Raw genomic sequence first — 69,234 nt, forward strand, 5'->3', positions numbered from 1 at the left:
GCAACACCGACATCCCATGAATAAAAAAAAACTGCTTTTTAAACCACCTTATCAACTTGCCCTGCCCCCTTTAAGTATTTGTGTATACCAAGGTCTCTGTACTCATCTACACTTTTCAAAATCATGCCATTTATAGCTCAGTAACACACCATGCAGTACATTTACCTACTGAGCCATTGGGGCATATTGTTCTGCTGTGCTATGCTTTCATTTGGAACCACGTGTGGATAAAAGCCAGTTACAACGGCCAGTTTTTCAGCAAGCCAATCAGGTGTGACATTACATACTTGCTTTAATCTCGTCATTGTATTGACCATGTTAAACTTATACAAGTGACTTGGATCAACAGTCAGAAGTGCAGAGTGGCCCCAAAAATGCTACATACATGGCATTTGGTACATATAGCAGGCTTGGGTGGAGCAGGTGACTTTGCACTCATGGTTCCCAAAGCTTTCCGCCACTGGATATTTTCTCACTTCATGTCTGGGTCTGTTGTAGACTAATTTGGAAGAGATTGATTGCTAGGATTATTCAATGACTATTATCACTGTATCATGCGATTATAAGGAAAACTAGATGGATCTTGTTTTTTTCCCTAGCAATTCCCATGCATGACTAGGAAATTTAAATCACCATTTGTAAGCTGAAAGTGGGTGGTGGGGGCAGAGATCTTCTACACTAGTCAATGTGTTGTATGGTACTGGGACTCACTCACTTGCTGTTGACAGTGTCCTGTCTATTCTGGACTATTCAATGTTGCTCCCATACAAGGTTGCTGGTCTTCCATTCCCCATTTGTCTGCAGCTTGTGGAATTGCCAGTACACTTATACAGAGTGGCTTATATGCAAGTCAAATTTTTGACTGAAAAGTAGGAGGCTGTTTTATACATTGATTGTCTTGTTTCAATATATGCAGCAACTGATGAACAGTACCTATATTTGGGAAAATTGAGACATAATAAAGTTGTTTTTTAGCAAAGATTTTCTCTTTCAACTATGCAATTGATAAAACTCCATCGCTTACCACCCAAAAAATACTTGGATTAGGAGCCACTGGCTACGTTTTGAAAGATTAAGCTTGGAACCCATTTATGGGTAAGCGTTCCCTCCTCCCGTTTCATGTGCCAGGTAAAATTAAACAACTAAACTTTACAGTCAACAACTAAACTCTAACGTCACCAATGTGGATCCGAGTAGCTGAATGAAAGTTTGCATTTTTAATTCCTCAATCTTGGTGTAACCAAGGAATAAAAATGCACACCCAGCACTTCTCAGGAAGGAAATGAAATAGCCAAGCACCAGTCGTTAGCTCAGGAACAGGTTATGTGCCTGCTTGGTTAAGGAACAGTGTGAAACACTGGTGGGGGGGGAGTGTGCAAAGAGAATTTAGTTTGCAGACAAAAATGCAATTTTAGTACTTACAGCCTTGCAATATGTTCCATTTAAAAATGCCAAACCTCGTAAAAGCAGATTTGAGAATTCTTTATTATACAAGGTGCTTAAAATAACTTTGTTCCAAAAAGCTTTCACAAAATAATCTAAAGTTGTTAAAAACATTAATATTGGGTAAGAATTACAGGATTAAAGCAGCAACGTACATTTCAGCACACTGTACATTTCATATTGTGTCACACTCATTTAACATAAATTACTCTTTTAAAGCATACATGACATCATCTTGGCTAACATTCAATCGTACTCGCAAGTGAAGATCATTTTTACTAGATTCGACTAGTAGTAGACGACAAGCCCCAAGTCTTGTACAAACCAACATAGTTTCAGACATTGTTGGAGGCTGCAGACCCTCCATTCTGCATAGCCCAATATGCTGTTGGTAGACCTGAAAAACGGTAAGGGCAACAGTTTAGAATCCTGAACTTACAACAAAATATTCTGCATGTTAATTGTTGATAATAAACGCACTATACAAGTTGTACCAATATTAAGATCCCGCAACGTTAAACATTTTGGTGGGAAGGTTACAAGGATGAAACAACTATGAAGTTTGAATGAAGAATTATGCGGTCATTAAAATTCCAGTAAAGACCACCAACATACTCTCCACTTGACTTTTATACAAGACAAGGAAAGCAGTTTGTAAGTTTCTGCCTGCATTGCATAAAGCATTTTGACTTGGCATTCCCATCTGTGCTGTATTTGTTGAGAGTTATTAACTTGCTCATAATTTCCCTTGCCACCAATTTCCTCCTATAGTCACAAGAAGAGGCAGCAAACTCCCAGTACTAATTACAAGATTATAATTCAATGGAAAGTTTGCACCCATTCTGATTACAGAATTATTAAACAAGTGCTTAAAATAACACATTTTGAACATACATTAGGAACAATGAAAGTGTTTTGAATATTTTGTCCCAATGTTTTCCACAGAAAATCCAAAGTAGTTAAAAATGTTAATGTTGTATAGAATTATAGGATTAAAACAGCAATGCACATTTCAGCACATCTCCAAAAGGCACATTTTAGCATACAGTATATTTCCTACTATGTTACATTCTTGGGTGTGTGTGCACTCCATGTTACACACACTGGATGAATAGCCAAAATGTTATTGCTGCAAGTTTGAGAACTAATTTCTTATAAGTATTGGAAAATTATATTGACTGTATATTCTGTTACTGGCTAGATAATTCACTCCTGTGCGAATAAAAAAAAGTTAACAAGTCTTTCAAAAAAACTATCACAAAGGGTTTCCAGTGATTGCTAAGGATTAAAGTAGTCTACAAATAGAATATACGTTAATAGGTTTCTGGCATCTTGGCACGCATGCACAAACACACAGCTAATCTTTTCTCCTTCCCAATTCATTAAGAATGTTTCTTTTTTTTAAGAAACAACACATACATTTATGGGCAAGTATGGAGAAAACATTTTATAGAAAGTGCAATGTAACCACCTGCTGAAACGTTGCTTCTTCTAGACCAAGCCGTTGGAATTCAGCAAGTACTGCTCTCATAAAAATTTGTTCCTGGACAGATGCATTCCTGTGACGCAGAGAGGAGCACAATATTTAATAACAGAAATTGCAATCTTATTCTCTTCACTTAAAGTTTTCAAATTGCAACTGATCTGATAACTGGGTAAGAATGTCAAAGAACAAATCACTGAATATTGCTCTGCTAAATTAGAGTAGGTAGGGGAGATTTGTATTATAGGTGTACCTCTGCTGGCAGCAGGTTTGAAACACTAAATAATCTTTGGCTAAGGGTGCTATATGCTGCACCCACTAACCCTTCTCTCTAATCCCCTCCCGTTCGCCTGCCTGGCTGGTTCTTGAAGTTGCCTCTGGGCCAACTGTCCATCGCCTCTCATCCACCAATGCCTTGCCAGCCATCTTCTCAATGCTTGTCTGCCTCTTGTGCCTCCTTTACCTTCTGACCTAGTTTTTTTGTTGCTGTTGGTTTGCCATCTCCCATCTGTCCGCCCATTCTGATGCTTGTGTTCTTCCAGCCACAGGCTGCCTTGCCCGTCCATACCCCCTCCGCCAACTCAGCCATCGGACCGCATCCCCTATCTCCAAGCCGCTCTTCCTGCCAGCCCACCCGCTCTTGCCCCTATCGCCTCAGGTTATGCACCTATACTTCCTCCCACCTCAAATCTACAGTTTTCAAGCTGGTTTACCATAACAAGATAGGAACCACCACCTGTGTTGGGAAATAGGCTTTTAAAAAGTTTGAGGTAGAGAAGCAGAAGAGAAAGAGAAAAAGATAATCAAAGTTAAAAAAGGGGAGAAGAGGTTAGCTGACTGGGGCAGCATAAGTCAAAGGTTTGTGGGGGAAAAAAATTGTGTCGGGGTGGGGGAGGGGGTATTGGTGGAGAGATGAGGGAAAAGGAGACAGTGCAAGTGTTTATGAGGCATGGGTCATGATGGCAGTCCATACAGATGGAGGGTAGGGGCTGTTACATTTTTGGGTCTATTCTACCCATCTTCCTCTGGACTATTTTGGCTTGCAAATGTTAGCTCATTCTCAAGTGGAGTCACAATTGCCCATACCTTCAAGGTGTCTATCCTAGCCACGAGATCTAGGTAAGCTTTCAGCAACAAGCCTGGGGTAACAAATAGCAGACCCGGTCTGGTAATTATTTTTAAGCTTCTGGAACAAGTACGATATACCTGCACCGGATCTCTCTCATCTTAAATTTAAAATAGTAAGCAAATTTATTAAACAAAGTAGCAGTAAATCACACACACACATCCAGATGCATCGTGACTGGATTTTAAGAGACAACCTCCAAGCCAAACACCGAAACAAAAGCACTACATTTTTGTCGGGGGTGGGGGGGAATGGAGGGGGGAGAAGAAAGAAAATATGGCAAAAAGGTGAAGGGTAAAGGTATGCAGGTGTAATGGGGATAGGAGTAATTGCATAACATTTTGTAGAATTGAAAGCAGCAGGCCAACCATAACTACATTGCAAATGCTTTACCCCACCGACAACCCAAAACGAGAGAAGTAGAAAATGATCACGAAAAGCAGAAGAGGAAATAAGAGCACGAGACATGCACCAACACAAATTCAACCGAGACGTGCAAGAGAAACTCTCCTCTGGACTCGATGTGGGCAGCACCATAGGAACGCTGCTAGTTAAAATATATAGAACTTGAACTTCTCTACAGTGGGCAGTCTGATAAAGTCAACAAAGCATTTAATTATTTACCTTATAGCTGTAATATACGGCGAGGAAAACATTTCATCAAGAGCCTGTATCACATGGGGCATTCCTACAAGGTTGGATGCAGCTTTCTGACCTGCTGAAAACTGACATATTTCAGCAGCTCTCCTGCAAATGTCCAGAGCACGTCTTGCATCACCAGACAGAGCTGCCACCTGCATGGTACAAAACAGTAGCCTGGTATTTAAATACAAGTGGTTGATATTCCATTACATTGCTCAGATGAAAAAGTGCCCTTTTCTTACTGTCCACCCTCCCCCCCGACCCCCAACCAATCTGCAAAGTTTAAAAAAGTCAATTTGAGATTACTTCCATTCATCATGACCCAGAATTTGCGGTCAGCGGCAAAGCAACGGCGATTGCCGCCGAATTCGAGGAAAGCTGCCCACAAAGACCTCGCGATCTCTGTGGCGAAAACTTGCGATTTCTCGACATTAAATTGATTGTAGCGTCGTCAAAAGGGGATCCCTTACGTAGTGATGTTATCAAGCTGTCTCACAGACAGCAAACATTAGAATTAGGAGCAGGAGTAGGCCACTCAGCCCCTCGACCCTGCTCCGCCGTTCAATGAGATCATGGCCGATGATCCAAATTCAGTACCCTGTTCCTGCCTTCTCCCCATATCCCTTGATCCCTTTAGCCTTAAGAAATATATCCAACTCTTTCTTGAATATATTTAATGAATTGGCCTCTACTGCCTTCTTTGGCAGAGAATTCCACAGGTTCACCACTCTCTCGGTGAAGAAATTCCTCCTCATCTCTGTCCTAAATGGCTTACCCCTTATCCTTAGACTGTGACCCCCTGGTTCTGGACTCCCTGACCATCGGGAACATCCTTCCAGCATCTACTCTGTCTAGTCCTGTTAGAATTTTATAGGTTTCGATGAGATCCCCTCTCATTCTTCTAAACTCCAGCGAGTACAAGCCCAATCGACCCAATCTCTCCTCATACGTCATTCCTGCCATCCCAGGTATCAGTCTGGTGAATCTTCGCTGCACTCCTTCCATGGCAAGAACATCCTTCCTCAGATAAGGCGACCAAAACTGCACACAATACTCAAGGTGTGGCCTCACCAAGGCCCTGTACAACTGCAGCAAGACATCCTTGTTCCTGTACTCAAACCCTCTCGCTACGAAGGCCAACATACCATTTGCCTTCCTAACCGCCTGCTGCACCTGCATGCTTACTTTCAGCGACTGGTGCACAAGGACGCCCAGGTCTCATTAGACTTCCCCTTCTCCCAATCTATTGCCATTTAGATAATAATCTGCCTTCCTGTTTTTGACACCAAAGTGGATAACCTCGCATTTATCCACGTTATATTGCATCTGCCATGCTTCTGCCCAATCACCCAACCTGTCCAAATCATACTGGAGTTTCTCGGCATCCTCCTCACAGCACACACGCCCACCCAGCTTTGTGTCGTCTGCAAACTTGGAGATATTACATCTAGTTCCCTCGTCCGGATCATTAATGTATATTGTGAATAGCTGGGGTCCAAGGACCGATCCCTGCGGTACCCCACTAGTCACTGCCTGCCACTCGGAAAAAGAGCCGTTTATTCCAACTCTTTGCTTTCTGTCTGCCAACCAGTTCTCTATCCAAGTCAATACCTTGCCCGCAATCCCATGTGCCTTAATTTTACACACTAATCTCTTATGCGGGACCTTATCGAAAGCCTTTTGAAAGTCCAAATACACCACATCCACTGGTTCTCCCTTATGTATTTTACCAGTTACATCCTCAAAAAATTCCAGTAGATTAGTCAAGCACGATTTACCTTTTGTAAAGCCATGTTGACTTTGTCCGATCCAGTCACTTTTTTCCAAGTGCTCTACTATTACATCATTTATAATGGACTCTAGCATTTTCCCTACTACTGATGTCAGGCTTACCGGTCTGTAATTCCCTGTTTTCTCTCCACCACCCTTGTTGAACATTAGCTACCCTCCAATCCATGGGTACGGTTCCAGAGTCTATCGAATTTTGGAAGATGACCAGCAATGCATCTACTATTTCTAGGGCCACTTCCTTAAGTACCCTAGGATGTAGATTATCAGGCCCTGGGGATTTATCGGCCCTCAATCCCATCAATTTCCCTAACACCATTTCCCTACAAATACTGATTTCTATCAGTTCCTCCCTTTCATTAGACCCTATGTTCCCCGACATCTCTGGGAGGTTATTTGTGTCCTCCTTTGTGAAGACAGAACCAAAGTATGTATTTAATTGGTCTGCCATTTCTTTGTTCCCCATTATAAATTCCCCTGATTCTGACTGCAAGGGACCTACGCTTGACTTCACCAATCTTTTTCTCTTCACATATCTATAAAAGCTTTTACAGTCAGTTTTTATGTTCCCTGAAAGCTTACTCTCATACTCTATTTCCCCCCTCTTAATTAATCCCTTTGTCCTCCTTTGTTGGATCCTAAACTGCTCCCAATCCTCAGGTTTACTGCTTTTTCTGGCCAATTTATGTGTCCTCTCCTTGGATCTTATGCTATCCCTAATTTCCCTTGTTAGCCACGGTTGAGTCACCTTTTTTGTTTTATTTTTATGCCAAACTGGGATGAACAAATTCTGTAATTCATCCATGCAATCTTTGAATGTTTCCATTGCCCATCCACCGTCAACCCTTTGAGTGACATTCCCCAATCAATCCTACCCAACTCGCACCTCATACCATCGTAGTCTCCTTTATTTAAATTCAGGACCCTAGTCTCTGAGTCACTCTCCATCTTAATGAAGAATTCTATCATATTATGATCGCTCCGACCCAAGGGGCCTCGCACAAGATTGCTAATTAATCCTCTCTCATTACATAATACCCAGTCTAAGATGGCCTGATCTCTAGTTGGTTCCTCGACATATTGGTCCAGGAAACCATTCCGTATACACTCCAGGAATTCCTCCTCCACAGTATTATTACTAATTTGGTTAGCCCAATCTATATGTAGATTAAAGTCACCCATGATAACTGCTATGCCCTTATTGCACGCTTCTCTAATTTTCCGTTTAATGCCATCCCCGACCTCCGCATTACTGTTTGGAGGTCTATATACCACTCCCACTAACGTTTTCTGCCCCTTGGTAGTTCTCAGTTCTACCCATACAGATTCCACATCATCAGAGCGAATATCCTTCCTTTCAATTGTGTTAATCCCCTCTTTAACCAGCAATGCTACCCCACCTCCTTTTCCTTTCTGCCTATCTTTCCTGAATATTGAATACCCCTGGATGTTGAGTTCCCAGCCTTGGCCACCCTGGAGCCATGTTTCCGTAATCCCAATCAGATCATATTCGTTTACCTCTATTTGCGCAGCTAATTCATCCACCTTATTACGAATGCTCCTCGCATTAAGAGACAAAGGCCTAGAAATTGAGTGCCCTTAGCGCCGATTTTGCGGCGCTAGAGGGCCTAGCGCTGCATTTGGCGCCGGCGCCGAAATTGCCTGGGGCCCTTACGCCGCGGTAGACCGGTAGCGCTGCGCCGGCACCGATGACGTCATCGGTGTGCGCAGCGTCCCGGTTGCCATGCCGACGGGCCCCAGCGCCGAAATTCAGTTGCGGCCGCCTCGCCCGTGACAGCCGCAACTAAGACTCTGGCAACAGAGTCTTACGAGTCTTTGCGCCGGCGCATTAAAGGCCCCGCGGCGGCCGGCCGCTTTCCCGCCGGCCGCCTGGCCGCAGCTCCCTCCCCGGACTTCCCCCCGCCCCCCCCCCGGAACAGAAGCAAGCCCGGCACTTGTCCGAGGTGCCGGGCTCATTTTTTAAAAGATTTTCGCGGGCCGCGATCGGGTGCAGGCAGCTCCTCCTTAAGGGAAGGAGGAGGCCTGCACTTCCCGAGCCTGCCGCACCGCATCGGGTGCCGCAGCGCCGGAATTGCGGCGCGAAACGGCAGTTAGCGCCGATTTACCGCCGCAAAGACCCTTCAGTAGCGCCGGCAGCCGTTTGGGCGCGGCCCTGCTGAATTTTTGGCGCGCGCAGGGGGACTTAGCGCCGGCACTAACTTCCGGCGCTAAAGCCCTGGCTAAGCCAAAACTCAATTTCTAAGCCAAAGCCTTCAGGCGTTTTTTTAACGCTCTTAGATCTTTTAGAATGATTATTTACTGTGGCCATGTTTGATTTAAACCCTTGATTTCGCTGCCTGTCACTTTTGTTTTTCTCCTTCCTGTCTTTTGCTTTTATCCTTGTTTCCCTTTTCTCTGTTTCCCCACTCAGGTTCCCAACCCCCCTGCCATTTTAGTTTAAACCCTCCCCCAGAGCAATAGCAAACACTCCCCCTAGGACAGTTCTCTGTACTGCTTCCAACGTATTTACATCCTTCCTTAAATAAGGAGACCAATACTGTACACAATATTCCAGATGTGGTCTCGTACCTGCATACTATCCTTTTGCGATTCATGTACTAGGACACCCAGAACCCTTTGCATCGCAGAGCTCTGCAATCTCTCACCATTTAGATAATATGTTTCTTTTTTATTCTTCCTGCCAAAATGGACAATTTCACATTTTCCCACATTATACTCCATTTGCCAGATCTTTGCCCAATCACTTAACTTATCTATATCCCTTTGTAGCCTCCTTATGTCCTCTTCACAATTTATTTTCCTACCTATCTTTGTGTCATCAGCAAATTTAGCAACGACACCTTCGGTCCCTTCATCCAAGTCATTTATATAAATTGTAAAAAGTTGAGGCCCCAGCACTGATCCTTGTGACACACCACACGTTACATCTTGCCAACCAGAAAATGACCCATTTATGCCTACTCTGTTTCCTGTTAGCTAGCCAATCTTCTATCCATGCCAATATGTTACCCCCTACACAATGAGCTTTTATTTTCCGCAATAACCTTTGATGTGGCACCTTATCAAATGCCTTCTGGAAATCTAAGTACAGTACAATCAACAGTTCACCTTTATCCACAGCACGTTACTTCCTCAAAGAACTCCAATAAATTGGTTAAACATGATTTTCCTTTCGCAAAACCATGTTGACTCTGCCTGATTTCTTGAACTGTTCCAAGTGCCCTGCTATAACGTCTTTAATAATAGCTTCTAACATCTTCCCTATGACAGATGTTAAGCTAACTGGCCTGTAGTTTCCTGCTTTCTGTTTCCCTCCCTTTTTGAATAAAGGAGTTACATTCGCTATTTTCCAATCTAATGGAACCTTCCCCGAATCTAGGGAATTTTGGAAAATTAAAACCAACGCATCAACTATCTTACCAGCTACTTCTTTTAAGACCCTAGGATGAAGTCCATCAGGACCCAGGGACTTGTCAGCCCGCAGCTCCAATAATTTGCTCAGTACCACTTCCCTGGTGATTGAAATTTTCTTGAGTTCCTCCCTCCCTTCCATTTCCTGATTTACAGCTATTTCTGGGATGTTACTTGTATCCTCTATAGTGAAGACCGATGCAAAATACCTGTTCAATTCAACTGCCATCTCCTTATTTTCCATTATTAATTCCCCAGACTCACTTTCTATAGGACCAATGCTCACTTTGTTCACTTTAAAAAAAAAAATTAAAAAAAAAATCTATAGAAACTTTACTATCTGTTTTTATATTTTTAGCTAGCTTTCTCTCGTACTCTAACTTTTCTTTCCTTATTAATCTTTGTCATTCTTTGCTGTTTTTTATATTCTGTCCAATCTTCTGACCTGCCACCCATCTTTGCGCAATTATATGCTTGTTCTTTAAGTTTGATACTATCATTAACTTTTTGAGTTAACCACGGATGGTGGGTCCTCCCCTTGGAATTTTTTTTTCTCGTTGGAATGTGTATTCTGAAATATCCCCTTAAATGTCTGTCACTGCAACTCTATTGACCTATCCCTTAACCTAATTTGCCAGTTCACTTTAGCTAGCTCTGCTTTCATGCCCTCATAATTGCCCTTATTTAAACCAGGAAATAAAAAGCACTGATTATCAATTCAAATTTTGGTGGAGGGCAAAATAAAGATTGGGACATACACATGGGGTTAAGGTAGAAGCCGAAATACCATAAACGTAAAAAAAATGTTTTTAAAAATTATTTTTAATGATCTAGTAATTTTCTATCTTAATGGAGAAATTTGTCATTCCACAAATATAAAATTAGTTTTTCAGGGCCAGAACGGTTGTTCAGCCGTCAATACGCTGTTAAAACCCCAGATACACCTATTCCAACAAACTTTTATGGGGTGTTTAACAGCGATATTACAGCGGAAAAGCTTAAGCTGTCAGTTCAAGTGATTTCACTGATTGCCGACTATGGGGAGATCCACAGTGCAGCCTGTGGCGGAGCAGGGAATGACTGTCCGCAACTTCAGGATTTCCGCATTTAGCTGCGCATGCGCTAAATCCTGAAGTTAGTCAGTTTCAGAGAGGTGATGATGGCGAACACTGACAGTTCCCGTCATTACCACTGCAAAATCTGGGCCCAACTTTCTCACTCACCTTTCTGCCCACTAGCTGAATAGCATCATCCTCAAAAGCCTTTAGCCGGCTGAGTCGAGAAGAAATGATTTGCTGCAACTGTTTGTAGGTGTACGGCTGGAAGGACATTCTGGTCAGTCCCTATATTGAGAAAAGTTCACACATCCAGTTAGATCTACTAATCTTCTGATTTTTACACCAAAACTATACAATAAAACGGTATAGTGCCAACAATTAAGCAACATAAGAGTAGCTGAGCTTCATTTGTATTTTAAAAAGGAAGCAATCCAACTAAGAAGCAACTTGTATATCATTTTTCACTGAATTTCTCAGTGCAATTTCACACAATGTTTTAAATTGGTTGTACTGAATAGTAGGAAAGCATTCATTATTATTTTAAGAGAGAGTGGTTTTTACTCACCAGCCTGCTTGCCACCCGGTTCATCATGATCCTCTCTGGCAAATCCATCGTGTTGGCTACTGCCAGAACCACCAATTTTGCCTGCTTTCGCGTGGGCCAGTCAAACAGGTTATACATAACATTCTGTTTCCGGGTCCACAAAAGATCAAGCTAAGAGGAACACACAATGAACTAGTCAGCCTGTGGCGTTAGATACAAGTGAACTCAAAGAGCTTTTTGCTTTACTTATTTCACAGGTTCACCAAGCAGATTTAAAATAAATATATATTTGTTATTGGGATGTGTACGAGGCTGGAAGGCAACATTTATCCCAGCTCATCCGGAGGTAAGTGGTGGGCCATCTTCTTGACTGTGGTGATGGTGCTCCATCAATGGCGTTGGGCAAGGAAGTGCAGGATATTGATCCAGCAATGAAGGAACAGCGATATACAGGATGGTGTAGGGCTTGGAGAGGAGCGTGGAACAATGAAGGAACAGCGATATACAGGATGGTGTAGGGCTTGGAGAGGAGCGTGGAACAATGAAGGAACAGCGATATACAGGATGGTGTAGGACTTGGAGAGGAGCGTGGAACAATGAAGGAACAGCGATATACAGGATGGTGTAGGGCTTGGAGAGGAGCGTGGAACAATGAAGGAACAGTGATATACAGGATGGTGTAGGACTTGGAGAGGAGCGTGGAACAATGAAGGAACAGTGATATACAGGATGGTGTAGGGCTTGGAGAGGAGCGTGGAACAATGAAGGAACAGTGATATTCAGGATGGTGTAGGGCTTGGAGAGGAGCGTGGAACAATGAAGGAACAGTGATATACAGGATGGTGTAGGGCTTGGAGAGGAGCTTGGAACAATGAAGGAACAGCGATATACAGGATGGTGTAGGGCTTGGAGAGGAGCTTGGAACAATGAAGGAACAGCGATATACAGGATGGTGTAGGGCTTGGAGAGGAGCGTGGAACAATGAAGGAACAGCGATATACAGGATGGTGTAGGACTTGGAGAGGAGCGTGGAACAATGAAGGAACAGCGATATACAGGATGGTGTAGGACTTGGAGAGGAGCTTGGAACAATGAAGGAACAGCGATATACAGGATGGTGTAGGGCTTGGAGAGGAGCGTGGAACAATGAAGGAACAGCGATATACAGGATGGTGTAGGACTTGGAGAGGAGCGTGGAACAATGAAGGAACAGCGATATACAGGATGGTGTAGGGCTTGGAGAGGAGCGTGGAACAATGAAGGAACAGTGATATACAGGATGGTGTAGGACTTGGAGAGGAGCTGGAAAGTGCTGGTGTTTCCATAACATTACTGTTCTTATCCTTTTCACTGGTTGAGGTCACGGGAGGGAGGCAATGTTCCCTTTAAGCTGCATGCCCACACAGCCCACCGAAGGCCCCACGCAGCCGGTGAGCCAGCTTTTAAATAGAAAAACCGCACATGCGCAGCATTTTGAATGGGCCATGACAGGGAACATTGGAGGGAGGTGCCGTTGAAGCAAGCTTGGCAAGTTGCTGCAGTGCATCCTGTGGCCACAGGGCACTGGTGGATACTGAATCCAGTGGCAGGAATTCCTTTTGTAGAATTGTTTTTTGACTCAGACACCAACTGATAAAGGTTGCCAGATAACCTATGGTTTGGATACTGTGAAGGCTACTAGCTGCAAGGAAGTACATGACAGCAGCACAAGTCAACCTCTTCTAATTTTCCCATTTGTCTGAGCAAGCACTTATTTTTGAAGTGCTCAGCTGAGGGCAGTGCCTCACCAAGTGGCCATTTTTTGCAGCCAGCTCATTTACTGAGGACTTCTGATTTTAACTAATCTATTGGGTTCCTATGTAGTTTTTGAGTTTCTCAATCAGGTCAAACTAAAACTAGCGTTTGTGTTCCTATTTAAAAAAATAAGTAATCGTGATTTATATAGTGAGGGCAAAAAAAGATTGTAGGAAGTATTAATCAGCATACTGTAAAAATTACTGTGAATCGGTCAAGCATCACTTAGAAAGGAAAAACAATTTTCACAAGTCCATTTTAAAAAAAGGCACAAAATGTGTAAAAGCACTGGGCGAGAAGAAACAACAAATCAAACCACGAACATGGTTTTTGGATGGGGGATTCAACTGTTACCAACATTTCTGCTTAGTGTTAGAGAATTCAGCCCAAAAGTTTAATACTATAGGCCCTGGCTTTGATACAACTTCAATCCTCACCTCGTCCACCAGCAGCACTGTGGTCTCCCTCTTTGGTGCTGGTGTACCAAATCGCTTCTCAAGTAATGCAGCAGCATGGTCTGCAGTGGCTTTCTGTCCCGTCAGTAACTAGGAAGCAGAGAGGGGAAAACATTTAACTTTTCAGCATACAAGGATACAATAACTTGCATTTACAAAGTTCCCTTTATCCCTCAAATGTCCCAAAGCACTTCAGTTGCAATTAATTACATTTTTGAAGTACAGTGATCTTACAAACAGCAATGAGATGAAAGACCAGTTAATCTGTTTTGATGATGCTGGTTGAAGGAAGAATGTTGGCCAGGACAGCAGGAGAGCTCCCTGTCCAACTTCATAGTAACATGGAATCTTTAACAAGCAGATGTGCCTTCGGCTTCATATTTAATCTGAAGGATGAACTCCAACACCACAAAACTCCCTCAGTACTGTGCTCAAGTGTGATTATGTGCTGAAGTCTTAAGTAGGGCTTAAACACACAACCTTCTGACTCCGGTGAAAAGTCCTACCAACTGAGCCAAGCTGACACCAAACCTTTCAGGAAATTATGTACTGAGTAGCAATGATTTCCCCCCAATTTCTTTTTTGTGCGCAGTCCCTTTAAATTTGCTGTGCGGCATCTCTTCCAGCTTGTGAGCGGCCCGCGCAGGACCTCCAGATTGCTGCACGGCCGTGCGCCCTCACAGCTTAGGGAGAACGTTGCCGAGTAGGATATTCATACATTCCTAAAAAAAAGGCACAATTGAGTCTTATTTGAAAGGAAATTTAGAGCCAAAACCCAATCAAGAGGTGCATTAAAGCACAGGTGTAACTCTCGAGCAGCTCAATGTGTGGGCAGTCTGCCGTGGCACAACTAAAACACCTGGTCAGTTTGGCCGAGTCAGGAGGTTGTGGTTTCAAGCCCCACTCCAACCTCTCAGCTGAAACTTCAGTATAGTACTGAGGGAGTGCTGCACTGTCAGAGGTGCTGTCGGGGTGGGGGTGGGAAAGAAAAACAAAAGTAGGTACTTCTCTCGTGCCCTGGTTAATATACATCCCATAACCAAAACAATTATCTGATTTGCTGTTTGTGGGACCTTGCTTTGCATATACTGTGACTACTCTACAAGCCACTGTTTGAGACAGACGATGAGAAACGTATTCTATAAATAAGAGTTCCTTCTTTCTTTGGAGACAACGTATTCAACACTTGTATGTTAAACTCCATAGGACTGATTACATTTTGACCCTAAAATTAGATTTTTACCTTCAGTATCTGCACGTAGGATTGGTGAGGGTCCGTAAGCTTCATTCCATTGATTTCTATAAATTGGAAGGGGAGGTTATCCTGTTCTGCCGCATGCTGTAGACACCGCATCACCTCATGCACTGTTGCAGTTTTTCCTGTTCCTGGCACCCCAGAAATATACATACACCTGCAAAAGACCAAACTTGATGTGGTAAACCACTGTTATCGTTCACAACCGTTCACTATTGTTACACTGTTGTTATCACTGTTTACACTGTTGTTATCACTACACAAGGTTACCTCTTGCCACGCACGCTGTTATACCTAGGCATACCTCAGCTGACTCCGCCCATGGCTCCGCCTGCTTGCCCAGGTATAAAGGTGACTGATTGGCTAGTATTCTTCCTTGTTGGAACCGATCACCCACGAGGGTGGGCTCTGTTATTTAGCCAATAAAAACCTATAGTTACTATCTTAACTCGTCGCTTTTCATGGAATGAATTGATAGGTATATCACTTGATTTGAGTGCAGAAATTTAAAACTCAGAACACATTTATTTTCCTCACCCATAAAACAAGAGTCACCTCCACCTTCAGATTGGCTGAATACAAACAATATAATTGTTGAAAATCAGAGTTGGTGTGTAATCTTTGGAAGAGATGGGGTAAGATTTCATATCAGTAGCTGTCATTTGCAGCACTAGTAACAATCTTGTTTTTTCTTGCAGGTTTTTCCAATATTCTTTTTTCCAAATTTTCTAATTTAGGTTCTGTCTTTCCTTCCCCAGTGTAAAAAATGACAAACTATTCATTCTCAGCCCTAGATCAATCCCATTTTTAAACTAATGGCAAGGTGGTCATCAGCAGTAGTAGATTTACTTCCACTTGCCCTCCCAGCAGGTAATGTTCCTCGGAGAAGTGGCTTCATCCTGTATTCTATCAATCACTGGATTAACAAAATCCTCAAAATGCATTGCCAATAGGATGTGCACCATATTCACTAACATAACACATCAAAAACCACAAGACACAGTCAACAAGTAGAGCTGTTGGTTTCAACACAAGTAAATGTTCCATACCCTCCAGTACCATCAATGACTTTGCTCTCCACGAAGTTATAGATGTCTTGAAACTCTTGCTCTCTACAGGGTAGAGACTCTGGTACTGCAGACACATGTAATCTTCAGAAGAAAATATAACAGGCAAGTCAGAAAAACTCAAAAATCACAGTTAACACAGTCATCATTTACAAAAGGAGTCAATGCAAGCAGAACACAAGGGTTGGCAACGGACCAGCTTTCTCTTGCTAATGTATGAATAACCCATGAATGCATTATTTTATCAAACCTACAGCTGACCTCTGCCCGGGCAAAATAAAAAAAGTTAATTTTAGTTTCTGGGAAGGATCAACAAAAAAATCCCAAAGGCAGCTAGTGACCAAAGGATAGAAACATAGAAGATAGGAGCAGGAGTAGGCCATTCGGCCCCTCGAGCCTGCTCCGCCATTTAATGAGATCATGGCTGATCATCCAAATTCAGTACCCTGTCCCTGCTTTCTCCCCATATCCCTTGATCCCTTTAGCCTTAAGAAATATATCTAACTCCTTCTTGAATATATTTAATGAATTGGCCTCAACTGCCTTTTGTGGTAGAGAATTCCACAGGTTCACCACTCTCTGGGTGAAGAAATCCCTCCTCACCTCAGTCCTAAATGGCTTACCCCTTATTTATCCTTAGACTGTGACCCCTGGTTCTGGACTCCCCTGCCATCGGGAACATCCTTCCTGCATCTAGTCCTGTTAGAATTTTATAAGTTTCAATGAGATCCCGTCTCATTCTTCTAAACTCTAGCGAATATAAGCCTAATCGACCCAATCTCTCTTCTTACGTCATTCCTGCCATTCCAGGTATCGGTCTGGTGAATCTTCGCTGCACTCCCTCCATGGCAAGAACATTCTTCCTCAGATAAGGCGACCAAAACTGCACACAATACTCAAGGTGTAGTCTCACCAAGGCCCTGTACAACTGCAGCAAGACATCCTTGCTCCTGTACTCGAATCCTCTCGCTATGAAGGCCAACATACCATTTGCCTTCTTAACCGCCTGCTGCACCTGCATGCTTACCTTCAGCGACTGGTGCACAAGGACACCAAAGTCTCGTTGCACTTCCCCTTTTCACAATCTAATGCCGTTCAGATAATAATCTGCCTTCCTGTTTTTGCCACCAAAGTGGATAACCTCACATTTATCCACGTTATACTGCATCTGCCCAATCACCCAACCTGTCCAAATCATACTGGAGTTTCTCTGCATCCTCCTCACAGCACACACACCCAGCCAGCTTTGTGTCGTCTGCAAACTTGGAGATATTACATCTAGTTCCCTATTGTGAATAGCTGGGGTCCTAGCACCGATCCCTGCGGTATCCCACTAGTCACTGCCTGCCACTCGGAAAAAGACCAGGATATTCCAACTCTTTGCTTCCTGTCTGCCAACCAGTTCTCTATCCAAGTCAGTACCTTACCCCCAATCCCAAGTGCTTTAACTTTGCACGCTAATCTCTTATGCGGGACCTTATCGAAAGCCTTCTGAAAGTCCAAATACACCACATCCACTGGTTCTCCCTTATCTATCCTACCAGTTACATCCTCAAAAAATTCCAGTAGGTTAGTCAAGCATGATTTACCTTTTGTAAATCCATGTTGACTTTGTCCGATCCGGTCACTGTTTTCCAAGTGCTCTGCTATTACAGGTAGACTATCCTTTATCCGAAAACCTCGGGACCAGCTGTGTTTCGGTTTTCGGAAGGTATTTTATAAGACTGGGAAATTTGTCCGGGGTGGGTCGGCGGGAGTTGGGGTCGGCGGGAGTCGGGGTTGGGGTCGTGCGCACGACTTACGCTGACCCTCTGCTCAGTGTAAGTCGTGCGCCACTCTGGTCATGTCGTGCGCACGACTTACGCTGAACGAAAAAACCTTCGGTTTTTAGAGGGTTTCGGTTTTCGGAAGTTCGGATAAAAGGTAGTCTACCTGTACATCTTTTATAATGGACTCTAGCATTTTCCCCACTACCGATGTCAGGCTTACCGGTCTATAATTCCTCGTTTTCTCTCTACCACCTTTCTGAAAAAGTGGGGTTACATTAGCTATCCTCCAATCCATGGGAACTGTTCCAGAGTCTATAGAATTTTGGAAGATGACCAGCAATGCATCTACTATTGCTAGGGCCACTTCCTTAAGTACCCTAGGATGTAGATTATCAGGCCCTGGGGATTTATCTCCCGTCAATTTCCCCAACACCATTTCCCTACAAATACTGATTTCATTCAATTCCTCCCTCTCATTAGACCCTATGTTCCCCGACATCTCTGGGAGGTTATTTGTGTCCTCTTTTGTGAAGACAGAACCAAAGTATGTATTTAATTGGTCTGCCATGTCTTTGTTCCCCATTATAAATTCCCCTGATTCTGACTGCAAGGGACCTACGCTTAACTTCACCAATCTTTTTCTCTTCACATATCTATAGAAGCTTTTACAGTCAGTTTTTATGTTCCCTGCAAGCTTACTCTCATATTCTATTTCCCCCCTCTTAATGAATCCCTTTGTCCTCCTTTGCTGAATCCTAAACTGCTCCCAATCCTCAGGTTTGCTACTTTTTCTGGCCAATTTATATGTCCTCTCCTTGGATCTTATGCTATCCCTAATTTCCCTTGTTAGCCACGGTTGAGTCACCTTTTTTGTTTTATTTTCATGCCAAACAGGGATGAACAAATTCTGTAGTTCATCCATGCGATTTTTAAATGTTTGCCATTGCTTATCCACCGTCAACCCTTTAAGTAACGTTCCCCAATCCATCCTAGCCAACTCGCGCCTCATACCATCGTAGTTTCCTTTATATAAATTCAGGACCCTAGTCTCTGAGTCAACTACTTCACTCTCCATCTTAATGAAGAATTCTATCATATTAGCAAATATCCTATTATATTAGAATTCTCACATATACCATGCATGTCCTAAAAGTGTCACGTTAGCCATGTCATGGGAGACCTATTAGAAATTACTAGGGAAAAAAAATTGTGCTATGGTCCATAACGCACAACTGCTAATAAGCCTTTCTAACTCGTCGATAACAAAAACATTCCCAAATGATAATATGTGGGAACACACTAGTATCTCACAAGAAAGAACTGATGTCAGCTATATCAAGACATTAAATTGCTCAAATACGAAGTACATTGCGCTGATCATTCTTAGTTTAACTCCCGATTTTCAAAAAATATGGTTGTTCTATGTGCTGAACAAGTTGTCATGATAAAGCTGTACGTATTCATTAATCTGAATGTGATTAACTGACATTAAAAGGAGCTGACAAAGATATTTTTAAGATTGCCAACTACTTAAAACATTACCAGCCTGTATTTTATAATAGACCTTATTCCACAGTAGAGATCAGCAAATATACTTGCACTCAGTACCTTGCTCTGGCCTCTTCCAACACGCTGCTAGGTTTTTTAGCCAACTGGCTCCTCCTACGAATACTGGGAGTAGGATGGCAGGGTGTTCTTGGAGTTCTAGGTGTTCTTGGAGTTCTAGGTGTTCGTGATACGAGCTGGCGATAATTTAAAAGGAAAACATTAAAAACGTACTCTGGAACAAAGACGTCTACAGATATAATTGTGGCGAGATCTACTTCACAGCCACTCGCTTGAATACAGCTGTTAAACACTGGTACACATGTTATTTGCCAGTTACTGCATTTAAAATATCAATAATACCACTTTTCCCCAAATAATTTGGTGTAAAGAGGGAAAATGTTTTAAGATCATCCTTTCTGAACAATGTTGCAAAATTAAACTCACTATGTTTTGTTTTAGCAGTGCTTCTTTGAAACTTTCCAATGCATATTAAGAAAGTGACCTTAAAAAATAGTAATTGTGAATAGATTATGAATTCATTATTCTGGGAGACACAAAACAATTATCCAGAATCTACAGCACATAAACAGGCCATTTGGGGTTTAAACTGGGTTAATCTAAGAGAAATAACCCAGCCTGGGAGCTCTACATTTTATGATGACAGTACATTCATTCCCAAAGACAAATTAGTTGGGATGAGGCCAATTGGCTGCTATGTGTTAACTGCAAAACTATCCGAGTTGATAAACACTAGAACCACTTGTTCTGATTTGCAAATAATCCACCAAGACAAAATAAATTTGCAGTCTGGGTGTGTCTGATACCTGCCAGTTGGACAATACCAAGGACTTTCACTATAATATACCATTTTGACTGGAGTCTTTACAGGCATCTTTGCTGTGGACTTTGGTGTTTTAGGAGCAATCTTCTTTGCAGATTTTCTGCTAAACACCGAATCATCCTCTTGCTCCTCATTCTCACTGCTACTTTCACTGCTTTGTTCACTGTCTGAAAGGAATTCATTTTCACTAGACTCTTCAGCATCCTGATCATCCCTGTAATCAAAGCGGAGGCTTGTGATTAGAAACACAGTATGGGAATTCACCAAGCTGATTAATATTTTTACAATATTAATTGTGCTGGGTAGTTAAAAGTAGATGAGCACAAAAGAATTAACCCTTTTCCACCTCCGTAACATTTCCCGTCTCCGCTCTTGCCTCAGCTCATCCGCTGCTAAAACCCTCATCCATGCCTTTGTTACCTCTAGACTTGACTATTCCAACGCACTCCTGGCCAGCCTCCCACATTCTACCCTATGTAAACTTGAGGTCATCCAAAACTCGGTGTGAGTTAGGACACAGGCAGCCAAGTCCCATTCACCCATGACCCCTGTGCTCGCGGACCTACTTTGGCTCCTGGTTAAGCAGCGCCTCAACTTCAAAATTCGCATCCTTGTTTTCAAATCCCTCCATGGCCTCGCCCCTCCCTACCTCTGTAATCTCCTGCAGCCCAACTCCCCCGAGATATCTGCACTCCTCTAATTCTGCCCTCTTGAGCATCCCTGATTATAATCACTCAACCATTGGTGGCCGTGCCTTCTGTTGCCTAGACCCCAAGCTCTGGAATTCCCTCCCTAAACCTCTCTGACTCTCTACCTCTCTTTCCTTCTTTAAGATGCTCCTTAAAACCTACCTCTTTGACCAAGCTTTTGGTCACCTGCCCTAATTTCTCCTTATGTGGCTCGGTGTCAATTTTTTTGTCTTTTAATACTCCTGTGAAGCGCCGTGGGATGTTTTACTACGTTAAAGGCGCTATATAAATACAAGTTGTTGTTGTATCAGCACAGGTCTATGCGCAGGTTTTAAATTAATCAATCAAGTTATGATAAAGAGCTTCCTTCAGTGGCTGACTGGGTAAATGCACTGCATACTATGGTAGAGATATATATAGATTATATATTTGAACCATGGTCTGTGCTAAGTTAGTAAACAGATGCCAACACTCAATGGCTAGGCTTAAAGAATGGGCATGGTGCTAAAGCACTAGAGGACTGCAGCAGCACAGAGAGCCAGACCCCAGCTTTCGTCAATGCCTTCAGGAGAGGTAAACAATCAGAAGACAGAAGGGAAAAAAAATCTTAAAAGTTAGACCATAAATATAATTTGGCAACTGCATAAATTGATCTCCAAGCGCTATGGTGAAGTAATATCATAATTAAGAGTCAAATATAAAATGTCTAAGATCAAGACTTCATTCCTTGAATTCTCTGAAGCCAAAAAAATATTGTGGCTAAACATGCAAAAAAAAGTGACCAGTTTAAAAGCATTAAGATTCCACTCTCCACAAAGCAAACTCCTCTCACCATTAGTATCAGCTTCCCCATTTCCACTCATGTCTGCTATTCCACATTATGGGCCTTCCACACTCAAAATGGATTGCTAACAGAGATAATCTCTTAATTCATGATGGAAAGCCTATTGTTACATTCAAATTTCAGGCATTTTCAACAGTCAATAGTCAGTTTTAATATTCTTATCGGGCAAAGTCAAGGAGTGGGCATCACAATATACTGCAATGCATTAAAACCTTGACAATGAAATACAAGATACCACGATTTCTCGCAACATTGTACAGAATATGGCCAGGGATTCTTTTGCATTGAAGGGGAAACAAAACCAACATTAGTAGTTGTAAAACCTTACTGTAAGTGCTGTTTCAGGAGAACACAGCAGCGCTGTGCAGACTTTCTACGAGACCTTGGAGTATCAGTAATATTTTCCATTTTGCTTTCCTTTCTTTTTGGCCTAAAATTGTGAAATGAAGCAAAGTTATTACAAACTGTTTTGCACTTCAACAATATTACAAATACACGACATTCATTAAAAAAAACATTGGCATAGGTTTTGTAACAGGACGTAGCATAATACACATTTTACTCAAAACTTTAACTCAATACTAACTATCTTTGAACAGACATGGTTATGGATAGAAATTTCAAGGCTATCAGTCATTTTAAAAAATATAAAAGATTGTCCAGAAAGTACATTTACATAGATATTTTATAAAACATTGTACATACTGGAGCTTGCTGCCACATGGAATAATTGAGGAGAATAGCATAGATGCATTAGGGGAAGCTGGGACATGATGGAAAAGGAATAGAAGAATATGCAGATAGGGTTCTATAAAGCAGGGTGGGACGAGGCTCGTGTGGACCATAGGCACCGGCATAGGCCAGTTGGACAGAATGGCCCATTTCTGTGCTGTAAATTCCATCTAATATTGTACATACATTCACATTTTATGAAGCTAACATATATTTTTATTCCCCTGTGCTTGCAGGAGGATTGCATTGAGGTTTCCAGGTTTTGTGGCACAACTGTGCTTGCACTCAGAGGAATGCAGGTTAGGGGGACGAGGCAGCTTGTTGGTTTTGGTTTCTAGGAGTTAGGCCTGGGGATGGAGATGAGGCCTAGTGGCCCATGTTGGTTGGAGCCACTGCCCTTCATGGTCAAGAAGGGGGACCCCAGAATGCTTGAGATTTCCCAGGCTCCAGGGAGAAGGCTGATCATCACTTGTTCCGATTGACATTATGTTCCATGATGGCTTTGTGGAGTGGTGCTGGGGAGGGGCCTGCACTTTGCCAGAGGGGGGGGGGGGGGTTGCATCTTCTTGCTACTAGTAGCAAAAATTGTATTAACCTGCTTGTGGCAGAAGGCCTTCCCTGTCCAGTGGGTAGGCCCAGCAAGCACTTCACTGGGCATAACTGGTCTCCCAGACTGCTATTCAGAAGGGTTGGATGCAGGACATGACCTTCTGGCTACTACCATTTCAGTAGTTCAATAGTATGGAGAGATGAAACTTGCAGGTTATAGGAACAGGAGTAGGCCATTCAGCTGCTCGATCCTGTTCTGCTATTAATTGAGATCATGGCTGATCTACGACCTAACTCCATATACCTGCCTTTGGCCCATATCCCTTAATACCTTTGGTTAACAGAAAGCCATCAAAATCAGATTTAAAATTAACAATTGCTCTAGCATCAATTTCCGCTTGCGGAAGAGTGTTCCAAACTTCTACCACCCTTTGTGTGTAGAAGCGTTTCCTAATTTCACTCCTGAAAGGTCTGGTTCTAATTCTTAGACTATGCCCCCTAGTCCTATATTATCTGTGATGTTTGATCTCAACTCATGCTTCAGTCGGCAAAGTATTGCAGGTTTCTGAAGGTAGTGCTTCATCTGAAAATAGGGTCATGATGGGAGCTGAAAGTGTCAGCCAATCTGTGGAAGTACATAATGTGGCCCTCAATGAACAACAGGCCTAATCTAACGATCCCTTATTCATGCCAGGCAAGGTATTTCAGGCTAACCCCTCCCTCCATCAAACTAAAAATCTTGTAAAAAGGACTTGATACACTCAGGACCTCTGGATCTTTATCTTTCTTTGGTGATAGTTTCAGAGATTTATGACTTAATGGAGTCTTCATTCTGAAAAAGGTAAGCAACATTAAAAGACATCTACTTTGTGTAGATCCAGGCAATGATTAAAACCGCAAAGGCAGTCAAAACTAGAAATTAGAATGAGAGATATGATGGGGAGGAGGGAGTTTAAAAAAGGTGGAAATTTAAGCTGCTTTTAGTCTGCAGCCTGAATCTTGGGTAACCCGGTAGATAGTACAGCCACATCGTCTTTAACAGCTTATCTCATGCAAGCACAGACCGACAGTTTGGCCAGTGTACAAAGTGCTGCCATCACTGCTGTTGCTACCAATAAACCTACAGCTGCCATCCTACAAAACCCAGCAATTTTTTTTTAGTGAGAGGGGGAAAAGGAGATAAAGAGAAATGGGAGGCTGTGTTTATATGCTTCAGCTCATTGCACTCAATAACTGGATCAAATAGAAAAAAAACTACCTGGACTCTACCTGTACAGCGAACGTACATTTAAAAAAAAGAGAACACAATTTTGTAGCTTAATTTTTTTTTAAATCACTGTACCTTGATCGAGTTTGAGAATGGTTTTGGGGAGTCATCTCTAATTTTTCACTTGCTGGTGCATTAGACCTCGTGTACCTACCCACAGGTTCAGAAACCTCGCACTCCTCCCTTTAGGGAAAACAGCATTTCAAACTATCAAAGATTGCCAATTCATCAACAGTAGGCTTACTATACTAATCATAGCTAAACACACCCAGTATTAGTCGGCTGACTGTGAAACATGTATTCTAGTAAACAGGGAATTTCTAAACACACAAAACATTAGCAGATCATGGATCTGTGGCCACAATTGCAGAGTTGGGGTGGCAAGTGCAATACAGCCACATCCTTCTCCAAGAGAAAAATAGAATGGTGGTGTGGGAATGGCGAGAACCGCTTGTGGAAACAATAGGGGCTAGGGAGAAAACCGTGGCAGACTTATTTCCCAAAAGTTTAAGATCAGAGTAGACACTTACAGAAACCTGCCCAACTTAAGTCCCATGGTTTCAGTTCACACTATAAATCGAGTCAGCAAATGGGCAATTTGTTACTGGAAAACAGGGCTCCTCTGCACATCTTGAGAAAGTGTCGACTATAGTAAGCTAGATGATCTCCTGAAGTGTTGCTTAAAGCTAGTTTTATAAGGTGCTTATAAATCCCCAACTTCCCTCCCAAGAAGTAAAAACAGATCACTCGAGATGCAAAACAAGTGTAACAGGATATGAAAGATGTTACAACCCAACTACAGTACATCATACTTGCTAAAAAAAAGTGCAGTTTGTTTACTCCCACAGAAGCTGCACATCATACCGTGACTGGTAGGACAGGCAAGACACAGACTCCCACATTCCCTTAATTCTGTCCATAACCTTTCTAAAAGATGCACAAGAGTTGCCTAGAATGTCTGATTGTCATTTTTTTTATTATTTCCTAGCCACGAGGTGATTCCATTCACCCATTTCAGAGATCAAAAAACTCACTGTTGGAATAGTGGCTGCATCACTGTATTAAATAAAGGACAAGATAGTTTCGTTAGCTGTCACATCAATGTAGCCAACATTTTTTCCCCAGTCTACTCAAGGAATACACAATGCAGCATCGGAAAGGTTATAAGTGCAACTTACTTGTGAGAGGCAATTATTTCTTCATTATTTCTGGGCTGGTGTGAAGGGTCTTGATGCTTAATTTTTGAATTTAAATAAATAGGAGACAATTGGAGAGTGGAAACGTGACTATTCATTGTGTCTCCGGTCCGATTAAGAGGCGAGATGGCATGACTTTGAGTGGTCCAATTTCGCAACTTCTTACAGGCTGCAATACCATTAAAATCTACTCTGCCTTTTATGGCTCCAGGCTCCACCACCTGACAAGCGTTCCCAGCAAAACCATCGTCGTCATCATCTAAGAGTTCTGACAAAATATTTGCCAGCTTTCTTTCTGAGGATTTACTGGAATCTGCAATTTGAAAAAAATATTTTTAAAATCAGCTTTAACTTATAAAAGGCAGGAAATTTTTTTTTCTGTAGCACTGTCACCATGTCAATTCAAAAAGCTACAAATAATAAAAAGTGTAAAAGGATTCTATCTGACAAGAATCCAAGGGACCCAATTCCTCGGATAACCCCCCCCCCTCCCATCCCCAAAGCCAGGTGGCCTTCGCAGACGACCCAAAAATTTACGTGATTTGGGTGGGGGGGGGGGGAAGAAGTTTAACTCCTCTTTCTTGCAGCTCACCATTCCCTGCAAAAGGCTCCATAACTTCCCTGCCGACATTACATACAGACAGCACAAAAAGCCTACCAAAGACCCTATTCCAGTTTCAGCCACGGCAGTATTGACTGCTTCACAGAACCAATACATGTTTTGTGCCATCTTACTTTTCATCCAAGAGGTCTGTAACAGCCACCATCCAATGGCCATCAGGGCCTTCTGGCTGTCATCCAATAAAACAGCCAGAAGGCCTCCAATACCTGTCCTCGGAAGAAAAAAAGGCATTTACTTTTGGTCCTGTTGCCTTTGCTATCTGTCTCTCTAGAATATTCCTAATGGAAAGGAGCTGGACACAGGGCCTACGGCCCACTTCTTCTGACACCCCTCAAGATGGACACCCTTCTAGTGCTGGGGAAGGAAGGGTTGGGCGGGTGGGGGGGAAAGAGATGAAGTCTCAGGGCCAGGGAACGCCTATATGGCCTCATTCTCATGGCTGCCCTCAGCCTGTGCTTACTGTAGGGCGGGCATTCGTCACCCACCACCTCATTCCCCCAGGGTAATGTAAAAGAGTCAAGAGGACTGCTGTCTTGGATCTACATCCTATCGCTGTACATTTCCCCAGGGAAGTAAGTGTTCCTGAGACACAAGGCACATGAAAATCGGGTCCAAACTCTGATCCACACCCTTACTTACCACAGAGCAGAAGCTTTTTCCTAACTCTGGAGTTTCTGCTTTCCACCTCTTGCGTACTCCTCTTCTTACTATGGGAGTTTTTTTGAGCAGAACCGTTAGATTCCTTTTCAGCAGTCATCCTGACGATGCCATTTTTAGACTTGTGTTTAATGATATTTCTGGTTAATGGTCCATCTCCATTAGCAATATTGCGAAACTCTGAATCACGCCCGTCCCCAACAACAGTCTTCTGGTTTGGAAGGTAATTCACATCAGACACCTTCTGAATGTTCCTGGGCAAGGAATCTAAGTTTTTATGATTATCATCATTATTGGACTCAAATGAATTGGTTTTCTTGCCAGAGATTGTATTTCTAGGTAAGATGTTAAAACTCGTTCCATCCCAGTTCAGTTTAACAAACAGCGTATCATAACCCGGTTCAGTGGGAGGAAATGGTTCATCTGGAACAATCTGGAACACCTAAAATAAGAAGTTTAAACCTTACTATCAAAAAGGAGGTTCGGAATTAATGTAAACCAATGTTTTCTCTGCACCATAAAACTTTACCCACATTTCGTATCAACTGTTAACTGCAGGAGTATCAAAATAAGTTACTAGTGTCTTTAGACTGCAGAAAAATGCAAAAAGTTAAGACATTACAATGCTATTGTCGACACTGCATTTTCCATTCAATAGGTGGACTAAATTAACTGCAATTCAAACTTTATGAATCCAAATTTTAAAACTTCAAAGATCAGTGCCTAAAAAATGGGCCCGCGGGGTGCTGTCCTGAATGGTGAGGTCCATGGCATATTGGCATCGGGCCTCCTATTCATGGAGCCGGTGAGCAGCACAAAGCTGCCAGTGAAGCCTAATCGAATATCGGGCCCAGGTTCGTATGTTATAATATAACCGTTATAGCATTAGGAAGAGAAAAACTGAATTTTAAGTGGTGGTACACAGGATACTGGGCTTGCAACCCTCAGGTCTTCAGTCCCTAATACAGGTGCACTATCCCATATCCGAAACCCTTGGGGCCAGATGTGTTTCGGAATTCGGAATTTTTCGGATTTCAGAACGGATGATGCTTATAAATGGACAAGAGGCAGCCGTCGAGTTTACCCTACAACTACACCACTAGTGATGGATGCAAACCTGGCTAGGTAACCAGATTACTATAAAGAAATAGTTAACAGCAATGTTTCCTCAAAGTTGCACACGGCCACGCAGTAATCTGCAAACTCCCGTGCAAGCTGCTCAAGCTTTTACACTGGAAATACCGAGAGACGCTCCACGAAAAAACTTTTGGTTTTCAGAGCTTTTCGAATTTCGGAAAAGGGATAGTTGACCTGTACCACCATGGCAAATTGTGAAATTGAATTTGACAAAATCTTGTAATTTGTGGGATTGCGCCAGATAAAATGACCATGAACACTGTTGATTGTCATAAAATCCAACTAGTTCACTAGTGGCCTTCAGGGAAGGATCCGTCCCACAGTACAAGGCAATTTTAATGCCCTCAAGGCACCAAGGGATGGGCAATAAGCAAGAGCAAATAAATTCTTTTGATCCAAGCTTCCTATTTATTACAGCCCAAAGATGTGTCCAACAGAAACAGCGGCAGAAGCATCACCCCCCTCCCCCCTCAAATCAATACAGATTGCAAGGATGTAAAAGATAGCTCAGTATCAGAGCAGGACCGAAACTGTGGAAATTCCATAGTTCAGTCTTCCAGCTCCACAGCAAGCAGACATTAGCAGCACTCACATAACTAGAAATATTAACTAAGCTACAGCAACCAACAGGACTCAGTAGAAAGTTAACCAAGGCTAATAAGCTTCTCTATTCAACACAGAAAATAATGGCAAGAATCAGCATGGTAGCTACCTTTAATTGTATACCACTTGTTTTGTTAAACTTTTCCACGCCACATACTGTACTAGTGCATCTATAAAGACATTTACGAAACAAAGTTGTTCACAGTAAAAACTTCAGATCCAATTACCAAAGGCCTCCCATTCACTTCTGCTGCCTTACAAAAACTTTAATACTAATTTCATCATAAAGCATATAGTTAATGCCCAGCACAAATATCAGGCAGAAGAATAGAGGCAGCCAATGTGCACACAGCAAGGTCTCAAACAACAAGGCGATAAATGGTCTTGATTGGCTGATAAATGTTGGCTAACTAGGAGAACTTTGATTAGTGCTATGGGAACAGGCAGACGAGGCCTTGGTTGAACGTCTGATCCAAAAGCCTAGCGCCTCTAACAATGCAGCACTGCACTTAAATGTCAGCCTGGTGTAGATTACGTGCTCAAGTCTTACCTTTACAGCCTTAAGGATGGTCTCTGCACTGATACAATCATCACAGTCAGAGACTTTGTACAGGAAGATCTCCTTGGGGTGGGCTTCTCTTCCCAATAATTTCTGCTTTTTTGGGGGTATTTCCTCAATACGAACAAACCACTGGACCACTGCAGACTTAGTGGGAGGTTGCTGGGTATCTAGTGGGAAAAATGAGTCATTACAAATTAAGAGGAATATGGAATATGCGCAGAAATTTCACATCGAGTGATCTTCATCACCATCACATAACACTACCATGATGCTAAATTCCTACTTTGCACATTGACAATTGTTCTTTTTGCTAGTGCAGTAAATGGACATAATTCAAATAATTAAAACTCCTGGTAGTGCTGCCTAACTTTCAGTGCTGCGGTCTGTAGTAAAGAACTAGGAGAATGCTGCAATCTGGGTTCAGACTGCCAAAAGGCACAAAATATTCATGGGCATCCCATGAACCGAACATTTGCCTTACAACTAATATTGTGTGTGTAAATCACACACATTGCCTGTGAATGTGAGGCCGCTTTTCAGTCCAGTGTAAACATTCAAAGCAGAAGCATGCACGTATCCCACGTTACACAACAAAACTTGTCCTTACCATCCTCGTACAATTTTAGCAGTTTAGCTATATACGGACGGTCCTCATCACTCTTGATTAAAACAAAATCGCCAAGGTTGATGCATTGTCTGATGGAAGATCCTTCATGCTCTATCTGAATACCTCTAAAGAAACAAACATATTGTGCAATTTTACAATTATGGCACATGCCCAGTGCTCACTTAGCTGATCACAATAAGCACACTACATCGAGCGTCAGCACCCTGGGATTGGGAGAAAGAAAAGGAAAAATGAGCCAAAATTCCCACCCGATTTAAATCCAGTAATTCCATCTGGAAAGTGTGTGCCTAGGTATTGACTAAACACAGGATTTGGCTCAGTTATGGTGCTCCCCACCCAAATGACCAGAGGACACAGATTTAAGGTGATTGGCAGAAGAACCAAAGACGACATGAGGAAAAACTTTTTTACGCAGCGAGTGGTTAGGATCTGGAACACACTGCCTGAGGGTGGTGGTGGCAGATTCAATCGTGGCTTTCAAAAGGGAATTGGATAAGTACCTACGGGGAAAGGGCAGGGGAGCAGCTGAAGTGCTCTTGCAGAGAGCCGGCACGGGCTCGACAGGCCGCCTTCGGTGCTGTATCCATTCTATGATTCTATTTCTATGAAATGGTCAATAACATGGTAACAGTCACTGGCTTAGCTCACTTGAAATATAAACACTTCAGGAGGGTTACCAGCAAGAAGAGTCAGTGCTTTCAAGGGAAAAAATAATTCCAAGGCAGCAACAGCATTTACTGCGTATTGTTCCATGTCCCAGATCCACAGGCAAATACAATCACGCATAAAATTAGCTGGGGTAGCATCAACGGTAATTCCAGATTTTGGAACGAGCAAAAGAGGGTATATTCGACGTCAGAGGATGGGACGACCTTGGATCTGGACTGGAGGCGACGGAGGTTGAACAGTTTCCCGTTTGTTCTGTAAATTAGCTCCACTCCAGTGGGGAGCTTACTGAGGGTGAGATGGAGCATTGCAGCAAGGAAGATCGAGAAGAGCGTTGGTGCGTTGACACAGCCTTGTTTGACCCCGGTTCGTACGTGAATTGAGTCTGTGGTGGAACCGTTGGTCAGGATCGCGGCTTGCATGTCGTCGTGAAGCAGGCGGAGGATGGCGACAAACTTGAGGGCAACCAAATTTGAGGAGGACACTCCATAATCCCTCACGGTTGACAGTCGAAGGCCTTTGTGAGATCAAAGAAGGCCATGTACAGCGGTTGGTGCTGTTCCCTGCATTTCTCTTGTAATTGACGTGCGGTGAAGATCATGTCCATTGTGCCCCTTAGTGGGCGGAATCCGCATTGTGATTCTGGGAGGAGCTCTTCGGCCACTGGGAGGAGGCGATTGAGGAGGATTCTTGCGATGACTACTTCATACGTCAATTACAATAGGTAACTGCAAGGTAATACATTCCACATACTCATTGGAAATTAAGTGTCTAAATGGGGCAGAGGAAGAGGGGTCCGGGGGCAGAGATACACAAATCACAAAGTAGCAACACAGGATATGGCCAAATAAGGCACCGGGGTTCATTTCTAGAGGGACAGAATTGAAAAGCAAAGAAGTTAAAATTGTACAGAACCTTGGTTAGACCACATAGAAAAATAGGAGCAGGAGTAGGCCATTTGGCCCTTCAAGCCTGCCCTCTGCCATTCAATATGATCATGGCTGATTCTCTATCTCAATACCATATTCCCGCTCTCTCCCCATACCCCTTGCTGCCTTTTGTGTCTAAGAAGGAGATAGATAGATTTCTAAATATATTCAGTGACTTGGCCTCCACAGCCTTCTGTGGTAGAGAATTCATGTTCCTTGCAAGTTTACTCCACTACTCTATTTTTCCCCTCTTAATCAATCTCTTGGTCCTTTTTTTTGCTGAACTCTAAACTGCTCCCAATCCTCAGGCTTGCTACTTTTTCTGGCAACTCAGTATTAGATCCAAAGTGGAGTCATATAATCAGGTGTCAATGGGGATATTGCACTTTTTCAAGGAGGCTTTGAGGGTGTCCTTGAAGCGTTTCCTCTGCCCACCTGGGGCTCTCTTGCCGCGTCGGAGCTCCGAGTAGAGCAGAGCAGTAGTAATACCCACCCTTCTGTATGCCTCAGAGACATGGACCATGTACAGCAGGCACCTCAAAGCACTGGAGAGGTACCAACGCTGCCTCCGCAAGATCCTGCAAATCCATTGGCAGGATAGGCGCACCAATGTCGGTGTTCTCACTCAGGCCAACATCCCCAGCATCGAAGCTTTGACCACGCTCGATCAGCTCCGATGGCCGGGTCACATCGTCCGCATGCCCAATACGAGACTCCCAAAACATCTATTTGTGCTGTTAATTCATCTACCTTATTACGAATGCTTCGTGCATTCAGATACAGTGCCTTTAGATTTGTCTTTAACATTTTTAGACATCTTAACATTTTTTTGTACTATGGTCCTATTTGTCTCATTACCATTTTTTCTTACCCGGACCCTATTTGTTCGTGCACTCCTTTGTTTGTACGCTCTGCCCCATCCTGACACAATCTGGTTATCCCTACCCCAATCACTTTCCTGCACTGCTTCCTTGTCTTTTCTCTTTAGCATTCTAGATTTCTCTCCACCAGGACCACTCCCCCCTCCCTTATTTAGTTTAAAGCCCTATCTACCTCACACTTGGAACACTGAACAGTTCTGGGCTCCATATTATAAAAGAGATATAGAGGCTCTGGAGAAGGTGCAAAGATTATTTTCTAGAATGATACCAGAACTGAGAGGTTATACCTATCAGGGAAAAGAAGACTGAGGGGTGATCTGATAGCAGTCTTTAAGATTATGAAAAGTTTTGATAGGGTAGATGTAGAGATGTTTCCACCAGACCAGAACTAGGGGCCATAAATATAAGATCGTCACTAATAAATCCAATAGGGAATTCAGACGAAACTTCTTTACCCAGAGTGTGGTGTGAATGTGGAACTCGCTACCACAGGAAGTAGTTGAAGCGAATGGTATAGATACATTTCAGGGGTAGATAGAATAGCACGAGGGACGAAGGAATAGCATATGTTCGATAGCAAAATACTGCGGATTTTTGATAGATTTAGATGAGGAGGGGTAGGAGGAGGCTCAAGTGGAACATGAACACCAGCATGGACCTGTTGGGCCTAATGGCCTGTTTCTGTGCTGTAAATACTTTGTAATATTACCAATTGCCATATTAAGCTAATACAAGGTTATAGACGATCACGGCAGTCACATTCCCCGCTCCTCCGGACCATATAAATTCCGGTCACAAGTCTCACTGCCCCCGAGACAGACATCGCACAAATTACAAGAAACTGGGGGAAAAGTGCGTGCAGCACTCACTCACTCATAATGCAAATTCTGCAGCTTGCGATTCACACGAAAAGATCTTCCTACCCAGGTGTACACGCGTCTTTCACGCAGCTTGAACCTCGTAAAATATTTGCTCATTTCAGAGACAATTCCTCTTGCAACTTCCGATTGCAAGATACAAAATTCACGAAAAATGCACCTCAGTAAAAACTACGAATAAAATGACATCCCTTGGGGGGGGGGGAAGAGCCGGCTGCTTCTGGATTTCTGACCTGCTTGGGAGAAAGCTTAAATAAAAATACACTCGCAAAAAATTGTTCAGTATGTTGCAAGATGTAAAATCCGAGGCGGCGGCGCACTGACTTCGCTACACTCGGCTCACAGTGAGACAATCTCCCGCCAAACCGGCCACAGCATTCTGGGTGCATTGACAAACATGTCACTGGCCGCAGGGGGCGCTGTGGCGGCTGGTCCTCCTGGCCGCAGGGGGCGCTGTGGCGGCGGGTCCTCCTGGCCGCAGGGGGCGCTGTGGCGGCTGGTCCTCCTGGCCGCAGGGGGCGCTGTGGCGGCTGGTCCTCCTGACCGCAGAGGGCGCTGTGGCGGCTGGTCGTCCTGGCCGCAGGGGGCGCTGTGGCGGCTGGTCCTCCTGGTCGCAGGGGGCGCTGTGCGCGCTTGGTCCTCCTGGCCGCGGGGGGGGCGCTGTGGCGACTGGTCCTCCTGGCCGCAGGGGGCGCTGTGGCGGCTGGTCCTCCTGGCCGTAGGGGGCGCTGTGGCGGCTGGTCCTCCTGGCCGCAGGAGGCGCTGTGGCGGGTATTGAGGCGCCGCCGCGGTGCGGAGGCTGCTGGGCTTGTGATGGCGAACCGGACGGTGAAGGACGCGCACAGCATCCACGGCACCAACCCGCAGTATCTGATCGAGAAGATCATCCGCACTCGCATCTACGAGTCCAAGTATTGGAAGGAGGAATGTTTCGGGCTCACGGGTATGGACTGGCGGAAGATCAAACCCTGAGTGGCGGACACGGTGCGGATGAGGCCGAGGCCTGGCCGGCTCGCCCGCTGCCTCCTCGGCGCTGCCTGGACTGCTGCCGGCTCAGGGCTGAAACAGCCGCTCCTTGACAGTGCCGGCTTTTTACATTCCAGGCAGAAATTTTGCGCTTGTGCGGCGTGTTTTGATAGAGTGGATACAGAGAGAATGTTTCCACTTGTGGGGAAGAGCAAAACTATAGGTCATCTACTATAAGATAGTCACCAAGAAATCAAATAGGGAATTCAGAAGGATCTTCTTTACCCAGAAAGTGGTGGGAATGTGGAACTCACTACCAGAGGGAGTGGTTGAAGCGAATAGTATAGATGCATTTAAGGGGAGGCTAGATAAGTATATGAGGGAGAAGGGAATAGAGGGTTACGCTGATAGATGAGGAAATACGAGAGGAGGCTCGAGTGGAACATGGACTGGTTGGGCCGAACTGTGCTGTATATCCTATGTGTTCTGGTTTGTGAGCAGCGGCCACAGTGCTCATGATCATTGTGTTGCAGCTGGTTTTGGAGGAAGGGAACCTTCAACCCAGGAATAAAACCTGGTAACATTTCTACAAGTTGCTAAGCTCGCAATGTACAGGGAGTATTAGGTAGTGAGATTTCTAGTTAGAGTGAGACTCATCCGTTTAAACCCCCCCCCGGACGTGAACACAGTTATTGTCAATATCCCAAATGATGTTGACACAAAAGCAGGTTGTTTGGCAGTAACAAACTTCAGGAAGGTAAAGATAGGTTAGCAGAATGGGTGGTGCAATTTAATGAGGTTTTGTCAGTTAATACATTTTGGGAGGAAAAACAAGGAATAATTAGAGAGGACAGATGAGCGTTGAGTGGAATTTCTTTTGAGGGGCTGATGACAGCAGTTTTGAAAGGGAGGGTGACTGAGGAAAGGGAGCCTTGACGATGTTAACTAGTGCAGGATTAGCGAAGGATGTTGAATGAACAGGGAATCGAGCAAATGGTGGGTCTCATGGATGTGATCAGTTTCAAGAGGGTACGTAACTGCAAAAATGCATAGGTGCAGCACTGGAGTGGGCAGGAGACAGAGAGGTTAGGGGCAGGGGGTAAGGGGAGAAGAGAAAGCTTCGCCAGTTCTGTAACACCCCCTCTAACGCTCTGCTCCTCTAATCAGACCTTCAATGCAACCCCCTTCACCCCATTATTGGTGGCAGATTCTTTCGTCACTTCAGTCCAGTTCCCTCTATGCCTCTCCATTTCGCTTTCCACCTTTAATAATTTTCTCAGCACATACCTCTTCAGTCAACCTTCTGTACCCCATTTCCTAATTTTCCTCATCCTGGTTCGACATTCCCTATCACAGTGGGATATTTTCTGTGTTAAAAGCACCATATAAATTCAAGTTGTTGTTGCTTCTCCCTAAATGGCCTGGCATGTGGCACCAGGAGTAATCATGAGATTGCTACCCTGCTTTTTAACTTGACCTAACTCCTCAAACTCCCATTGTAAGTCTTCCATCCTGTTCTTACGTCATTGAACCTCAACTTAAGGCTCCTCTCTCTCCCTCTTTCCCCTTCCCGCCAGAATCTTCTCTATTATGTCATTTCCCCTTCCACTGGGAGGCACTAGAGTGTTCAGGAGTGCCGGTCATTACTGTAGAATAGGCTGTCTATTCCTCTAGTAAATCACCTATATCTGCCACTTGCCCTTTTGCAACATTATCACTTTTGTTCAACAATGCCGTGGCTTTGCTTGTAATTCCCCTCTTCTGAGCTGCTGTCCTTTTCTGCACCAGACGTATATAAACCTCAGGACTTTCCTGCAGTTCCTACACCCGAGTCCCCCTCCTCTCTGCGTCTTTCCTCCCTCCACCCCAGACAGATGGTCACCTACTCGCCTTCCTAGTCCTTACTATTCCTCTCTTGTAGGATGGTTATTATCCTGCAACTTATCCTACGCCTCTGTAATGTGGAGTCCAACTGTTTCTAAAGCTCAATAACTTTGAGTTTGAGCAAGTGCACGTGGAGACACTTCTAACACCCGTTGCTGGCCTGGATGCAAGTTCCACATGACAATTGTTTTCATTCTTTTGCCGTAATAAATTGACGCAAATACCTTGGAAACTCAAATAACTGAAAATATTTTCAAGCCAATTGCGCTTGTGTTACGTACGTTCCAGTTCAGGCCGAACTCTGCTCACTCAGCTGCGTTTTCACTGTGTTAGCTCTTGCACCTCCCTTGCTACAATCCACACAAGTCCAGTGTAAAATGTTTTTGAACAACTTCACTCTGTTTAGATGTGGAAGATTTATTCAGTTACTGAGAAGTTGTCCTTGTTGTAGAGACGTTGTAACAAATAGATTTCTTTTTTGCTTCTTAGCGGAATTGGTTGTGGACAAAGCTATGGAACTGAAATTTGTTGGTGGTGTGTATGGTGGGAATATTAAGCCTTCACCATTCCTTTGCCTGACCCTTAAGATGCTTCAGATTCAGCCCGAAAAGGATATAATTGTTGAATTTATAAAGAATGAAGATTTTAAGTACGTATGATTTATATTTTGGCATATCGCTTGTAAACTTATCAATTCCAACTTTCATTGTCCAATTATAGTCCAGATAAAGGATAATGTGATGATTGAGCTGAAGTATAAACATAATGACCCGAAGGATGATGGTACAGGAATCAGCCACCGTTCCTGGTTCCATTTACTGTTTGGTGATCCCTGCTGGAAAATGTGCATATGGGGACTCGGATGAGAACAAAATTTTGCTTGGTTGTGATGCCATCCTTGGTTGAATCACCTGCCTAGGCTCATACGTGAAGAACGACAATTTGAGTGAGGAAACTGTGCTTGTGGAACTGTTCCTGAGCATGAGCTAGTGCCTTCAGGAGCAACATTTTCTCTAAGGTGTGCAGTCACGCGCAGCCCGGGACCACTTTGTCAATGTTAAATTTTGAGCAACTGTGAATGTGCCGCGCACCCAAAAAATAATTAGGGGAAACATTGTTCAGGAGTGAAGATTGTCCTGTCCCCTCCACCCAAATATGATGGAACGGTGGGAAATAAAATTTGATATTCTTTATTGTGGGGGAGAAAATGAATGAACAACCATTGGATATTAGTTACCCTGTATGATGTCATCAAATTGTCATACAACCTCTGGTGCCTTATGTATAATATTTTATCAAGTTTTTCCTATGCATGGTTTCATAGCACATAACCAAGTTCTTTGGTAGCTAAGGTTATTCGATTTGGTAAATGAAGCAACATGTTTTTCAAATGAAGCATTTGTTAATTGGAGTTTAAGTTCCTTTTATTTGGTTTTCATCCCAGGTATGTTAGACTGCTGGGTGCACTGTACATGCGACTGACGGGCTCCGCCATTGATTGTTATAAATATCTGGAACCACTCTATAATGATTATCGGAAAGTGAAGAGACAGAAGAGAGATGGAGGTAAAAACCGTTCCAGTAATCAGGAGTAAAAGCAAGACCTAATTGTTTTGCGGAATTGAGTGCCTTGTGCGGTGACATTTCAAAAGATTTCTCAGTTGGAGCAACTGTACTTTGATCATTAATGTTGTCAGAAAATAGATTGCAGTGATGTTGCTTTACTCACAATAGCTTAGTGCCACATCAATTTCTAATCTCTGTTCACTTAAAAGTATTCACCCTTCAGTAACAAACTCTCATATTGATGGTTAAATCCTTGAAAATGTCCTTCATGGATCCAACAGCTAAACCAGCCCAGAGATCTGGTGTTTTAAATCATGTTTGACCCACTGTATTAAGCCAACCTGCCGTAAAATTATTTATGTCTTTATTTCTATACTAGCAATTGAATATTGTTAGTAGAGGAAAAGCTGTGAAATTGCCTCAAACACATTAAAATCTCGATCTAATTCTAGGTTTTGGACCATTAGTTTTCTTCCATGCCAGTTAGTCAGTTCTTAGAGCTAAATGGCACCAATCAGTGCACACATCTTTACTTATGAATAATTTATATGTTAAAATGAATCTTCAGGTTTTGCTGTATTATTTTGTCTCACATTATCATGTTTCTCCTCAGAGTTTGAACTAATTCACGTGGATGAATTTATGGATGAGTTACTCCATGAAGAGCGAGTTTGTGATATCATCTTGCCCAGACTTCAGGTACAGATTATTTTGAAGTGAAATATGAAACTATATAGGGCCAAAATTTGCAGTCAGTATGACGGCGTACTCGAGTACGGCGTCATACCGCCTTTGAAATGGACTGCAAGTTCGGGATTGCATGCGCTCAATCCCAAACTTCTGACTTGACAGATCATCCGCACCGATGGGGAAATCCTCTAATTGCTGGCGCAGAGTTGGGCTAATTGCCCACCAACTGTCCATCAATTACGTATGAAAATTTTACGGCTGATGCAAGCAGGCGCAGGGCCTGTTGGCACAGCGTAAAGGAATACCTCCTGACAAATCCAAGTCATTTTAAAAGCTATAGGAGGCTGGAAATGGAAGCATTTTAGCATTTTGTCCATGAAAAGTATTTATTGTCCATGGAAAGTTCGGAGCAAGTGGTTGCTACATTGAGGGATTTTTTTTTTACATCTATGTGGAGCATAAGCTTAGCATATGCGTACAGAAAGTGGAGGAAAGGAAAGAAAACAAACCCTTGTTACTAAAGCCTTCCGGGATTTAACGTGCATAAACATCTATGATATAAATAATGAGAGACCTCCTGTTTGCTGATTGGAGCACCGGCCCACATGATCCTAGGTACGCTTCCGCACGGGGTGCGCCCCGGGATCGGTGGGCCACTACGTTGCCCTCTAATACGCAGCAAATTCTCAAAGGAGGGTCCCCATCAGGTAAGTGTGCATTCCGCAATGCAGTCCATTACGTTTTATTCATTCCAATTAACTGTAAACAATAGGGATGAGAAAAGGATTGAAACCACCACCCCCCCCCCCCCCCCACCCTTTATTGGAAAGTATGCATGCACAGATGTCAGGTGAAACCAGCAATGGGGTTGGCTACAATGCACCACTGCCTTTCCCCCATGATTGAATAGCTTGCCAGCATTGACTCTCTAGGCTCACACATAAAGGGTGGCCACTATGGCAAAGCACCAGAGAGCTGTTGGTGCCCATGGAACCATACACAGCAAGGAGTCAGCCCTTTCAAGCAGAGGAGAGGAGAACATTTGGGTGTCAGAGAATTGCTTATGTTAAACTGTGTCTTGCCATAAAACACGGTTTATTTTCTTGTACAGTTAATGCCATTTAAAAAAAAATATTGAAGGAATAGTTTGGTCTTTTATTATGCGGTACATACGTGATTCCTCACATTAGAATTTTGCATACATCATGCGCAAGGTACATGATCACTATTAATTGATTTCCTGTAGTCAAGACCAAGTGCAGTCTTCAGGTCACGCAAGGTTAGAGGGTGGGGAATGGGGTTAACTGGCAAAGGGGAAGTAACAGGAGGGAGGGGGTCTTGAGGCTGGGAAGCCACATTCCTGGGTGTTGGTTAGGCTGGGAATTAACATCAGTGGGTTCAGGGGTAGTGAACTGGGGCCTGAAACGTACTTTGGCGGGAGAAACCTAGGGTCTCGAAATGACTTGCCAGGTGGGGTGAGCCTGAGGACCTGAATGGTCACTCATTGGCAGGGTGTTGTGGTAGAACAGACATTAAAGCTGAAACTGCAGCATCACAAACTAAATGGGCAAATCCTATTTAAAAACATGACTGGGCATCACCAGATGTGGGCACTGTTAATATTGAAGGTTCATAGACACTGCTGACATCAGATTTTTAAACGTAAAGGTGACAGGACATCGTGATTTTAATGATTAGTTGCTGTATCTACCATAGCAGAGAGGCACAGTTTGTAGAACTACTAGAGGGTGAAGACATAACACCAGTGAACTACTTATTTTACTTTCCTATCACTTTTCTTTAGAGAGCCAAAACTGGCTTCCCCTGCCGTAAGGAATTGTGTTAGAAATTACATCCCATCTCTGATTTCTGTTTAAATGAAGGTAGTTTTCTTACTTTGGTGCTTTGTATTTTAGTTTATTTATAGATTTAACCACTTGCATCATGCTTTTGACCTCATCACAAATTCCGTTCCATTGCCACTGCCTCAGAATAGATCAGATTGTTCTCGAACCCCAGCATCTTGTTCAATGCCAAGCTGAGCTTCTGACCTTGTATCCTCTCCACATCCCTATATCAAGCCCACTCCTTCCACAAACTGTATATGATTTACTTTCTCCATTAAATCTCCTGAGGGAGAAATTCTATATAAATACTCCTGATCATCTGACATAGTGAAGCAAATCTTCAAAATATTGATCCGTCCTTATATCTCCATGTCAAGTCAGTTCATTGCTGGCCTTGTGTGCTAGATGTTTTTTTGTTCACTTGTTAGATTGTGATTATGGCTGTTACTGTAAGTGAGTAACTTGTCGACACCCTGAAGGATACATGTTTCAATGGGAAAAGGCTCTGACACAGTTCATGTTTGTATAAGTGACTGAGTTCATTTCCAGTTCAGATAGGGAAGTTGTCTGGCACAGGTGAGCCAGTTATATATAAAGCTTTGGTGTAAGTGGAAAAGCTAACTGCTACATATTACACAAAATAAGAATAATGAGAAGTTGAAGTATGAATTACTATTATGTGTGCACTCTTTCTTTGATTTGACTTTGTATGTATCCAAGCTGCATGTGCATATAGTGACTGTAAACCAACAAGGCTGTCCACATCCTAACTGGGTAATCTCTGGGTTGAACACCCACTTTTTAGAAAATGTGTTCTTGGAACATGAGTGATGCTGTCCATCCCTAGTTAAACTGAGATGGTGGTGGGTCTTCTCCTCTAATCACTGCGGTCCTTGAGGTGATGATGCTCCCACAGTGGTGTTGGGAAGTTTTTATCCATGACAACGAAGGAACAGTGATATAAGTCCAAGTCAGGATGGCATGTGATTTGGAGGGAAGCTTGCAGTTGATGGTGTTCCCATTACAGTATGTTGCTGTTGTTGTCCTTCTCGATGGTAGAGGTCACGAGGCTGGCGGGTGGTGTCAAGGTTAGCTTGGCAAGTTGCCACAGTGCAACCTGTAAATACTGCAGCCACAGTGCGCTCATTGGTGGTGAAGGGGTGGATATTTGGTTCCCCTGCCACTGAACTCATCAAACAACTGCTTTGATCTGCATGGTATCAAGCTTCTTGAGTGTTGCGGATGCTCCCATTCAGGTGAGTGGTGAGTATTCCCTGAGCCTTGTAGATGGTGGAGAAGCATTGGTGGGCTTGGCAATGGTGGTGCCATTGAAGGTCAGGGGGATGTGGTTGGGCATTTTCTTGTTGGAGGTGGTCATTGCCTAGCACTTACATGATGTGAATGTTGCCTTTCACTTGTCAGCTCAGGCCTGGATGCTGTCCAAGTCATGCTGTAGACTGGCACTGGCTGCTTCATTATCAGAGGAGTTGTTAATAGTGGTAAACACTGGAATCATCAGCAAATAGCCGCTCCTATGTGTTCTTATGACAGATCGAAGGTCATTGACGTGGTTGAAGGTGATCGGGCCAAAGAGGCTGCACTGAGACAGACAACAGAATTGGTTGCGGCTGTGATTTTCTCAAATCAAATAGTTTGCCATCACTTTCTGTCTGGAGTCACAAATGAAGACTGGCCACTTGGACAAGATATCCTACATGGCTCTCTGTGCCAGTGGAACCATACTCCGTTAAGAGTCTTGCCTTCAGTATTTGGGAGGGAGAAGAAAATTGGGGTGGAGATCTACCCCATGATAGTAAGTTCATGGCAGTTTTATTATTTGAAAATCCCATAACTTAGAATTCTACAGATAGAAGCATAATAGCAGTGGTTTGCACAAGTGCAACAATGGCTCGAGTTAAGTGTTTCTTGCTATAGTAAACATAGTTTTGACTTTTTTTTACATGTAAAAGGGTAAGTGAATAAGTGAAATTGCTATCCGCAGCATAAAAATAAGCCTTCAACACATTCCAAATATCCATTCTATATGTTATGAATTTTGCAGTTACAAAGCTTTCATTGTGCTTGAACTATTTGCAATCATTGGTGTGAATCTGTTTAAAAATAAGCAAATTTGCTTACCCAGAAACGCTATGTGTTGGAAGAAGCAGAGATGCTGGATACGCGAGTCAGTGCATTGGAGGAAGATATGGACGATGTAGACACTAGTGAAGATGAAGATGAGGATGATAAGGTTTGTATACGCCTAATGGGTGTATTCTAAATATTGTATATTTGTCTTTATTGTTAAAGAAATGCTTTCAAACCTCACTTTTTCAGGTGGATGAGTTCATGTACATTTAAAACATAATTTTTTTAGGAACAGGAACAGACCATTTAGCCCAAACAAGTTGTCCCATTAACCTAATTTTTAATCAAACTTCAGCCTTCCTTTCAGCAACTGAGTGAATACAAGCTGCGTATCTAAGAAATTATGTATCACATTAGTAACCCTCAAAAATAACTTCTGGATTGTTAGTAAACTGCATATTTTTCTGTCAGTCCGGATCTCTTTCAAGGATGGGACTGATGCATTTAAACATTTCTGTAACTTGATACTTCCATAACATAAAACTACTGTACATTTGCTGATTTAATAAAAAAGAAAAAATACACTTGTGCCAGCTTGATGGTTTAAAAAAATGTATCTTTTTAGTTCTCAACACTTTTATGCCTGTACTTCACTCACAATATTTGTACAACTTTTTGAATGACTCCCACAGTCTTCTCTTGCCTTCTCTCTCTCCCCCCCCGCCCCCCCACCCCCACTCTGCCAGGCAGAAAATGTGTCTTGCGTTTCTGTTTGAAGGTAGTTTTGATGCTGTATACACCGCAGGTCATCCTAAACAGTTACATTTTTAAAACCACTTTTGTTTACATAATTTAACTCAACTATGTCATTCACCTGATTGTGGAGACAGAAAATATGTGCAGTTTTTTGAGTAAATTTTGTGTAATTTTAATTCTGTAAGTATGTATTTAGTACATGGCAATCAGTCAAATGTATTGTGTAAATGTCAATTTACATTCTTAATCTCAATTTTCTAAAAACTGACACTTATGTTATATGCTAATAACCTCTAGGGTGACAGAGTTCCATCGCCAGAGCTTCCACGGAGAGGCTACCGTGATCTTGATCGGCCGCGAAGATCTCCGTCTCCACGGTATAGAAGAAGCCGAAGCAAAACACCAAGGCGGTAAGAAAGCTGATGCAGTCTTAACTTTTCAATAAGTGAAATAAAGTTCAAAATGCTGGAAATTCACAACCGATCCATCAGCATATGAGAAGAGAAAAGATAGATTAGCATTTCAGGTGTATTTCAAGACCTTGTGTATTTCCAGGATGTTCTGTTTTTATTTCAGATTTACAGCATTTTATGTTTTTTTTTCTTTTTATCTGTTTTCTGTAAGTGCTTTGGATTAGAGACCATACTTAATTGCGTTTCTAGTAAGTTATGGTAAATCTTTTTTTTTAAATGTATCCCATTGGCTTTTAAAATTTATCAGCAGAGGTAGAGCATGCAGATGTAGCAATAAATCATAATGGCCCAGGATTTGCGGTCAGCGGCGAAGCGACAGCGATCGCCACTGAGCTCGAAGAAAGCTGCCCACAAAGATCTTGCGATCTCTGTGGCCCAACTTTACCTTTCTCAACCTTAATTTGATTGTAGTGCTGTCAAAAGGGGATCCCCAGCGTACATTATAGCAGTGATATCGTCAAGCTGGCTAAGCAGCCAATCACATTGACGAATTCTCACAGACAGCAAACCAGGAAATAAAAAGCACTGATTATCATTTCACTTTTAATTTTTTTTACAAAGAGCGAAATAAAGATTGGGACGTACACACGGGGTTAACATAGAAGCTAAAATATCATAAACAAACTTAAATAAATAAAAAAAACATTTTATTTGAAATCTAGTCATTTTTATCATAATGGAGAAATTTGAAATTCTACAAATAAAAGTTAGTTTTTCAGGGCCAGAGCGATTGTTCGGCAGTCAGTACGGCATTAAAACTCCAGCTACACCTCATTGAACATGGCTTAACTTTTTATTCTTGTTTAACAGCGTAATTAGAGCAGAAAAGGGGAAGTTTTCCTCAGTTCAAGTGCTTTCACTGATTGTCGGCTATGGGGATTTCCACAGCGCAGCCTGTGGCGGAGCAGGGAATGACTGACCGCAACTTCAGGATTTCCACGTTTAGCTGTGCACGTGCCAAATCCTGAAGTTACGGTCAGTTTCAGAGGGGTAATGACAACGAACGCTGACAGTTCGCCATCATTACCACCGCAAAATCCGGGCCAATAAATCCGAAAAAAGAGACCAGCACAAAGAATTAAAATTGCACTTAATATAAAAAAAAGTACATTGCACATTTTACTTTAGGTCATGTAAAAGGAAATGCTCAAAAGTCAGCAACTTTTTAATCTTTCATTTTACAGACGAAGTAGGTCCCCCAAGAGAAGAAGGTATGTGTACTTTTTTTATTTCCTTGTCATTTTTCGATGGTGGATGCATCCATTGTTTTTAAACTGATTTATTTCTTGTTTAACGTTTTTGTTTTGCTGAAGCCCGTCACCACGTCGTGAAAGACATCGTAGCAAAAGTCCCAGACGTCATCGTAGTCGATCTAGAGATCGCCGTCACAGATCAAGATCCAAGTCTCCAGGTACAATTCTTGGCTTGTTTTCAGATCAACGCCTTGCTGTTTACACCTCGAGAATGGACACTTTTATACAGCCTGTATGTTTGGTGATGGTGATTAACAGCTACAGTGAAGCCTGTCAGTGGGATTGACATGATGTGCTCTCCCTCCCAATTTATTGTTGTGCTAGTTGATGGCAGTCTTCCAGACAAACTTCATTGTAACTGCCTGGCTTCTCATGTTAGTATTTAAAGGAAAAGTAGGCATGGTTTCTACAGAGTTCTTTGCTAATGAAATCCAAAATTGACCGGGGCAGCCTACACCTAAAAAGACCTGGTAGCAATATCCTTTTGTAGAGGTTAGCCAGAGCTGTGGGGGAAGGCTTTAAATGAATCTAATGAATGGAAGGGGAAAGCAATAAAGAATAGACAGTCTGAGGGGGAAAGTAAGCCTATGTGTACAGGTAATGGGGTAGAGCGGTTGAAAGAGGTTAAACAGGACAAGATAGTAAAAAAAAAAAAATCAGAATGTGGGATGGCAAAAAAAGGTAAAATTGCCACATCAAGGGATTTCAAACTAGAATTTCAAACTATACACAGATTATAAGAAACAAAATTGAGGAGCAAGAGTCATTGATTAAATAGAAAGTCACTACATCAGTAAGAGTGAGTGTGGCAAAAGTCCTAGAATTTTTACTTAGTTATTTTATTGTATTTTAAATGACCTTTTAAGAGAAAATAGATTAGTATGGAAGAATAGCTTAAGCTTGTGATCTGCACAGTTTGTCCTAGATGCTTTGTGTTTGGGATGGTCACATGTGCAGTAAATGTCCCCAACTACAGGAAACTTTCAAATAACCGGCCACTAAATAACCGGAACGCTCTATCCACCGGCAAAATTCAGGAGTCGGTTCAGATAACTTTTTTTTACTTTTAGTTACTTTTTTTTACTCCATTTGTGGCTGTGCAAGCGTGTAGCTGAAGCTGTTGCTAAGCTACAGAGATGCTTGCAACTTGTGCCGATTGTTTTGAAGCTGTTGCTAAGCAACAGGGTTTGTTGCTTTATACGGAGCTCTCCGTATCTTTTACTATAGCGTTCGGTTATCCGGCATTGTTGATGGACCGGCACCAGGTCGGTCCCGTCCGTGCCGGATACCAGAAAGTTTCCTGTACTTGTGCTTGAGATCAAAGTTTCTTTGGCTTATATATGGGTATGGTAGCATAGTGATTATGTCATGGACTAGTAACCCAAAGGCTCAGACTAATAACAGACCATGGTAGTTTGAGCATTTGAATTCAGCATTTAAAAAAATCTGCAAGTAAGAAGCTGGTAGCAGGAAAAGTGACCATGAAGCCGTCAATGGTTGTAAAAACCCAACCAGTTCACTAATGTCATTTATGGGGAGGAAACCTGCTGTCCTTATCTGGTTTGGCCTGTATGTGACTCCAGTCCCACACCAATGTGGTTGACTTTTAACTGCTCTCTGAAGTGACCTTGGGGATATTTCTTAATATAATAATTCTTGGTATATTCATTGCCGTCCTTTTGGGGGAATAGCTAAGGGGGTGTTTTGTCATTTAATGTATGTTTCTATCACTGATACTTATTACATTTTTCAAATAGGTCATCACAGAAGCCACAGACACAGAAGTCATTCTAAATCACCTGAAAGGTAGTATTGGCTTCAAACTTTAAAAAAAATTAATCTGCAGCGAGTCTATGCATTATTTCTAATCATTTTTCGCTCTATTTTTAGATCAAAGAAGAGTCACAAGAAGAGTCGCAGAGGAAATGAGTGAAGGTTCCATAAAATCACAAATGTACATTTCCAGTGTACGAGACCTGTTTATAGATATAGCTGAAATATCCTAGTCTTATGTTAACAATTTTTGTACTTCAGTTTATTCTGACTTTAAGATGCTATTTGCAAAAATTCCATTTAACATGAGAATACATTTGGGGCCGGGCAGAAGATTGACATTTCTGCTTTTTTTGTGAGCAGGAAAAGAGTGTTTTTTAAAGTAACTTTACAATTTTTATTTGTGATGAATTAGGTGAAGTTTTGGTTGTGTTATACGGGGAACAAATTCATTGTTTCTTTAGCCTAATGTTTGGTAAACTTGACTGTTAAAAGTAATGAATATAGTAATGGTTATGCAAAAAGTCACTTGAGACATGTTATATTCCATTCCCCAAGTCTACAAATGTTGAATGTCAAAGTTCACAGTTTCAAGAACTAAAAGCAAATACCATGGGGGGGGAAAAGTTAATGCCATAAATGTACTGTGTATACTAAAGCACATTAGTGGTTGTGAGGACTAGCTGACCAACCACAATATGTTTGTTTCCCATTAGCAAAATGCAGGTTGAGAATGCAAAAAATGTCTATAATTTCTCTCTTTGGACATTAGAAAAATTTTGTAACTATCAAAACCGTTGGTACATGCATGCACATTAAACCTGCCCAAAAGGCCACGTTGAAACTAACAATAAATGATCAAATGTGACTCTATTTCACCCCTCTTTAATGTTTTATTTTGTCTCCCTGTATTGTGCATCATTTTCCTACTATAGAAAACATCCATGGAGAAGGATTCTCGTGTTTTATCAATGTCTGTTTAAACAGTGGAAGTACATTGCCTCCCTCTAGCAGTCTGGCCTAGACTGAAAAACGGCAGCAGTGTTCTACCACTTGATAATTCAGTATACAAACATACGAGAAACAAAAAAACTCGCATTTCTATAGCACCTTTCACAACCTGAGGACTTCTCAATGCGCTTTACAGCCAATTAAGTATTTTTGAAGTGTAGTCACTGTTGGAACGTAGGAAATGTGGCAGTCAATTTGTGCACAGCAAGCTCCCACAAACAGCAGTGAGATAATGACCAGATAATTTTTTTTTTGGTGATGTTGGTTTCGGGATAAGTATTGGCCAGGACACTGGGGAAAACTCCCATGCTCTTCTTTGAAATAGTGCCATGGGATCTTTTACGTCCACCTAAGAAGACAGACAGCACCTCGGTTTAACATCACATCTGAAAGAGGAGCTATTAAATATATAACCAAGATTATTATAAACCCATCTTCGGTCATTATCTGGTTTCTTCATTAGTCCTGAAATATGGTTCTAGCCTTTTCCTCCCCTCCCCTATATTTAAATTGCCTACTTCAGTTATAAGTAAACAAACAAACTTTGATAAGATTTTAATTTTTCCCCTCTCAAACCTCAAACTTATTGCTTAGAAAGGGGTCTGATAAAATCCCCTGGGAAGGATAAGGTATGAGATCAATTAAAGACAATAAAGACATAATAATGGATGACCTCAATCAAAAAAAAGTAAACCTAACATTTTTTCAGTGGTTTATGCAGTTTAAGCCATTAAATAAAATTTCCAAAATAATAATGCTTGTATTTGAGTTTCTGTTCAAGTTGAGGTGGTTGATAGTTAAAATAAGAGAATACTACATATATACACTAGATGCTACACTGGGCTATGCTGTGAGACTTCGCTGCCATGACTGTTCTGTTCCTCAGTTGTTAACCTTTTCTAGCCTACAACCCATCCACCACCTGATGCTGTTACTTGCTGAGCTACAGATTGTACTTCAAAGCAGAGCTTTACTTTGCTGCGGTGTGGGTCTCGGACAGAAATCCACTTTCTCCACTGGCTTCTGGATTTTATAGATCTTCACTGCCGCTGCCGCTTTCTACAGAGATCATATTATTTGCTGGACTGCCGCTATTCTAATACCTGGCCTGCTCTTGTGTCCTTGGTATGTTCCACTGCTGGGAAACTGGAGCCCTGGATCAACCTATGCCTGCTCATGATTGACTCCCCACATCACCTCAGCTCTTTGTTTTCTATAGGACAGCCTCCACCTGTGTGCCCACTGGCACTCTGCACCCTTCCCTGTGCCCACCAAGCCAAACTTCCCTCGAGGTCCCTGCCCTAGCCCTAAACTGCATCTTTCTCCAGCTTCTATCCTATCTTCCCCTCATACCCTCTTTGAGCTCATCCTGTCCTCGAGGTCCACCTCCTCCTCTCATGACCCTGTTGCACTAAACTGATGATCATCCAAGTCCCCATCCTGGCCCTCATGCTAACTGACATTGTAAATGGTTCCCTCTCAGATACTGTCTCCCTCCATCCTCCATAAACTTCAGCTCATCCAAAACTATGCTGCCTGTATCTTAACCTGCACCAAGTCCTACTCACCCATCACCCCTTTGCTTGCTAACCTACATTGGCTCCCAGTCCCCCAACAGCTCAAATTTAAAATTCTCATCCTTGTGTTTAAATCCCTTCATGGCCTTGCTCCTCCCTCCCTATCTCTGTTACCTCTTCCAGTCCTACAACCCCCACCCACCCAAGTTCTCTGTATTCTAACAACTCTGGTTTCTTGTGCATCTCCCATTCCTTTCGCCCTGCCATTGGCCACTGTGCATTCAGCTGTCTGAGGCCCTATGCTCTGGAATTCCCTCCCTAAAACTCCTTGCTTCTCCACCTCCCCCTCCTTTTAAGACCCTCCTTAAAACTTAGTCCATTGACCAAGCTTTCTGTCACCCTAATATCTCCTCCTTTGGCTCGGTGTCAATTTTTATCCGAATAAGCCTCTGTGAAGCGCCTTGGGACATTAGAGATGCACGAGGAGCCTAGAGCCGAGTATAGCTAAAGATATTTATTCACAAGCAGATTCCTTTGGTGTTGCTCAGGGTGACTCAGAGTACACTGTTTTACGCTATGTAACGCACAATAAGTTATCAGAGCCTTCGATTTATAGTGATAGAATAAGTAAAATTACATTTTTATTACAAAATATTATGGCAGTGTTATCACTACTTTCATGCAGAAATTATGTGATTATGTTGACATTTTTGAGGGATTGCAAATCTCATTGATTATTATATGGTTTATTGAATTTTATGTCAACTTTAAAAAAAAAAGTTCAGGATCCATAGCAGTCCTCTAGGTATTGTTCTGGGTTTCAGCTATGTGGGTGGCATGTATAAATACTGAGGAGGGGGATGATATGATTTGGTACTGTAGGGTGTGGAGAGGTGGGTGAGAGTATTGAGGAGAGGGCCCTTTGGTCTTGCAGTAGTGATGGTGGAATTTGAGAATGGTGCGTTGGAAGTGTGGAGATGGAAGTAGGGTGCATCAGTGGTCGTAGAGTGTGGGAGCATTAGGGAGGGGTTATTACTGTATGTAGAAGGGGTCGTTTGTTGCTGGAAACCACTGGAATGGATTGGGAATGTTAAAGGTAAATCTGGAATACTACAAATTAAACAGAGTAGGACAAGGTGACAAAATTCAAATAATAGAAGGTAAGTTTATCATCAGGAAGTTCTTCATAGTGATCATTACTTGGAATGGACTTCCAGGTAGAGTAGGAGAAGAGAAAACCCTGGAATAATTTAATTAGCTGCAGCAATGGAATGGATTAAGATAACCTTCCTCATCCCTAAGTACCTTGTGATCTTGTAATAAAAGTGCAATAAACACTTATAACTTAAAGCTGGTTCCCAAGTTACAGTCGAGAATATAGCAATAAGGAATTTCTCAGGATTGGGGCGGCTTGGGTGGGAGCGACAAGAAAAAGGGACAAAGACATGGGTGTCAAGGGAGGGTGAAAGATGATGGTAAAGGAGAGTCCAGGTTTATCAGCTTTCAAGATATTTCGCCCCCCCCTCACTACCCTCCCCCACTCTACAAATGTGCTGCTTTTTTTCAAAACTTCTTTTCCAAGCATTTCTGGAAGAACTACTGTTTTCACAGATGATATTCAAACAAGCAGCGAGCTGGAAAAGACTATTATTAAAAGTGTGATTATTCTGTAGTATGTTCTGTATGCACTTTAAATAAGGGGCTGGAGGAATCCTTTCAGGATTCCGGCCCCCACGTAGAAGACTGATGTTGAGTAAGTGCTTAACATAGTAAAATTGTTGTAAGAGCTTAAGCAACTTCAAACCTGTTCCTGATCCAGGAATATGGCTATTGGGGGTTCCTCAGTGTGGGAGAATGGTGCAGGTAGATGCGAAGCAAATGTGTGATTGGAGGGGTGAAGCAGGAGGTAGTGGGGAAGTAACCAGGGAGTACACCAGATGGGTTTAATTTTACAGTCCTCAGGCAGATGGCACTGTGGGACAACTCTGCCTGAGAGATGAACTTGGGAGGAGTCATGGGGAGGCAAGTATAGTAAATGGGTAAGTTTAAGTGTGCCTGAACAGTATTAGGTAGTTCCAGCCTATCGAGCCTTGTTATCAGTGGCTCTTAGGATTGTCGTAGTACACATATCAGATGCTTTGGAAACCCATAGAGTAATCAGAAATGAACAGACTATATTTTGGTCTTCCAAGGAATGCGGAGGGAAGATTGTGTCTTAAGAGATCGCATAACATCTTGCTCAGAGGAAATTAATTTACATTGCTTTCATTGATTTTCATAAGACTTTTAGCTTAGTGCCTCATGGCAGTCAGGAAGATGCCAGAAGTTGTGGCAGTACATAATCAAATCCTGAATTTTATCCAGAATGTACATTCCAGGTCCAAGATTCATATATGGGTAGATAAGAGACTCAGTGAAATCTCTCTGTTGAAAGATGAGTTTGTCCACTAGGTTGTCTGCTTTCACAAATTCTATTTGACGTCATCATCAATAAAGTGTTGCATTTTTTCCAAGCATTTCTGGAAGAACTGCTATTTCTTTCCACAGATGATATTCAGCTGTTGCACACTCATGGGAATCTAATCCGCTCTACTCCCCATTTTGACCAATGGCCAAAATAGTTTGATAGGAAGAAAGAAGTTGCAATTATATACTTTTCATATTCTCAGGAAATCTCAAAGTGCTCACAGCCAATGAAGTATGCTCACAGCCAATGAAGTACTGTTGTAATGTAAGGAATTGCTTAGGACAGCAGGAGAATTTCCCTGACCATCCTTGAATAGTGCCACAGGACCTTTTACTTCTACCTGCGAGGGCAGACAGGGCCTCCTTTCAACGTCAAATTTGAAAGACAGTACCTCCCAACAGTACAGCACTCCCTTAATACTGCACTGAAGTGTCAGACGAGTAGTTTGACATCAGTAATAGGAAAGATGCTTGAGGGAATCATTAGGGATATAATATGTGATTGCTTGGATAGAGAGGGACATAGAAACATAGAAGATAGGAGCAGGAGTAGGCCATTTGGCCCCTCGAGCCTGCTCCGCCATTCAATGAGATCATGGCTGATCATCCAAATTCAGTACCCTGTTCCTGCCTTCTCTCCATATCCCTTTAGCCTTGAGAAATATATCCAACTCCTTCTTGAATATATTTAATGAATTGGCCTCTACTGCCTTCTTTGGTAGAGAATTCCACAGGTTCACCACTCTCTGGGTGAAGAAATTCCTCCTCATCTCTGTCCTAAATGGCTTACCTCTTATCCTTAGACTGTGACCCCTGGTTCTTGACTCCCCGACCATCGGGAACATCCTTCCTGCATCTAGTCTGTCTAGTCCTGTTAGAATTTTATAAGTTTCAATGAGATCCCCTCTCATTCTTCTAAACTCCAGCGAGTACAAGCCCAATCGACTCAATCTCTCTTCATACGTCATTCCTGCCATCCCAGGTATCAGCCTGGTGAATCTTCGCTGCACTCCCTCCATGGCAAGAACATCCTTCCTCAGGTATATTAGGGACACCCAACATGGCTTCATAAAAAGGAGGTCTCTCATACAAATATTTTGAAGAGGTTATGAAGATGGTGGATGAGGGAAGTCCAGTAGACATTGTCTACGTAGACTTCCAAAAAGCTTTAGATAAGGTACCGCACAAGAGGCTTCTCTACAAGATTAAAGCCTCTGGTATTAGTGGTAATATATTGAGCTAAATTGAGAACTGGCTGGCAGGAATGACGTAGGCAAAAAGTACTTATTGATGGATTTGGATCTGTTTGGAGACCTGACACCAGTGGTGTCCCGCAGGGATCGATGCTCTTTACTATTTTTATTAATGATCTGGATATTGGTGTTGGGGACACGATCTGCAAATTTGCAGATGAAACGAAGATCTGTGCAAGTGTTAGGACTGTCGATGATGCTCGACTGCTTCAGGTGGATCTTCATGTGTTGGGATATTGAGCTCATGACTGGCAAATTATGTTTAATTTGGGTAAGTGCAGTGTTATGCATGTGGGCAGGGTGAATGCTCAACATTCATACACCCTTCAGGGAAAAGCGTTTGAAGAAGGTAGAGAAAGAAAGAGATCTGGGTGTTCTAGTAGATAGATCTCTAATGCCGTGAAGCGATAGCTAGAGAAAATAGTATTGGGGTGCATTCATAAAACAATTGATTATAAGATGAGACATACTATTTTGTCCTTGTACAAGACCTTGGTCAGGCCTCACTTGGAATACTGTGCCCAGTTTTGGTCTCCTCACATGGTGGGTGATGGTGAGGTTTTGGAAAGTCTGCAGAGGAGGGCCACTAGACTAATTCCCAGAATAGAGCATCTTAGTTATCAAAATAGGTTAAAAGAGTTGGGGCTCTACACTTTAGAGAAGCATAGACTTAGGGGTGACCTGATTGAGCTCTATAAGATGATGAAGGGAATAGATTGTGTTCCAGTTGACAGTTTGTTCCAATTAAATAGGTTAAGGAGGACCTGGCGTCACAATTTTAGGTTGTGTAAGGCCAGATCTATGTTAGATATCAGGAGGTGACTCTTTTCCCAGAGAATAGCGGACCTCTGGAACAGGCTGCTGTCTTGTGCGGTGGACGCCGATTCACTGAATTCCTTCAAGTGAGAGCTGAACCGGTTTCTGGTTGGGGCGGACATCACCACTTACAAAAGATAGGTACTTCAGTGAATTCAGGACCAGTGATCTCCTGGACTAATTTTGATTGCCTAGGTGGGTCAGAGCCGAATTTCCCAGATTTTTTTCCACTAATTTGGCCTGGATTTTTATCTTTTCTTTTGCCTTTCCCAGGTTCACCCAGATCATATGGTTTCAGGTGGGGTGGTGAGTAATCACAATTGTGTGGGACAGTCTGGATAGACAAGAGGGTCTTTACCTGTTCCTCATTGTTCATATGTTTGTATTATGGGCTCAAGTCTCGAGTGGGTCCTGAACCTATGATTTTCTGACTCAAGAGGCAGGAGTGCTTCCATTGAGTCAAGACTGGCATTTTTGGATATGATGGTGGGTGTTCCCAAGTGCAGTATTATAGGCTGGTACAGCTCAAGGGAATCTCAAAGGTGTTGATTGGAAGATACAAGGGCCAACTGTGTCAATTGTTGATTCATATTGGTACTTGGGTGTCACATATCCAGTGTTTGGTATTTGACCAGGAATGTGTTTGAGACCTGACTGCTGAAACTCCACACCTCTTAATGAGTGGTATCGCCATTTGATGGGGTATAGTGCATATCCATGTTGTGGTCAGAAGGATATTGGTAATGCACTCACATTTTATGGTGAGCTGAGCTGCCTTTTGGTCCAGGTCCTGGTATCTGCTGTCTGCCTACTGAGGACTCAAACCCATATTTTGTCAGTTGTCCTGTGACCAACTAATGACTATCTTCTAGGCCGGAGGGAGGGAAGGAGGTAAGTGGGGTCTCTTTAGCATATGGTGGTTCAAAGATAATATGCCTAGTGATGGAAGTTCCACACAGGAAGATTATGTACTTTATATTGGGGAAATAAGAACTCTACCTGTGTGGATTTCTCAGGATCTTGGGCTGGAGAGCCTTAAATATGTTGTGCATGTCAGGTGCCAAGTTGGTCAAAAAAATATAGGCCTAGAAATTCAGTTGCGTTCGCCAGCCGTTAGCGCCATAAGAGGGGTAGATTTCGAGCGCTAGGCACTTAGCGCCCGGGCGCAGACCGATCTGCGCCTACGCCCAACTTCAGTTGACATTTAGCGCCGGCGCAAAGTGTTTGCGCGCGCTCAGCTGCGCGCGCAGCTTATGACGTCATTTCGTCGTGCAACGCCGTTTGTGCGCCCCAAACTGGAACTTCAGTGGCGCCCGCCCAATGTAGGCATGGCGCTGTTAAGAACTGTGAAGTGGAACGCAGCAGAGGCCCTGCGGGCCTCGGGGAGCGCTAATTAAAGGGCACTTAGACTGAACTATAAAGGCCAGCCATTTTGCTGCAATGACTTTAGTGCTATGGATTTCTGGACAGAGACCAAGGAAGAGACCTTACTGAATTGGGCCAACATAGGAGAGGTATTTTTGGCTTCTGGCCAGAGCTTGCAAAATTGTCTCATTGTGATTTCACTGTTTGCAAGTATATTATGGGGGCTGCATGGGGTTCCAACCCTCAGTTCCAGCATTATGTGCGAAGGGCTCACAGACGCTGTGTGAGAGGGGCAGCCATGCCTAGACGCAGAGGGGCCATCAGGCGTCGGCAACGTAGGCCTTACCCACTCAGGGAATACTGCCAGCAGGTGTCCTATCTCACCATGACTGCCGCGCAGTGTGTTAAGAGGCTGTGCTTTAGAAGGGAGGTGGTTGCAGAGATCTGCCAGCTGCTTCACAGAGATCTGCGTCCACAGCTGATGTGCAGGACGTCTCTGTCGGTGGAAGTGAAGGTCATGGTGGCTCTGAGCTTTTATGCAAGCGGCTCCTTCCAAACCGTTGCTGGGGACATAGCGAACATCTCCCAGTTCGCCGTGCATCGCTGCATCCGGCAGGTCACCGATGCCCTTTTCGCAAGGAGACACCAATTCATCTCCTTCCCCATGACCCTAGAGAGGCAGGAGCAGCGTGCAGTCGGATTTGCGAGGATCGCCAACTTCCCCATGGTGCAGGGCGCCATTGACTGCACGCATGTGGCTATGCGGGCACCTATCGACAATGCCGAGGATTACTGCAACCGGAAGGGCTACCATTCCCTCAATGTACAGCTGGTGTGCGACCACAGGCAGCGCATCCTAGCTGTCAATGCCCGCTTTCCAGGAAGCAGCCACGATGCATTTATCCTGCGCCAGACTACTGTGGCTGACATGTTCCAGGCACAGCCTCCCCCAAGAGGATGGCTTATCGGGGACAAAGGCTATCCTTTGTGTACATGGCTCATGACCCCGCTCCGCGCGCCCAGGACCCCTGCTGAGGAGGCATACAACGAAAGCCATCAAGCCACAAGGAACATCATAGAGCAAACGATTGGCGTCCTCAAGCAACGGTTCCGCTGCCTGGGTCGTTCCGGCGGATCTCTACAGTATTCGCCGGATAGAGTCTCCCAGTTCGTCGTCGTTTGCTGCATGCTGCACAACCTGGCTATCCGCAGGACTCAGGCACTGCCACCTCACGTTGGACCACCACCTCAGGAGGACGAGCAGGAGGACCATGAGGAGGAGGAGGAGGAGTACCAGCCCAGGAGGGAGCCACAAGGTCCAAGGGCCGTCCGTCGGCGGCTTATTGAACGACACTTCTAGGCCCCCTGTCAGGGAATGGCTTGTGGCAATGAACACACCTGAATGCAGCCGCTCCGCAAGCCCTCAGCCGGTTAACGCAACAACCACTTGAAACATCACACATGGACAAGCTGAATAAATAAAAAGCTTTATTGAACAAACTCAGGGCCCTTCCCACATGAAACCCAAAAACAGACAAGACCCCCAAAAAACAGTCAAAAACATATCTCACTCCCACAACTTGGGGAGGAATAACAAAACTTGTCCATCCAAATGGCCTTCATCCTCGGCCTTACCAAGACAAACCCCCCCATAGAGAACACAAACACCCCCATATAAAAAAACATTTGCCAACACACTCTACTTTGTGTGCCGAGAGGGCGAGTCCTTGTCCAGGCTTTTCCGGCCCCTGGCCGACCTGCTGCTCCGCCTCAACCTGGGCCCTGTGGGTGTTGCAAGGCTGGGGGAAGGCTCCTGAGGGGCACAATGCGTGACGGCAGATGCCCTTGGGGGTCGGCCTAGACGAGCTCCGGCCCTGGAGGGGCCGGCTGCTGACTGCTGCAGCTGTGGCTGGGCAGCATCAGTCTCTCCAGCAGCTCGTCGCAGCTTTGCTGGGGGAGTGGCAGTGGCAGCTGCAGCAATGGGGGCAAGCTGGCTGATGCCAGGCGCTCGCTGGTCGCCAGAGACACTGGCAGTCTGCCGGGCTGGCACTGCAGCAAGCGCAGCAATCTGGTGAAGCCCAGACCGCTGTGCTGCAGCAGTGCGGCGGGTGCCCTGGCGATGCGTGCGTGACACAGCGAGTGTGGCAGCCGTGAGTGCCCATACTGCCCTGGTCTGTGCCCGCATCAGACCAGCCAGTGACTGCACGGCACCACTCATCAACTCTGCACTCGCTGCCTGTGCTGCCCTGAAATCGGCCCGACTCGCGTCCTGTGATGCCCTGAATTCTTCGTGACCCCTGGCCTGTGCTGCCCCGAATTGTTCGTGACCCCTGGCCTGTGCTGCCGCGAGTTCTTCTAAACCCCTGGCCTGTGAGGCCCCGAAATCGGCCACACTATGAGCCAGGGACTCAATGGCCTCAGGCAACCGTCCCACAACCCCCATGAACTCGGTGTGCCGACGATCCGAGTCCGCGGACATTTGATCAAGGAGGCGCACCTCCTGGGCGAGGACCGTCTCCGGACTGGAGGCCGGACTCTCCCTCTGGGGAGAAGGCCGCCGAGCTGCCCGACCCTTCCCGCGTGGCTGGACGCCACTGGGCCCAGCAACTGCACTCCCCTGCAACACTTCCCCCCTCTGGGGAGAAGGCCGCCGAGCTGGCCGACCCTTCCCGTGTGGCAGGATGCCACTGGGCACAGGAGCTACACTCCCCTGCAACACTTCCCCCCTCTGGGGAGAAGGCAGCCGTGCTGCCCGACCCTTCCCGCGTGGCTGGACGCCACTGGGCACAGGAGCTACACCCCCCTGCAACACTTCCCCCGGCTCTCCTCCAGGCAAGACGTGTCCCCTCCATTGCCATCCCCTGGCGCGGATGAGGGTTCCCCCGATGTGCCGCCTTCCTCTTGCTCCTCGTCGTCCTCCTCTTCCGAGGGACTGACACTCGCAGCCTCAGGGACCTCCTCCTCACCAGCTGAAAGCAGGAAGGCACAAGAGTAGCTTTAGGGTGAGGACAGGGCGTCAGCGAGGGAGGCATGAGTGGTGGCATTATGCGCATTGGTCGGACAGTGGCAAAGGATGTAGATCTGAAGCGCAAGGGGAACGAGAGAGGTCCAAACGCTCATGTCCTTACCATTGGGGCCCAGCACAGGGTCGGCATCTCCAATTGCAACGGGGCCAATCACCCGGGCACCCATGAGTCGACCCACGCGCTCCTCCAGGTCACTGAGCTCCTGGAACTGGGCACGGCCTCCCCCGGTGACAGTCCGGCTCTTCAGATTCTGCGCCAGCTTGGCCTGCAAGAGAAAGGACGGCCTCTAAGTACAGTGTGGTGCCCTGTTGTTGTGTGCACTGCCTCCCATGGTCGAATAGCTTGGCCAGTGTGGTGCCCTGTTGTTGTGTGCACTGCCTCCCATGGTCGAATAGCTTGGCCAGTGTGTAAAGTGCAGAAAGTGCTATTGATGTTCATGCCAGTGCCATAGCTGCTGGAGGAGGGCTGGCCATTAGGCCTTTGAGGTCCCTTTGCCCATAATGTGAGGTGCACATGCAAGGATGAGGAGGACAATGGAAAGGGTACTCACCCTGACCAACCGAGTGAGGTCGTTAAACTTTTTCCGGCATTGGTCACCAGTCCTGGGGACATCGCTGTTGGCTGTGACCCTCTGGGCGATTTCCCTCCAGGCTCTCCTGTACAGCCTCTTGGGAGCCTTCTTGCCACTGTCCGGACACAAGATATCTCTTCTCTTCTCCAAACCCCTAAGCAGCACCTTCAAATCATGGGCAGAGAAGCACTGCGCTCGCTCACGGGCCCTCTGCATCGTTGCTGGCGCTATTTCTCTCCAGCAGCAGTGTTTAGGCCTAGCTGGAGGGCTGCAGTATCCAGGGCGTGGCAGCAGACCAAGTCGACCCTTCCCCCTTTAAGAGCTGGCCGGCGCCAGGGTGTCTGCTGTCAATCAAAACATGACCGCACCTGCGCTGCGCCCGGCCTCGGCGGTATCAGTCTGCACCGCCGGCTTAGCGCCTAAAGATAGGGGTGCAACACCAGTTTTAGCGCTCGAGCAAACTCCTTGGCCAAAGCTACTGAATATCGGCGAAGTGGCCTCCACTTTCCGGCGGGCGCAAACTTTAGCGCCCGCCCGACTTTACCGCCCCAAAAGTGGCTATACTGAATTTCTAGGCCATAGTGCCTTAAGGTTTAGTGCTGGGGTTCAGCATCTTTGAAAGTAGATAAAATCACAATGCCCAGATGAAATGTATCCTAGGCTGTTAAGAGAAGCAAGGGAGAAAATATCCGAGCCTCTGGCCATTTTCCAATCCTCTCTGGCTGCAGATGTGGTGCCGGAGGACTGGAAGACTGCTAACGTTGTACCGTTGGTTAAAAAGGGAGAAAGGGTTAGACTGAGTAACCACAGACCAGTCAGCCTATCCTCAGTGGTGGGCAAATTATTGGAAAAAATTCTGAGGGATTGTATTAATCGTCATTTAGAAAGGCACGGATGAATCAAGGACAGTCAGCATGGATTAGTTAAGGGAAGGTCATGTCTGACTAACTTGATTGAATTTCTTGAGAAGGTGACAAGGAGGGTCAATGAGGGTAGCATGTTTGATGTAGTCTACATGGATTTTAGCAAGGCTTTTGACAAGGTCCCACATGGCAGACTGGTCAGAAAAGTAAAAGCCCATGGGATCCAAGGGAAAGTGGCAAGTTGGATTCAAAATTGGCTCAGTCGCAGGAAGCAAAGGGTAATGGTTGACGGGTGTTTTTGTGACTGGAAGGCTATTTCCAGTGGGACTCAGTACTAGGTCCCTTGCATTTTGTGGTATATATCAATGATTTAGACTTCAAAGTAGGGGGCATGATTAAGAAGTTTGCAGTTGATACAAAAATTGGCCATGTGGTTGATAGTGAGGACGAAAGCTGTAGACTGCAGGAAGTAATCAATGGACTGGTCAGGTGGGCAGAAAAGTGGCAAATGGAATTCAATCCTGAAGTGTGAGGTAATGCATTTGGGGAGGGCTAACAAGGCAAGGGAATACACAATAAATGGTGGTCTTCTTCTTAAGCAGTCCCTCAGAATCGAGGATGACTTGCTTCCACATTAAAAATAAGTTCTTAGGTGACTGATGAGTCCAATGCGGGACCTACAGTCTCTGTCACAGGTGGGGCAGATGGTGGTTGAAGGGGGTGGGTGGGTGGAGTGCTTGGGTTGACGTGGGCTCCTTGTGCTTGGCTTCCGCTTGCTCCCGGCGAAGAGACTTGAGGTGTTCAGCGCCTTCTCGGATGCTTCTCCCCCACTTTGTGCGGTCTTGGGCCAGGGATTCCCAGGTGTCAGTGGGGATGTTGCACTTTTTCAAGGAGGCTTTGAGGGTGTCCTTGAAGCATTTCCTCTGCCCACCTGGGGCTCTCTTGCCGTGCCGGAGCTCCGAGTAGAGCACTTGTTTTGAGAGTCTCATATCGGGCATGCGGACGATGTGACCCGTCCATCAGAGCTGATCGAGCGTAGTCAAAGCTTCGATGCTGGGGATGTTGGCCTGAGCGAGAACACTGACGTTGGTGCGCCTATCCTGCCAATGAATTTGCAGGATCTTGCGGAGGCGGCACCTCTCCAGTGCTTTGAGGTGCCTGCTGTACATGGTCCATGTCTCTGAGGCATACAGCAGGGCAGGTATCACTGCTGCTCTGCAGACCATGAGCTTAGCGCCGGGTTTGAGGTCCTGCTCTTCAAACACTCTCTTCCTCAGGTGACCGAAGGCTGCACTGGCACACTGAAGGCGGTATTGGACTTCATCATCGATGTCTGCCCTTGTTGACAGTAGGCTCCCAAGGTATGGAACGTGGTCCCCGTTGTCCAAGGCCTTGTCGTGGATTTTGATAATCGAGGGGGCAGTACTGTGTGGCGGGGGCAGGTTGGTAGAGGACCTTTGTCTTATGGATGTTTAGTGTAAGGCCCATGCTTTCGTACACTTCGGTGAAGGAGTTGACGATGGTTTAGAGTTCGACCTCCGAGTGAGCACAGACGCAAGTGTCATCTGCATACTGTAATTCGACGACAGAGGATGGGATGACCTTGGATCTGGACTGGAGGTGACGGAGGTTGAACAGTTTCCCGTTTGTTCTGTAAATTAGCTCTACTCCAGCGGGGAGCTTACTGAGGGTGAGATGGAGCATTGCAGCAAGGAAGATTGAGAAGAGCATTGGTGCGATGACACAGCCTTGCTTGACCCTGGTTCGTACGTGAATTGGGTCTGTGGTGGAACCGTTGGTCAGGTTCATGGCTTGCATGTCATCGTGAAGCAGGCGGAGGATGGTGACAAACTTTTGAGGGCAGCCAAATTTGAGGAGGGCACTCCATAATCCCTCACGGTTGACAGTGTCGAAGGCCTTTGTGAGATCAAAGAAGGCTATGTACAGCGGTTGGTGCTGTTCCCTGCATTTCTCTTGTAATTGACGTGCGGTGAAGATCATGTCCATTGTGCCCCTTACTGGGCGGAATCTGCATTGCGACTCTAGGAGGAGCTCTTCGGCCACTGGGAGAAGGCGATTGAGGAGGATTCTTGCGATGACTTTCCCTGTGGCAGACAGCAGGGAAACTCCTCTGTAATTACCGCAATCGGACTTGTCACCTTTCTTGAAGATGGGCACAATTACGGTGTCTCTGAGATCCCCTGACATGCTCTCACCCTTCCAGATAAGAGAAATTAGTTCATGAATTCACGCAAGTAGTGCTTCTCCGCTATGCTTTAGTGCCTCGGTGGGGATTCCATCTGTAGTGATCAATAGCATGTCATTCTATAGTGGACACTAGGTGGAGCTGTAGAGCTGTATATAGCTGTATGTATAAGACTACACTACCCAGCTATATATTATATTAAGACTACATTACCCATGAGGCTAGGCTACCCACAAGGCAGCAGTCAAGATGGAAGCCTCTACAAGATGCTGTACAAGTCCACATGTGCTCAATAAAAGTAGCTAGCAAAAGCTAGCTGTGTTCATAATAAGAATGTCTATTTATTAATGAACATAACATGGTACCAGGGTGGTGAAGATCTGCTGAAAATTGTGAAAAGCGACATGGAGAATTTGAAGACACCAGAGCGTTTGAAACTCACAGCAAAAATCGACTACAATTGGCAGACTTTTAAACAGCAATTCAAACTCTACATTGCAGCCATCGGATTCGGTACGAAGCCAGACGCAAGGAAGATAGCGTTGCTGCTTACGGTTGCAGGCCCACAGGCGATAGAGGTATTTAATACACTTGTATTTAATCCAGCGGAGAACAGAGACAAATTAGATGATGTGCTACAGAAATTTGATGCACATTGTTCTCCCAAAAAGAATGAGACGTATGAAAGATACATCTTCCGTTCTCAGACACAGCAGCAAAATGAGACTTTTGATAGCTTTATAACTGATCTGAAACTGAAAACACAGACATGTAATTTCTCTGAGCTCAAAGCATCCATGATTCGTGACCAGATTGTGTTTGGTATTCATGATAAAAAAGTCAGGGAACGTCTGTTGAGAGAAACCGAACTAAATTTGGAAAATGCGGTGAAAATATGCCAAGCCAGCGAGCTAGCTCGAAAGCACGCGCAGACTTTCAGTGAAATCAATAATGAAAAGCAATCGGAGGATGAAATTTTTAATTGTAAACGCTGTGGTTACAAACACCAGTTAAGACAATGCCCAGCGTTTGGAAAAATGTGCACAAAGTGTAATGGAAAGAATCACTTTGCCAAACAATGCTTTTCAAAAGTACAAACTAAGAAAGGGCAACGAGTTAATGTAATTGAGGACACTGATTTAAGTGAGACTTTTTTGTAGGAATGGTGTCATGTGACAATATCAAAAAGGATACAGAAAATGTGCAGCCCTCAGAAATGGACAATGCTGAACATAAAGTTAATGCAGTAAAAGAGGACAAATGGATAATCCCACTGCAGGTAAATGGAGCATTAGTTACCTTGAAACTAGACACTGGGGCAAAAGCAAACTTAATCAGTATGAGTGACATTAACAATATGAAAGAAAAGCCCAAAATACAGAAAAAGTCAGTACTACTGAAGGACTATAATGGACAGAAAATAGATAGCTTAGGTGTATGCAGACTTAAAGTGACAGTCAAAGACAAAGTGCATCATCTCATGTTTTCTGTCGTGGCTGAAAGGCTTGATTCACTACTGGGTGACAAAGCTTGTGAGGACTTAGAACTGGTCAAAAGAGTCTACCGTATAAACTGTGCCATAAGCAGACCAGATGACTCGGTGGATTCTGTAGTGAATAATTTCCAGGATGTGTTCAAAGGATTTGGAGTTCTACCATTCACTTACAAGATCCAGCTAAAGCAGGATGCTCAGCCAGTGGTACATGCTCCACGAAGAGTTCCAGCACCCCTGCGTGACCAGCTCAAGAATGAACTGGACAGAATGACCACACTAGGAGTCATCAGGAAAGTCGAAGAGCCAACAGACTGGGTTAACTCCATGGTATGTGTAAAGAAAAAGAACAATGATCTAAGAATATGCATGGATCCAAAGGACTTAAATGCAAACATAAAACGTGAACACTACCAGATTCCCAAGCAAGAAGAAATCACCAGTGAAATGTCAGGTGCCAGATACTTTACAAAGCTCGACGCCTCACAAGGATTTTGGCAACTAAAACTGGATGAAGAGAACACCAAATACTGTACCTTCAACACACCATTTGGCAGGTATTGTTTCCTCAGAATGCCTTTCAGGATAATATCTGCATCTGAAATCTTTCATAGAGCGATGGAACACATAATTGAAGGTCTGGAAGGAGTTCGGGTCTATGTTGATGACATCATCACCTGGGGCTCCACACTGAAAGAACACAATGAGAGACTGACTAAAGTGCTACAGAGCATACGTCGGAATGGACTGAAGCTCAACAAAGCCAAGTGTCAGTTTGGCGTCCAGGAAGTCACTTTCCTAGGAGATAATCTATCTGGTAAAGGAATAGAGCCAGATATGGAAAAAGTAAACGCCATACTCAAAATGTCCCGATCCACTGACAAAAAAGGAGTGCTACGCATCATGGGGATGATAAACTTCATTGGAAAGTTCATTCCTAACTTGTCAGCCAAGACAGCCTGTCTGCGAGACCTGCTACATAAAACAAATGAGTTTGCATGGACAGAAAGACATGAACAAGAGTGGATGAACCTCAAAGCAGTGCTGACAACCACACCTGTACTCACCTTCTTTGACCCAACCAAAAGAATCAAAGTGTCAACGGATGCATCAAAAGATGGCCTAGGTGCGGTCTTGCTACAAGCAGAGGGTGAAGATTGGAAGCCTGTTGCCTATGCATCCAGGTCTATGACTGATACTGAGTGTTGATACGCCCAGATTGAAAAGGAATGTCTAGGCTTGGTATTGGACTAGAAAAGTTTCATGGCTACATATATGGACTTCCCACCTTCACAGTTGAGACAGAACACAGCCCTCTGGTTGCCATCATAAAAAAAAACCTGAATGAGATGTCTCCAAGGATTCAACGACTCATGATGAAGCTGCAAAAATATGACTTTGAACTGATCTACACACCAGGCAAATACATAGTGTTAGCAGATGCACTATCCCGAGCACCCACAATGAGTCATGGGAGCTCTACTGAAGAAGACGTGGATGTTCATGTGAGTATGGTCACTGCTGCACTGCCCGTGTCAGACACAAAATCAAAGCAAATAGCAGAAGAAACAGTAAAAGATACAGTATTACAAACAGTAATAGAGAACATTCATCATGGTTGGCCAAAAGGTTCCTGTCCAAAATATTTTCACATAAGGTCAGAATTGAGTGTCGCAAGTGGACTATTACTAAAACAGAACAGAATAGTCATTCCACAGGCTCTACGTCAAGACATGCTCAAAAGGATTCATGAGGGACACCTCGGAATTGAAAAATGCAAAAGGAGGGCAAGAGACACTGTTTATTGGCCTGGCATAAATAAGGACATTGAGAGCATGATAGGCAAATGTGAGACATGTCAGAAACACCAAAACAAACAAGCAAAGGAACCAATGATAGTAGCTGACATACCAACAGCACCATGGCAAAAGATTGGTATGGACCTTTTTCATTTAAATGGTAAAGACTATCTAATAGTGATTGACTACTATTCTAACTATCCTGAGATGGCGCTGCTCTCAAGCACCACAGCAAGCAGTGTCATAATGCATGTGAAATCCATCTTCGCCAGACATGGAATTCCCAGGATTGCCGTTAGCGACAATGGTCCGTGCTTCAACTGTAAGGAGTGGCAACAGTTTGCAGCACATTATGACTTTCAGCACATCACATCCAGTCCTTTGTATGCTCAGTCAAATGGTAAGGCAGAGAAAGGTGTTCAAGTTCTCAAGCAGCTACTGAAGAAAGCGACAGAAAGCAAGTCTGATCCTTATCTTGCCCTGCTGAGCTACCGAGCCTCACCTTTAGACTGTGGTTCTTCACCTGCTGAACTACTAATGGGTCGCAAGTTGCGCACCACGCTACCCTGCTGTGCAAAAGAACAGCAAAGTGAGGAACTGAGACGGAGACTTCAACTGTTAAAGCTGAAACAGAAATCATACAATGACAAGTCATCCAAAACTCTAAAACCATTGACAAAGGATGATGTTGTCAGGATTGAGGATCCAGATGCATGGAACAGGAAAGCTACAGTTCTTGAGGAAGTAGGACCAAGGTCATACACTGTGAGAACTGAGGAAGGACAGATTCTCAGGAGGAACCACCGTTCCCTCCTAAAAACACAAGAGACTATTCAAGACCAGATTGATGACAATGCCGCAACTGCATCTTGTCATTCACCACCAGAACAATCTCATGAAGACACATCAGACTTACCCGTGTTGAGAAGGTCCACACGTGAAGTAAAAGAGCCTGATAGACTTAATCTTTGAGTACAATGTAAAGCTTTGAAAATGTGTTGACTGTTTTGAAAATGTTTATGTTTATAGAGCACTAACAAAAGTGTTACTGATATTATCTTTATTGTTTTCTTGAAAGTTGATTGATATTGATTTTGTTAAACCTCAAAGAAAGGGGGATGTAGTGATCAATAGCATGTCATTCTATTGTGGACACTAGGTGGAGCCGTAGAGCTGTATATAGCTGTATGTATAAGACTACACTACCCAGCTATATATTATATTAAGACTACATTACCCATGAGGCTAGGCTACCCACAAGGCAGCAGTCAAGATGGAAGCCTCTACAAGATGCTGTACAAGTCCACATGTGCTCAATAAAAGTAGCTAGCAAAAGCTAGCTGTGTTCATAATAAGAATGTCTATTTATTAATGAACATAACACCATCTGCTCCTGAGGCCTTGTTGTTCTTCAGTTGTCGGATGGCCTTTTCAACCTGATGCTGGGCTGGGGTTCTGCTGAGATGGTGGCGGGTAGCATGCTGCGGGATGGAGTTGACGACACTTGTGTCGAAGACAGAGTCTTGGTTAAGGAGATCTTCGAAGTACTCCTTCCAGCGGCCACTGACTGCCTCTCTGTCCTTGATGAGTACCTCTTCGTTCTTGGCCCGCAGTGGGATAGGCCCTTGGGTGCTTGGGCCGTAGATGATCTTGACTGCGCTAAAGAATCCACGCACGTCGTGGTTGTTGGCTAGCTGCTGGATCTCCTGCGCTTTTTCCACCCACCATCTGTTCTTTAGGTTGCGAGTTTGTTGTTGGACCTCGGCCTACAGGCGGCTGTAGAGCTGCTTTCTTGCTCTCGAGTTCTGTTGCTGTTTCCAGATCCGGAATGCCTTGCGCTTGCGGCTTATTAGCTCCTGGATCTCCTGGTCATTCTCGTCGAACCAGTCTTGGTGTTTCCTGGTTCAGTGACCGAGCGTCTCTTCACAGATGCTGATTATGTAGGCCTTGAGTGCAGGCCAGGCGCTGTGGGCACTCTGTGACTGTGCATCACTGGGAGTCGTCAGGTTGTTTGTGAGGCGCGGGCTGAATAGGGCCTTCTTAGCGGGGTCTTTGAGTGCTCCAGCGTTGATTTTCCTGCGGCATTGTTTCTGTTGCCGCCACTGTTTTGGGGCTACATTGATGGAGATGACAGAGCGGATTAGGCGGTGGTCGGTCCAGCAGTCGTCAGCTCCTGTCATGGCGCGGGTGATGCAGACGTCCTTGTGGTCCCTCACTCGGACGATGACGTACATAGAAACATAGACGATAGGAGCAGGAGTAGGCCATTCGGCCCCTTGAGCCTGTTCCGCCATTTAATGAGATCATGGCTGATCGTCTAAATTCAGTACCCTGTCCCTGCTTTCTCCCTATATCCTTTGATCCCTTTAGCCTTAAGAAATATATCTAACTCCTTCTTGAATATATTTAATGAATTGGCCTCAATTGGCCTTCTATGGTAGAGAATTTCACAGGTTCACCATTCTCTGGGTGAAGAAATTCCTCCTCATCTCTGTCCTAAATGGCTTACCCCTTATCCTTAGACTGTGACCCCTGGTTCTGGACTCCCCCGCCATCGGGAACATCCTTCCTGCATCTAGTCTGTCTAGTCCTGTTACAATTTTATAAGTTTCAATGAGATCCCCTCTCATTCTTCTAAACTCTAGCGAATACAAGCCCAATCGACCCAATCTCTCTTCATATGTCATTCCTGCCATCCCAGGTATCAGTCTGGTGAATCTTCGCTGCACTCCCTGCATGGCAAGAACATCCTTCCTCAGATAAGGCGACCAAAACTGCACACAATACTCAAGGTGTGGTCTCACCAAGGCCCTGTACAACTGCAGAAAGACATCCTTGCTCCTGTACTCAAATCCTCTCGCTATGAAGGCCAACATACCATTTGCCTTCTTAACCGTCTGCTGCACCTGCATGCTTACCTTCAGCGACTGGTGCACAAGGACACCCAGGTCTTGTTGCACTTCCCCTTTTCCCAATCTATTGCCGTTCAGATAATAATCTGCCTTCCTGTTTTTGCCACCAAAGTGGATAACCTCGCATTTATCCACATTATACTGCATCTGCTATGCATCTGCCCAATCACCCAACCTGTCCAAATCATACTGGAGTTTCTCTGCATCCTCCTCACAGCACACACGCCCACCCAGCTTTGTGTCGTCTGCAAACTTGGAGATATTACATCTAGTTCCCTCATCTAGATCATTAATATGTATTGTGAATAACTGGGGTCCTAGCACCGATCCCTGCGGTGCCCCACTAGTCACTGCCTGCCACTCTGAAAACGACCCATTTATTCCAACTCTTTGCTTCCTGTCTGCCAACCAGTTCTCTATCCAAGTCAGTACCTTACCCCCAATCCCATGTGCTTTAACTTTGCACGCTAATCTTTTATGCGGGACCTTATCAAAAACCTTCTGAAAGTCCAAATACACCACATCCACTGGTTCTCCCTTATCTATTCTACTAGTTACATGCTCAAAAAATTCCAGGAGATTAGTCAAGCACGATTTACCTTTTGTAAATCCATGTTGTCTTTGTCCGATCCTGTTACTGTTTTCCAAGTGCTCTGCTATCACATCTTTTATAATGGACTCTAGCATTTTCCCCACTACCGATGTCAGGCTTAATTCCCCGTTTTCTCTCTACCACCTTTTTTTGAATAGTGGGGTTAGATTAGCTACCCTCCAATCCATGGGAACTGTTCCAGAGTCCATAGAATTTTGGAAGATGACCAGCAATGCATCTACTATTTCTAGGGCCACTTCCTTAAGTACCCTAGGATGTAGATTATCAGGCCCTGGGGATTTATCGGCCTTCAATCCCGTCAATTTCCCTAACACCATTTCCCTACAAATACTGATTTCATTCAGTTCCTCCCTCTCATTAGACCCTATGTTGCCCGACATCTCTGGAAGGTTATTTGTGTCCTCCTTTGTGAAGACAGAACCAAAGTATGTATTTAATTGGTCTGCCATTTGTTAGTTCCCCATTATAAATTCCCCTGATTCTGACTGCCAGGGACTTCACCAATCTTCACAAATAACAACAGAAAATGCTGGAAATACTCAGCAGGCCAGGCAGCATCCGTGGAGAGAGAAACAGGGTTAACGTTTCAGGTCTGGGACCCTTCATCAGAACTGGAAAAAGCTGGAAATGTAACAGATATTAAGCAGGTGCAGAGAGAGGGGTGGGTGGGTTTAGGAGGAGAGGAAGGAATTGAAAGAACATGCTGTGAAAATGTTGCAAATGGGAATGGCAAAATCATACTGCATGAAAAATGGGGGCAGGGATTATTATCTGAAATTGTTGAACTCTACGTTGAGTCTGGCAGGCTGCAAAGTGCCCAATCGAAAGATGAGGTGCTGTTCCTCGAGCTTACGTTGAGCTTCATTAGAACAATGTAATAGGCCGAGGACAGAGAGATCAGAGTGGGAGTGAAGTGGAGAATTAAAGTGACAGGCGACCGGAA

The 69,234-nt window shown here is 44.1% G+C and overlaps 2 protein-coding genes across 2 annotated transcripts; one reads left to right on the forward strand and one right to left on the reverse strand.

Annotated features, from left to right (window-relative positions):
• Positions 1 to 1,467: 1,467 nt before the first annotated feature.
• orc1 (origin recognition complex, subunit 1) lies at positions 1,468 to 33,462 on the reverse strand. The gene is made up of 17 exons (XM_085982963.1): positions 33,081 to 33,462; positions 29,711 to 29,835; positions 29,092 to 29,270; positions 26,784 to 27,243; positions 25,505 to 25,835; positions 24,402 to 24,509; positions 22,107 to 22,208; positions 20,270 to 20,459; positions 19,465 to 19,598; positions 16,070 to 16,171; positions 15,009 to 15,177; positions 13,748 to 13,855; positions 11,538 to 11,687; positions 11,138 to 11,257; positions 4,677 to 4,846; positions 2,915 to 3,002; positions 1,468 to 1,840 (listed from the first exon to the last, which is right to left on the reverse strand). Exons 1-17 carry the CDS (start codon positions 33,182 to 33,184, stop codon positions 1,649 to 1,651), a joined length of 2,832 nt encoding a protein of 943 aa, XP_085839089.1. The 5' UTR covers positions 33,185 to 33,462; the 3' UTR covers positions 1,468 to 1,648.
• Positions 33,463 to 33,835: 373 nt separating this feature from the next.
• On the forward strand, positions 33,836 to 47,254 carry prpf38a (pre-mRNA processing factor 38A). The gene is made up of 10 exons (XM_085982964.1): positions 33,836 to 34,028; positions 36,425 to 36,584; positions 37,380 to 37,501; positions 38,115 to 38,200; positions 42,182 to 42,289; positions 43,180 to 43,292; positions 44,540 to 44,566; positions 44,669 to 44,766; positions 46,366 to 46,414; positions 46,499 to 47,254. The coding sequence occupies exons 1-10, from the start codon at positions 33,899 to 33,901 to the stop codon at positions 46,539 to 46,541; spliced, it is 936 nt and encodes a 311-aa protein (XP_085839090.1). The 5' UTR covers positions 33,836 to 33,898; the 3' UTR covers positions 46,542 to 47,254.
• The last annotated feature ends 21,980 nt before the right edge of the window (positions 47,255 to 69,234 follow it).

Source organism: Somniosus microcephalus, chromosome 3 (assembly GCF_052327205.1).
Source record: "Somniosus microcephalus isolate GS21.2 chromosome 3, FLI_Smic_1.0, whole genome shotgun sequence".
Taxonomy (NCBI): Eukaryota; Metazoa; Chordata; class Chondrichthyes; order Squaliformes; family Somniosidae; genus Somniosus; species Somniosus microcephalus.

Coding starts and splice junctions, on each gene's coding strand:
- orc1 (XM_085982963.1), bottom strand. CDS start 33,184: ATGAGCAAATATTTTACGAGGTTCAAGCTGCGTGAAAGACGCGTGTAC. Junction 22,209..24,401: donor CATTCTCAAACTCGATCAAG/GTACAGTGATTT, acceptor TCACAATTTTAG/GCCAAAAAGAAAGGAAAGCA. Junction 16,172..19,464: donor TTGGAAGAGGCCAGAGCAAG/GTACTGAGTGCA, acceptor TTTCTTCTGAAG/ATTACATGTGTCTGCAGTAC.
- prpf38a (XM_085982964.1), top strand. CDS start 33,899: ATGGCGAACCGGACGGTGAAGGACGCGCACAGCATCCACGGCACCAAC. Junction 37,502..38,114: donor GAGACAGAAGAGAGATGGAG/GTAAAAACCGTT, acceptor GTTTCTCCTCAG/AGTTTGAACTAATTCACGTG. Junction 43,293..44,539: donor CGAAGCAAAACACCAAGGCG/GTAAGAAAGCTG, acceptor TTCATTTTACAG/ACGAAGTAGGTCCCCCAAGA.